At 32.7% G+C, this 64,967-nt stretch overlaps 2 protein-coding genes across 3 annotated transcripts in view; one reads left to right on the top strand and one right to left on the bottom strand.

Annotated features, from left to right (window-relative positions):
* Positions 1–7,151: 7,151 nt before the first annotated feature.
* Positions 7,152–38,836, top strand: LOC129229758 (rab5 GDP/GTP exchange factor-like). Of its 2 annotated transcripts, none has more exons than XM_054864130.1 (8): positions 7,152–7,291; positions 10,026–10,224; positions 16,048–16,187; positions 19,354–19,587; positions 28,455–28,682; positions 35,663–35,919; positions 37,103–37,339; positions 38,054–38,836. In XM_054864130.1, exons 2-8 carry the CDS (start codon positions 10,040–10,042, stop codon positions 38,738–38,740), a joined length of 1,968 nt encoding a protein of 655 aa, XP_054720105.1. In that variant the 5' UTR covers positions 7,152–7,291; positions 10,026–10,039; the 3' UTR covers positions 38,741–38,836. The 2 variants fall into 2 exon arrangements, with proteins under 2 accessions (XP_054720105.1, XP_054720104.1); XM_054864129.1 differs by having other exon boundaries at positions 37,103–37,342.
* Positions 38,837–46,024: 7,188 nt separating this feature from the next.
* Positions 46,025–64,967, bottom strand: part of LOC129230032 (homeodomain-interacting protein kinase 2-like) — a 166,797-nt gene continuing 147,854 nt past the window's right edge. The window contains 14 exon segments of the mRNA XM_054864415.1: positions 46,025–47,948; positions 49,810–49,961; positions 52,040–52,331; positions 53,941–54,124; positions 54,578–54,696; positions 55,537–55,677; positions 56,944–57,141; positions 58,242–58,501; positions 59,423–59,599; positions 60,257–60,322; positions 60,749–60,843; positions 62,568–62,733; positions 63,335–63,337; positions 64,560–64,710. Coding sequence (XP_054720390.1) covers positions 47,546–47,948; positions 49,810–49,961; positions 52,040–52,331; positions 53,941–54,124; positions 54,578–54,696; positions 55,537–55,677; positions 56,944–57,141; positions 58,242–58,501; positions 59,423–59,599; positions 60,257–60,322; positions 60,749–60,843; positions 62,568–62,733; positions 63,335–63,337; positions 64,560–64,710 — 2,407 coding nt within the window. The 3' untranslated portion in view covers positions 46,025–47,545.

The following is a 64,967-nucleotide window of genomic DNA, read 5'->3' as shown; positions in this document are numbered from 1 at the left end:
GTCCTACGAGGGGGGGGGGGGGTGGAGCGGGGTCATGGCGCAAGCTTCAAAATTTTAAAGTTTTTCCTTTAAAAACTTTAGTTTGTAACTTTTTTTGATAGCTTTGTTTTTTTTTTCGAAGGAGGGGGGGATGCCCCAGACCCCCCCCCTAATACCTAAGAGGGTGAAATCCTATTTTAGTTGAACATCTCCTTTTACAAGTGACTCTGCAATAGGGAACAGCCATCGGCCCTCTGGATAAAAGAACGTTCAAGCTATTTTTGTTTCATTAAGACCGAAAGCAGTGTTGCCTACGGGGGGGGGGGGGGAGGGAATAGTTGAACGGGGGTGGAACAGACTTCAGATTTTTACGGTTGGTTTTTGAAAATTTTTAATTTTAATATTTTTTTTTGGGGGGGGGAGGAGCCCCCACCCCCCACCCCCATGACCTGAGTAGGGTAAATTTCTATTTAGGGAGCATCCCCTTACGCACGCCAGTAACTCTGCAATAGGAACTGGCATCGACCATCTGGATAAAAAATTTAAGCATTTTATTCGAATAAGGACAAAAGCAGTGTGGCCTGCGATGGGCGGGGGGGGGAGGGGTAGTTGCGCGGGTGGCGGAGACTTAATATTTAAGTACGTGAAATACACCGCCAACTCAGTCATTTCCAGCCGAGGACTGCAGTTTCGTGCTTATTAGCACTCATCAACCCGGCATAGGAAAGTGACTGAGCTGGAGATGGAAAACCTCTAAGGAAGCCAAGAGTGCGAAACAAACTGGTAGCTAATATAGAATTAGCAGACCAGACGAGTGACCGAAGCAATGGTTCGGTTCAACTCGAAGATTGATCGCGAGGCAAGGTATATTCAGTAAATTACCAACCATTAGCCAGGGCTAAAGCAGAAATACGTGAAATACACCGCCAACTCAGTCATTTCCAGCCGAGGACTGCAGTTTCGTGCTTTAGCCCTGGCTAATGGTTGGTAATTTACTGAATATACCTTGCCTCGCGATCAATCTTCGAGTTGAACCGAACCATTGCTTCGGTCACTCGTCTGGTCTGCTAATTCTATATTAGCTACCAGTTTGTTTCGCACTCTTGGCTTCCTTAAGAGGTTTTCCATCTCCAGCTCAGTCACTTTCCTATGCCGGGTTGATGAGTGCTAATAAGCACGAAACTGCAGTCCTCGGCTGGAAATGACTGAGTTGGCGGTGTATTTCACGTATTTCTGCTTTAGCCCTGGCTAATGGTTGGTAATTTACTTAATATTTAAGGTTGATTTTTGAAAATTTTTAGTTTTATTTTTATTTTTTTGTTTTTTTTTTGGTGGGGGGGGATTTGCCCCCCCCACCCCAACCCCCACGACCTGAGGGGGAGGAGAATTACTATGTAGGAGGAACATCTCCTTCCGCAAGTAACTGCAATAGGGAACAGCCATCGGCCATCTGGATAGTAAAAAGTCTATTCCAATAAGATTAAAAACAGCGGGGTGTACCAAATGGGGGGGGGGGAGTCGGTCATGGCGCAGACTGCTTCAGTCAAAAAAGGGGATGTTTTTAAAAACTATCGATTTTTTAAGATCTTGTATTGGAGAACAGCCCTCCCAGAACCCCCCCCCCCCCCAAAAAAAACCCTCCCCCTCCCCGTACCACATGAGGGGCTACCTATTTTCCATTGGGGGAGGGGTAGCGCCCTTTCCGCAAGAACTGAATATTAAAACCTGCAATAGGGAAAAGTGAGGGTGCCATTTCTCACTCCTAGTATGCCATCTTTTCACCTACTGTGCACGCTGTGGTTAAGGGTGCCAGTTTTTCACCCATTTTAAGGGTGACATTTCGGCACCGTATAGGGGTGTCGCTGGTGAACAAGCTTTTCACCCTTGAAAGGTGCCAATCGCAACCTGTAGTTTTAACAGTGTACAGCCCCAATTTCTTTAACAACCAGTCTTCAGGACAGAAATTAATTATCAATTTATGCATACTTACAGATAAATACACGCAAAATTAGCCATTTTTAATATTAATTTTCTATGGAAGAAGGAATCATTTATTTTAAATGAATAATTATACTAATTTGAACGAGTACACTGTGTATTATTGCTGCTTATTATTATTATACATAACCAGTGGCGTAGTTACGTACCGCAAGATATTGGTTCTGGGGCCCCCTAGAGCCCCAGGGCCCTGGATTAAGATATCGGGGCACCTAGGACTAACAATTTTCTAGCCAAGCCATTTGCTAAAACAGATTTAGCCATTTGGGGGCCTCAAATAGCAGAACGTGAAAACCATACCTTGGTTCAGTGCAAAAAGTATCATATATTGCCATCTCTAGACCACCTGGACCCCAAGTCCTTTAAAACTACTGAAGATCATTTAGAATTGCGTTTTGAAAATTTCAATATCAAAAGATTTCTGGAAATTTCAACTTCGATTCCCTTCCTTTTACATAACATTCTAAAAATGCATTTGTGGACCACTTTCGAACTTGCCCCGGACCTGAATTTTTTTAAATCGAAGTTCCAAAAAAATATTTTAAGGACAGGGTTAGTTAAAAAATAAATAAATAAATAAATAAAAATTAAAAAAAAGGGGTTTTTTTTGAAAAAAACCCAGTTTTTTGGTTTAAACCAGTTTTTTTTTTGGTTTAAATCTGGTTTATTTGTTTTGTTTTTTTCACAATTTGTTAGAAAAACAATTTCATTTTAAGAAAATCATGAAAATTTTATTAATTAACTCTTAAGGAATGTTTATTATTCATATTTGTACCTGATTTCTTAATTAATTAAATAATTAAGAGTAAAATCTTGTAATTTTATTTCCTCATGCGTAGAGATTTCTATAGGAGAATATTGTTTGAAAATCTTTAACCATTATAAGAAATACAATACGTAAATGGGCATTGATATAAATAATGAAAGAATTGATTTACTGTGATAGTTTAGACATTATTAATCACTACAAATAACCAAGAATTCATTTTTGTAAATTAATGTCCTCATAATCATAGCTATCTACTATAAATAAAAAAATAAAAGTAAAGTTAAAATCACGCATTCTTAAACATTTAAAGCATTTTGTAGTATCTACAAATGAATCACAAGTCTAATGTACATTACAGAACTTTAAAAATCAAAAGATCAACGCATATTTTGCTTAAAGATTTTTAAAAAAGCTACAAATCATGTAATTTTCTTACTTATTGTATCAATGACAACAATTATAGAGACGGGACAAGTAGGTTTTAAGAAAATCATTATGTTTTCTGTCATAGACATTATTTCTTCTAGTTTAATGCATTTAGGAATACAATTTTTTTTTATCAAAGAAAAAAAAATTAATTAAAAGCCTCAGTATTTATAACATATTTTAATAATGAAGACTGTCATAAAAATTAATGTTTATTGATTCTCCCACCATTGAGACTTCTTTTATTATATTGGGATAAAAAAAAAGTTCTTTGAAAGGTGAAAATAATATGGCACTATTATTTTTTTGAGCAATCACGATTGCTTATTGTTCTCATTTGACCGTTTTTGGTGTCCGTGCCTTTTTCAACTTGGACCAGAAGCCTTTGCAGCACCTCCGCCCACCGTCCTCTGCTGGCGGCGCGGCTGCTCCGGTTTTGAGCTATCCGATCTCCTGGTCGGAGGCGTCCATGTCCTACACATACGCACGTTCACACATACACACACACGACTTCACACACATACACTCACACACGCCTACGTGCATACACACAGGTCTACGCGTTCACACAACTATGCACACGTAGGAGGAGAGACAGGCTTGGGGGGGGACAGGAGCCGTTTCTAGAAACAATAACTCCAATGAGTAGAGTCCTGTCTCAGTTCGTGATTGCGAAAAACAAAATTTGAATTCAAAATTTCAGAATTCAAATTAATTTTTTTTTCAATAAGAGCACTGAGTTACATGGATATTTTCTGTTTTCATAATTTTATATATTTTCTTTTCTTGTTCCGACTGCATCCTCTATCGGAGATGCAAAAAAATGTGCAGGTATAAGCAGAATTTTATGCCCACTCTAAGTATGTTTTTGGAATGCTTTAGTTTTTTTTTTTCTCTTGTCATTTAAATATTCTAGCGTTAAAGTTAAAATTTATATACACTATGAATTGCTTCAATATGGTACATAATCTATCTCAATAAATCTTAAGTAACCAAGCAAATTAGGTAGTAAATGAAGCTTTGGTTGAAATATGCTTTTCGGACTATTTTGAAAGGCAAAAGACTGAAAAGTAATTAATAATTGAATAAATAAAAAAAAGAGCTACAGTGAAACCTGTGTAAGTTGACCACTGTGGTGCACTACTTTAGTGGTCAACTTATAGATATTGAATTATATAAGATCTAATTCTGTGCCTGAAAATAGCGATCAACTTAGACAGGTGTTCAACTTACAAGGGTCGTCAACTTTACAGGTTTTACTGTACTTATTTGATTTTTTTCTCCATGTAATGAAAGAAAAACTTAGTTGGTCTCCCTTGCATAGTTATGTATCTAATAGAAAAGCTGCATTGATTGAAAAAAAGAAAAAAAACAAAAGAAAAACTATTTAGCAAATTTGCATTATCTTAAAAAATATAAGTTTCAAAATTCATTAAATCTGTTAATTTATCTATAAAGTTTTGCTAGTTATACTCTTTGCAATAATATGTAAAGTTCATGAAAACATCTGGAGGGAAACGAAAACGTTTTTGAAAAAAAACATTTTTGAAAAAAACCACATGGTTTAAAAAAAAAACCACTTGGTTTAAACCATGGTTTAAACCAAACAACCCTGTTTCAGGATAGCTTTACAATCAAAATTTTAAAACTTCAATTTTGAAACATTTTCAAAGAAGGTCCCCAAAACTTGCTTTCGTTCTTAATATTATCACCAAAATTCGCTTAAAATTGCGTTTTTGGAATTTCAATTTCGAAAATTCTGGAGCAGAGCTCTCACTTCAACCCTTCCTTGTAACGTCATCAAAAGTGGCCTACAATTACGTTTTAAGAATTCCATTTCGAAACATTTCTGGGGCAGAGCGCCCAGTCCCCCCCCCCCCTACACTGATGAAGGTGTCTTAAATACCAAAATATTGCTGGAAGAAAGTCACTGACCCCTCTTCATTGCGTTACAAAAATGGCTTACAATTGCGTTTTTTCCAACTTCACTTTCAAAAACTTTACGACAAAGGACCCTGAGCCTTCCTTATTATAATTTATTTTATTTTTTTTTGGGGGGGGGGGGGGAGTCGTCGCGATATTTAGGGGGATACGCCCTTGCTCTTAGGGGGATGGTCACCCCTGAATATAGATTAGCTCTTAACAGGGGAGGTGCGGTCTCACAGACCGCTCAAAAGTTCATCCTACACCCCTATTTTATTTTCAGTCCGATTGAATGGTTTTCCCAATAGCTTTTTGTTTCATGACCTTGAACACCCCCCCCCCCTTGCTTATCAGTATCTTTAGACAAGTGCATCTGGTTTAAATTTCATTGCATTCTTTAGAAGCGGTCTGTGAGACCGCACCTCCCTCCCCTTCATTGTTATTTTCGCATGGCTTTTAAAGTTAGAACCGTAAATATAGGACCCTTTATCTTATCCGTGTTGTGCGGACAAGATACAAAATATTCTAGATTAGGTTGAGATTTGAAATGTTTACAAACGTTACGCAATAATGTTCTAGGGACAATGAAGGCTGAATTTTTCCTCGAAATACTAATAGTCGAACGGCTGTCAAAACTTTTCCGTAATGTGATATATTCAATTTTGTGGTACTTAAATATTCTGTATACATTAAAAAACTAAAATGAAATCATTAAAAAATAATAGATTCGTTTTTATTTCGAGTAATTAGTTATTTACTGTAGCATATGATTTTCTCGAAAAATCTTAAGACTCTTAACAAAATTTCCTCGGAAAAGAAATATATCGATTCAAAATTCAAAAATATTTTTTCCCTGAGCTAATAAAAGTTCAAAGAACATCTGAGGGAAATTACAGAAACGTATCTTAATTACAGTTTTTAAAAAAATTGTAAATGGTGCGGTCCCCTGTTTATGTCCTACTTTTTCACCTCCTCTGTTATGGATTAATACAATTTTTAGTAGGGGGCCCAAAATCAGATTTGGGGAGGGGGCGAATATTTGAAGTTACGCTACTGAACATAACCATACACAGCATTTAATGACTATTTCACGACTACAGGAATAAATTTTAAATTCGTGACTTTCATTAGCTGAATCACTAAAGTCATAAATACATGTGGAAATCCTGCCAAGTCAACATAAAAACAAAGAAAACTTACCAATTTGGTGACAACATGTCTTTGTATTGCTTTTTTTAAATCAATCACAGTTGCTTTCTGTTCCACGACAATGGAGTAAGTCTGTCTATCTGCACGATGAATAATAACTGTCATAGCACGTCCATGCTCCAACGCTAGCATGGAATTCAACTCATCAAGCGTAACACCGGACGGCAGATATTGCAAGAGTGGATCAGTTTTGATAATATCAAGAATCCCACTTTCGACAAATGCTAAAGCTTCTTGATGTGACATAGTTTCTGTTTCTAAATCAAAGGTTCCATCGTCCGTATGAAGTGAACTTGGGTGACTTTCTGCCTCAGGAGGGGTTAATAGATTTTTCTTCCATTGTAAATTAGTTTTATAAAGCACTGTAAACAAAGTCTTTCACATTTATAATTCAGATTTAGGTGAAAAACTTGTAAAATTCAAAACTCGTCCATGTTGTTGATGTAAACAAAACTGTTGTTGCCAGAAAACTCGTTTAAATGTTGTCTTCTGACACTGACACTCTGGTGTTCGATGAGCTACCGGTAGCTCATCGAACACCACGTCACCTCCAATGTTTTGAAATTAGCTGACGTTGTTAGTTGTCACGTGATCAATTGATCGGTCGCTACCGGCTGAGCTCGTCAAATGTAAGCTCTGGTAGTGCTTAAATACTTAAATATTACAGCTCAATTAAATATTTCTAGAATTTTCCATGGATAAATATTCATCACTTATATAAAAAAATTAATTTTTATTTGAGTATTTTATTTATTTAGTTTTTCGTTCTATTTTTATCTTCATTGAAAAAAATATGGCAACAACCATTTCGATTGATTGTTTTGTTTACTTCGCACTGGAAGGGAAAACGGGAAGCAGTTATTACTCATTGTTCAAATACCTTTTCCCCGTTTATCTTTTCGTAAAATTTCTGTGATAGCATGTGATGCAAAGCCTTTGTTATTGAAACAGACCGTGAAGATTTTAAAATTTACCTCCTGTCAAATAGTATGCATCTCTTTCTTTGAGAATTCATTACTTTTCTTATCTTTTTTTGTACTAAATGAAACATGGATCTTGAAAATTGATTTTTAAAAGACATTTTCCTAACTTGTCTGAAATATAGTCGCAACTTCCCTTTTTTTCCTGTTAAAAGTTTTCATATCAAATATACCGTTGTAATTTTAAGAAAAGGATTTTAATAGTATTGTTATTATCAATATATGTTAATTTAATTTTGTTTTTCATTGTGGTAAATTACAATCGTTTGAAGAATGTTCAAAAAGGGATGTGAATATTCTGAAGGAACTTTCCGGAATTCAAGTTAAAAATTAATGAATAAAATCAGATAGCATATTATTTTCCTTCATCAAAAGAAATCGGATTTTTATATTTTTTCATTAAAATTATTTGAAGCTATTTAAGATCGAAACTATTTGTGTGGACTAATCAAATGTATTTTCAGTTTGCAACTAAGCATCAGTCTTGATCGCAGAAATTATTGCATTGTTGTGACTTTTTTTTATCACTAATAGATATTCAAAATGTCTGAAAAATAATTAATGATAACCACAAATAAAACTGATCACAGAAATTAAAAAATATATATAATATGCATGAAGTAACAGAAAATTTTGACTTATGAAAGTTGTTGTAACTTCTATAAATTGTCATCAGTAGAGACGTACCGAGTATTCGGTAACTACTCGGTACTCGGCCAATACCGAGTAGTTGCAAAAAAATGAATATTGTCCAAGGCAGATACTAAAATTTATAAAAAAAAAGAGCAAGCGTTATATTCTGCAATCATTTACAATTAAAATTTATAAGTCAAATTTAAATTTTGAGAATAATGAAGTTTGTAATGCTTCAATGGAATAAATCTTTATTTTAATGTCCCCAAAGTTAATAAAACTTGTTTATTAAAAATTATGCAAAAAATGTAAGTAGAAAATATGGAATTTTTATATTAAAAATGATCTTTTGCTACAAACAAAAATTAGTTATAAAAAATATAAAAATACCTTTGCTTAAAAAATTAAAGGAAATAAAACAACGTTAAAAGCACAGTGCAGGAACACTGCAGACACGTGTTTTGGCGTTACAAAGAATTTCTTTTTCAATGCACAAAATGGGAGCTCGTGGATTTAAAGGCATCTGACAAAAGTCGAATTTTTTTGTCGAATGTCTTTACATTCTTTAGCTCACATGTTATGCACTGAAAAAGACATTCCTTGTAACGGGGGAGGGGAGGGGGGGCAAAAACACGTGTCTGCAGTGTTCCTGCACATTTGTTTTATCTGCTTTTAAAAAATATTTATGTTTGGCGGACTAGAACTATAATTGATTAGTATACAGTGAAACCCCTCTTAACGGACACCTCTCTTATGTGGACAATTTTTAATTCCCCAGTTCCAATGCAAATAACATTATTAAACCCCTGTCCTGCGGACACCTCTCTATTGCGGACAAAAAAAATTGTCCTGTTAGTGTCCGCATTAGAGGGATTTTACTGTAATTTGTTTTAATTCTAATTTGATTAATCATACCTTTTATTTATTTTTAATTTTAAGAATAATTTTTTGGTAAAATTTTTGACACAAACAAAATTGTTTATATAATGTGTAATTAAACTTCAGCAGGAATTTAGTTTTAGAAACTATTATATGGACAAGGAGGTCTATACTACTATTCCAATAAGTTCAAAATTCATCACATGTGTGTCAGTGGTTCTTCTTAAAACGTAAATGGTACTTGGTAACTCGGCCGAGTCGTGAAAGGCCGAGTACTCGGTACTAGGCCGAGTACTCGGCTACTCGGTCAAAGTGCTACTCGGTACGTTTCTAGTCATCAGTAATGTCTATTTACGTTAATTTTAAAGTAATACAGTCATACCTCTTAAAAGTGAAAAAGCTGAACACGAAGTGCAGACCAAGATAATTTAGACAAATACGTGAACATAGTTCGCAGAAAATTTCCTAAGTTTGCTGAAAATGTCGATATTTTTTTAAACAAATTTCTGTAATATTATTATTATTTTGATGAGCTACAAATGTTGATCTCAAATTTTGAGGTACCTAAATCAATAATATTTCATAAAATGATTAAATGTATTTGAAAAAACATTCTGCTTGCATTCTTGCATAGTGGTACTCCACTCACTTTAAACGTTAATTTTTTTCGGTTGGCCGCAATATAAGACAAGGCAGGAATACCAGATTTTTCGGCAGAAAATTTTTAAACACTCATAAGAGTTTACAGACAGTTAAATTTTATCTAGGTCTGATGAAATGTTGATTTCGTCCTGTGAGTTTATAATCACTTCTTTATTTATCAGATAAAATAAGATCTGGCTAACTTGAAATAATTATCATGATCCTTTGAGTTTCGTATTTACAGGTCGACTGTATTTCATATTTATTTAACAACTCATTAATTAGCTAAATGAAAATTTAGATTATGTAATGAATTTTTCACATATTAAATCAAGTTAGACTATCAAATTATGTATATGTTGAATATATGATTTCATGATTATCACACATGCTTTTAATATAAATTAATTGATGCAAAAATTATCTTTCCCAGTTTTTGCATTTAGCTTATTAGATTTTATTTTTATTTTGCTTCAAAGTTAGTATTAAATTGTGTTCATATGTATGTGGATTGACTTTTTTATTTTTGTTATGCTAATGGTATTAATAGTTCTGTTTGTTTAGTTTTTGACAATATTTTGTTGCAGATTCTCTATTTATTATGTCTGATTTTGCACCCAGTTCAAATAAACCTAAAGCTTCAGTACTTTACAGTCAAGAACTAAAATGTAAAAATAAATGTGGATTCTATGGAAATCGTGAATGGCAAGGTTATTGTTCCCAGTGCTACAGGGAACTAAACCAGAAAATAAAACCTGTTCATGACTCTAAAGGACCCTCGAAAAAGTAAGCTTTTCTATAATTCTGTTAATTGGTTGTAAATAACTTTGTTTTTACTGTAGAACCTCAATTTTACATATTCTGTTTGACCGGTGGTAAAAAGTGTTTACCAAGCGAGAAAAATTAAAATAAAAAAAGGGGGGTGGGGAGAGCATATTGTTTAAAAACTGACACTTTCCCGATGGACTCGTGGAAGAAATCTATTCTGTACTGCTCTTTTGTGTTTTGATGCAATTTCATTTATAGCTCGTTAGTTCTATACTTACTTTTTTTTTTTTTTTGCAAATTTTCCTCTTGTTTGCTTTTGCAAATAAAATTTGTTTTTGTGGTTTTTATGCTTTGATAAGACAGTAAGATGAAACAGAAAGAATGCCAAGAAGATTTCAAACAGCTCTAAGACACAAATTTATCTTCAAAAAAAAAAAAAAAAAGACCCAGGTAGAAAATTTATGCGTGTCTTGTAGAGGAAGTACGATTTAGATTTATTTGGGGAAAATGTACTAAGCAGAGTTTCCGATGAAGACCAAAGGAAGACGTAAAATCAGGAATATTTTAACAATACAGGTATGACATTTTTTTACAAACCAACAAAAATGAAATTGGAAGGGTATGAAACGAACGACATATGAAACGAATGATGTGAAATCAGGGTCCTACCATACTTGGTTTTTTAATACATTAGTGACTTAAATTTCACTTTTTTCATTGTTTTTAGTCTCCAGTACTTGTTGTAAAAATAATTATTTTATTGTGCAGTGCTGTTTGATGTGTTAGTGTGATTCAAAATTATAAAGTCCATTAATACCCACTATTTCATCTTAATTACACATGCAACAATTTTATACGACATGATAAATAAACCTTTTACTCATTGCTATGATTTTCCTTAGTATAACCTGTTATATATTTTTTTCATTCTTAAAAGTACAAATTAGAGATGGGCGCTCAGTTCACAAATTGCTTAAAAGAATTGATTCTTTCAACTGAGCGAATGAGTAGCAGTTCTCAAAACACAAAGGGCAATCTTCTATTGAATTAAGTCTTTTGGCGAATTGCAAAGTGAGTTAGCCAATTCACTCACTTGGTGATTTGCCAAAAGACTTGCAATTTCTCGCCTACTGTGATCACAAATCGGTGATTTTGCTCAAAGTCTGAAAGCTTGAAAAGGAATTATAACTTTTTTTGAGGGTTTTTTGTAGGTCCGTTCCCAAGACAACGATTCTTCTCAATTCAGAGAAAATAAAGAATGATTTCACGGAGTTACTTGAGGAATTATTCCCAACTGTTTTAATCTGTTGTAGTACTGTTGATAGGCAATGGCTGTAGGGTTAAATTATTTAGATTTGATTATTTGGAAATTTTTTCTCATTCTGAAAAGGGTGTTTGGGGCTATGTTATCTATGCAGATAGATATTTTTAGAGTTGACGTTGTTTGAAAACTAGAACCAGAGCTGCTAACTCCTACAAAAAAATCGTAGTTTCTACGAACAAAAGTCTTAAGTAACAAATCTTTTCCTGCATAAGCTCACCTATTTTTCTTGTAACCTCAAAACACGTGAGTGGAGTAATCTGCTATTGTATGTAGTTATTTAATATTTTTACTAATTTAGATTTTCAAAGTTTGGCAGCTCTGACTATAAACCTTATTCTGTCACGGACTTTTGAGGACTAATGTCCAAATTTTAATAGGGATTTTTAAGGATTGTGATCATACTTCTTAATGGGAAATTTTCAGTTTTTTTTTTTTTTTTTTTTGTATTATTTGAGCCTAATTGTTGAACATGCGTCACTTGACGTAACTTTTATTTCCAAAGTAGACCGTGCAAAGCTGGGCAGCGCCGCCAACTGACAAATATTTAGCAGAGCAGCATCTATCAAGAAAAAATATGCTCCAAAGGTTGTGCAAACCTGCAACATAGGTTTCTTGTGAAAGAATATTTTTAAAATCTGGACAAATTGTCACTGAAAAAAAAGAATTGGCTTCCTACAAAGAAATGGTTTAAGATGTTTTTGAGTAGAAATTCTGGACTCTTGTAAATTTAAGAAAAAAAAAATAATTTTAATGTGTGTATATATTTTTTTAGCTTTGCAAGTGAATAGGTGAATTGCTAACAAGAAGTAGTTTTTTTTGGTTGGCTTGCTCACTAGAGATGAGTTCAGGCTAATTTTTGAGAGCCCGAAGGAAACTTCAAAATCCTTCTACAGTCTGACATGATTTAATGAAATGTTAGTGTCAGCTGTTGTTTTACAACAACTAAATATGGGTACTTGTGTTGCAACTGCGTTCGGTTCCTTTTTTTTATCTCTCTGTTAATGAAAAATGTTCTGTTGAATATTCTTCAGTAACAGAAGTTTCTAAATTTTCTCAAAATGCTCCACTTCAAATGCATTACTATATGAAATATTGCAATAGTCATCGCAAAATATATATATACTAGCAAAAATTCCCGGCGTTGCCTGGGTCAGTAATAATTATGAGAAAAAATCGTTACTTGCTTTTGTTTTCTGTTTTAAGTGAAAGAATTTAAAACACATCTTTTTGACGTGATTAAAAATAGAGTTTCTTCCTTACCCATAAAACTAAAATAGCAATAAGTAGAAAGAACAAAATAGTATTGATTTAGAAACGAAAGCACTATATTTAAGCATATACAAATTTCCGAAACATGAAATTAATCTTCTCATGTTTAAAAAAATTAATCTGTTGATACTTTTTTTTTTTTAACATGGAGTCTGAAACCTTCTCTGTATGACTAATGAAGTACGAAGTAATTAAAAAAAAGTAGCTGCGCTCGTAATCCCCTTATACTTGCTTTAGTTATTTCGGGAAATTTCAATCATTGTGGCTCTTGGTGCGATTTTACCGAATTTGCGAGAGTCGTTTTGGGGTACCTTCGATGATGCTCCCCCTTCTTTCCTTACTTTGTAAAACGATATGATATTAATTTTCGTTACAGAGATATCGTCGCCAGATGCTGAGATACTTTTGGTCACCATAAAATGGCGCTGTACCGTTTCATTCGAAATGTTTCCAATATAAGTAATAAAATCTGGTGATTGTTTGAAATTGTGCAAAAAGGAAAACTAATGGAAGTTTTTGTGCTGTTTATGGATTTGCCTAATTTAGTTGCTGGATTATTTAACTCAGTAAAAAAAGTCTTTTGAAAATTCTTTCATTGGCAATATTTTGTTTACATGGTGAAAGCTGAGAAACATTATGACGTAGTCTTCGGCTTCAAAAACAGCGTTGAAAAAACTGCCAAATGCATCAGCTACGGAAATCTTTCTGCAAAAATTTTGGCGATCTGCTGGTTGATTGGATAATGAGTAGCGTTCAATCAGCATAAATAATAATAAAAACCATTAATTACATTAAAGTTCCGTTTAAGTGAAAAATGATCAGCGAAATCATGTATTATTTGCCAATCTTGTGCAAAAATCTTACTTCAAGATTTGATTTGAGAAAAGCCTTGAACAGTCACGAAAAGCAAAGATAGTCAACAATACAACAAATGTCGCTATCGACAGGGAGTTGAGATGATACACTAAATACTGTATTGAGTTGAGGAAAGCCTTTGAACATGGAACTAAAAAACTCGTAACTTGTTTTTTATTCTACTTAGAAATTTCGAACATGTGCCATCTTCAGCAGAAAAATCAGAGCTTTCAATGGACATACAATGTAAATATGTGCAAGTATTTTTTCATCCCAATATTAGAGAATTTATACAAAAATTGTGTTTTATTGCTCCCTAAGGGGTTTTGCCCCCCATAACGCGACGAAAACTACCCTATGTGTTATTCTGATGCATAAGCTATATTATTGTAAAGTTTTATCAGAATCCGTTCAGTAGTTTTTGTGTGAAAGAGTAACAAACATCCATACATCCATACAGACAAACTTTCGCATATATAATAGTAGTAAGATATACAAATTAGGCGTTCATTTATTTATTTTATTTTATTTTTGATTAAATTTTCACATTGATTTTGATTTAAATGTTCATTTCTGTTTCTCACAGCATGTTAATGTTTTTTTTTTTGCTTTGAATTTGTTTGGAGATGGACGATTGAATGTCTTATCTTGAGCTCAAGCCCGGAACCTATCTTCGATTCTAGAGCCCGAGCCTGTCTCATCTCTATTGCCCACCACTAGTACAAATAAAAGAGAGATATTGATAATTTTTGACACATAATGGTTCTTGTGATCTGTATAAATAAAACAGAGTGTGTGACACTCACATCCTGGCCAGATGAAAAGGTCCAAAAATAGGAAATTTTTGTTGCAGGTACCTTAGATTGGATCCACCTTGAAGCAATTTTTCCAAAATTTGAATTTTTCTTTTTTATGTACATTTAATACCAAAAAATGGCTTAACAACTTTTTCTATGTGAAGAAATAACTGCATTGTTTCGAACTTCGTGCTACAGTTGGAAAACCTGTAAAAAAAAAAAAAAATTAACTCTAATTTGAATTCCGAAACTTTGAATTCAAATTATGTTTTTCGCAATCACGAGTTGCGACAAGACTCTACTGGTTAGAGTTATTGTTTCTAGAAATGGCTCCCCCGCCCAAGCATGTCCCTCCTCCTGGGTGGTTACGTGTGTATAGTTGTGTGTGTAGGCTTACGTGTGTGTACGTAGGCGTGTGTATGTGTGTAAAGGCGTGTGCGCGTAGGCGACTGTGTATGCGCATGCGTGTGTAGGACATGGACGCCACCGCCCAGCAAAAGTGGATTCCGGGGGACAGTGCTCAGGACCAGCCGTGCCGCCGCCGGTGGTGCTGCAGGCCTGGTCCAAGCTGAAAAAGGAACCGGAACATCAAGTGACTGTCAAGTGAGAACAATAAGCAATCGTGATTGCTCAAAAAATAAATAAATAAAAATTAAAAAAAATTGGAAGTTTTTCCCCTTCATGCCAAAGCTCAAAGCAATGTTTTTATAATTAACAAATACCAGCTGATAAAAAAGAGTGGGGTACTTCATTTCATTGAAATAAATATCAATAATGACAGAAAAATAAAATTTTTAATTTATTTTTCTTAAGTGTCATGATCAGGGTTCGCCGATATATATCAGTTGATATATATGACAATATATCCTATATTTATTTTTAAAATATCATGATATTTTGATATTTTTGATATTTATTTTTTCAGCTGCAGTATTTTCAATGTTAAAATTACATTAATCATAGTAATATTGTTCGTTTATTGTTAAAAATAATCAAAAACTTATGTACTATATTTTAATGCTGTATTATTACATCATTGAATATTACAAACTAATATAATGTTCCTTTTTTACTTTACATTCATAAAATTATAAGTAATGTAGCAGTTTTAATTCATATTAAAAGTTCCTGTAATTAAATATTAAATATTGGTCAGAGAAAAAGAAAATGTCTTATGACTCTGCACCGACCAATATGTATTTTTTATTTCTGAATCATATAACTGTGTAGAAGTAGCTAACACAAAAAAAAATGAGTGAAAGAGCTAATGTTAAATTAACTCCATCAAAATTGATAGAAATGTAAAATGAATTATTAGATGTAAATATTAAAAGAAACCTTAATTTTAAATCTACATATTGTAATTATAATATAAGAAAATAAAGAGTGATTTGAGGATGCATAGTTACTATTTTGAATACTTTAGTTTGTGCTTATTGAAAATATCGGATCCAAATATCCGATATCTATCAAAATATCCGATATTTTTGATATTTTTGGAAATATCATGATATTTTCGAACGCTGGTCATGATACATTGATTTAAATTTATATGTATATTTTAAATGTTTATGTCTTCCTTCTCTATACTTATAGGGTTGTGAGAAGTTACAGTGATGCTCACGAAAGCTCAATTAGTCTTGGCTTCTCAAAATTTGAGGAGAAGAAGAAGCAGCATTCAGAGAAAAGAAGTAAAACTATCAAAAGCATTATTAAAAGGGGACACACATCAAAAGGTATGAACACTTTGCTGTTGTATATTGAGATTTGTCCTTAATACATTTATCTCAGGTGAAAAATACTGCTCTAAAAAGTAAATTTCAGGTGTTTTGCGTTTGATTTTGCATTATGGTTTTTTCCCCTCCTTGGATGTTTGGTTGATTTTTTATGAGTTTTATTTAATAAATATTGATGGAATAATTTCCCAGGAAATTAAGTACAGTAGACCCTCGTTTTACGCAGTTTCGATTATACATGGTTTAAGATTTGACACCTTTATTTTATTGTTACAAATTCTGTAAATAGTAATTATTGTAGTAACGTAACCTGTAAATAGTTTCCCGTAATGAATATACAGCCCCTATACATTCGGTGTAAGTATATGGTTCCCCCTATTTTTCATTGATAAGATTCGTGAATGAATAAAAAGAAGAAATAAAATAACGGTCTACTATTTTCGAGAAGCATTTGGAATCTTGTAGAATATTTGAGAGTTCTCTTTCGGTGTGTATAAAAAGCGTTATGCATGATAAAGAGTTCAGTTTCGATTGAGAATTTGTACTGAGAGTGTATTAGCTCTGTTTATTCGGAGGCATTTCGCTGTGTTGTTTTTCGTATTTGGAAGTAAATATGTGTGTAACCGTTGAGTTTACGGTGTTGTGTGATATTTGCTTAATTGCTGATGATTAATTTAGCAGTTGTTGACGATCTTTCCTGTACATAGTGTAAATAAATTCTCAGTGTTTTTAATCAAGAACTGTGTCTTCCTTTCAAGAAAGTTGGAAGTCGCGCCGGATCCGTTACAGTATTTTACGCGGATGAGTTTCAGTTTTATGCAGATGCGGCAATGCAAACAAATAAAATTTTCCCCTCGTTCAAAATGCAAACACCTAAAGATTGCAGATTACACGTAATCAACTGAATTTTGATGTGCTAATAATCAATCTTGTGCTACTGGAGACATTTTATGCGATTACTTCTGGAAAGAGCTCTGGAACCGAAGTTATTAAACTCACACAGTTCAGAACTCAATGGAAGATGAGCTTTTAGGAGCGACAAAGGTTGCAAAAACCAACGAGGATACCGACATCGATGGCGCACAACCAAAAACGTTCACATTGAAAATTTTGAGCCATTCCTAGACAGTGATCTTTCTGATTTGTTAGTGAAGGAGGATTCTATCATGGAAATGGCGCAAGGGGATGCGTTAATGCTCTGCAAAGAATTAAACAGGAAAATTCTTAATGACTGCCAAAAGATTATCATAGCCAGCTCTTCTTTATAAACAACAAGAAATTAATTTATGTTTTCTTAATGCATGTTGTGCATAAAAGTCGATATAAGTGCACATTAAACTTATTATACAATTAGTCATCACTAGCATGAAGTATTTTGTTATCTACGGAACCATACCACTATTTTAACACTAGTATCGGTTTTACGCGGATGCGGCAGTCCAAACAAATAAAATTTTCCCCTCTTTCAAAATCAAAACTCCTAAAGATTGCTGATTACGCTTAATCAATTGCATTTTGGCGTGCTAATAATTGAGCTTGGGCCACTGGAGACATTTTATGCGATTGGTTCCCGAGCTCTTTCCAGAAGTAAAGTTATCAAACTCACACAGTTCAGAACTCACTGGAAGAAGAACTTTTAGGCGTGACAAAGGATGAAAAAACCAACGAGGTTACCGACATCGATGACACAGCCAAAAATGTTCACATTGAAAAATTTGAGCCATTCCTAGACACTAGAAATGATCTTTCTGATTTGTTAGTTAAGAAGGATTCTATCATGGAAATGACGCAAGTGATCATGGATGTGTTAATTCTCTGCAAAAAACTACAGAGAAAAATTCTTAACTGCCAAAAGACTATTGTAGCCAGCTCCTTTTCTTAAACACTAAATTAATTTGTGTTTTCTTTATGCATGCTGGGCATATGTATCGATATACGTACACATTAAAACTTATTATACAATTAGTCATCAATAGAATGAAGTAGTTTTTTTTATCTACGGAACCAAACCCCTATTTTAACACTAGTATTAGGTTTCAATTTATGCAGCATTTCCGTGGAACGTAACCCCCACGTAAAATGAGGTTCTATCGTACAATTAAAAATTTTTGTTTCTTTTCTGTGAGTAGTTTGGGCTATTTTTCAAAAACTTTTGTTTCTTGAACAATAATACTAAAATGTATCACTTTGCAGTTCAAGACTTTATGTTTTTTAATTTGGCATACTATGTTTGACATATGAGTCACTTTTCTGAACTACTTTATTTACCCTTAAATAAAGTAAGATTTGAAAAAAAGTGAGAGAAATAAATAAATATTTGTATCTTTCTGGAAAATTTAATGTAGACACCAGAAAATATCATTCCCTAACTCTTTTATTAGTTTTCTGGGCAGGGGGGGAGAACAAATTATCCAAATCACTCTCAAGTAATAGCTATCGTTGTTAGCTTTCCCTTCAATTTACGAGGTGAACCACACCATGGCTGCAGACTCTCGCTGGTAAGCTTAATTTACTTTAGCTACCAGTTTGGTGGCACTCTGAGCAATGAGCTGATATCTTCCTCCTGCTTGGTTATTCACTATTCCAGACTGAAAGTTCATAACAAGGACGAAACTGCTGTCTCTGGATGCGATAACTAGGCTGTCGGTATTCGTGGATTTTATGTGTTTATCAAACCTCTATATGTGCATATGCCTGGCCATAGCTAGGATTCCCGTTAGGGACGGGCAAACATATGCTCATTGAGATAGTGGTTTCTAGTTGCCAGCCCTCCTAGTACGGATCTCAGAAATTACTTGAAATTATAGCCCTCCTCTCCTCTGACAAATAAAAAAGAAAAGCTATATTTGATCAGATGAGGGCAGAAAAAGTGGTTATGTGACTCTCCCTCGGAAATGTTTCGAAACTGAAGTCCTAAAATTGCAATTTTAAGTTATCTTTGGTGACATTTTGAAAGAGATTGAGAATCTGACGTTCTCTTCTAGAGAGGAGCTGTTGCCCCTCCCTGTCCCTCTCTGGCTACGCCCATGTACATATGACACTTAGAACATTTTAGATCAACTGAGGATTATTCCAGAACATGGTAAAAAGTTCTTCTGTGAGGTCATATATATGGGCTCATTGATATAAAATATTTTAAACTTTAATTTTCTTCTATTTATTGCAGAAAGTTCCACTCAGTCGCCATCCAAAGACATCTTTACGATCGCTGAAATACACCAACTGAGTAAAGATTTACAGCTGAAAGATTCCGTTGCGAAGGATGTCTTTAAGCAGATTCAAACCCAGCTGGACATCATGAGCAAGTTCTATGACAAGTCCATTGATGAGCAGTCTGAAGTGATGCAAGATTTTTACAATTTTATGTCTAACAGACTGGAGACCCATCCTGCTTACCAAGGTAAATATAAGAAATTGAACGGTGAAATATCAGAAATTTTTAATATTTAAGTATTTTATGAGCTGTGTGTAGTAATAACTGGTAGTGAGAAGTGCAATAGTTGACATATGTGAGTGTTTTCAAAACAAAAGGGGAATGTAATGTGCTCAAGTTATGAATACTTACTGATTTATGCTTAAATTAGACTATTTCTCAATTTAAAAAGGGGTGAAGGAGAGTACAGAATTTTAAACTATGCTAAAATATAGATTAAAATTTAAGCAATAAAGGCAGATATTTCGTCTACTCTTATCAGAATTCAGGAAAAAAGCCCTTGACAACTTTTATGCTTAAAAAAAATGGCTTAGCCCAAGTGCATATTATCCGCAGTCTTTCACACTCTCAAAGAAAGGGGGAAAAATACTGATGATTAACAGATTGCAGCAAAATGCTTTCATTTTAACTTGACAAGTGCAAAATCTACTTCTAGGTATTTCTATTTGTTTCTTTCATCTCTCTTCCAGTGAGGTCAAACCTTCCAAGGTCGCTAGAACCCGATTAGTTGAAACTTGATTTTTAGATCTACGCTACTAACTGCTTTAAATCTACACCACATACTGAGTTTTAGATCTACACCTATAGTTGCAACCAGATTTTTTGATTAAGGCCTTATAGCTTTAGAGCTGATTCTTAGATCATAACTGATTCTTAGATCAACACTAGTTACTGATTCTTAGCTTTACACTACTCATTGACAACATTTCATTTGGGTGGGGGGGGGGGGCGAGTTTTTTTAAACATGAATTACCTTTGTATAAAATGACATGCATAAAAGGAAAACAAAGCGATCATAAAATGGATTTAATATTTAAAAAACAATGTGATTAAAACGAATTACATTTTGTGACAGAAGTTCAAATCTATTTTATAGGTTGTCATAAAAATATTGCTACATGTTTTGCCCGTTACTGAAGTTTTAGTCTGCGATTTTTGGAGCCAGGCAATAGAGAGAATTTAATTACTATTTCATCAATGTCCAGAATAGTATCTTGTGCTATTGCAAGTACAGCTAGAGATCAAAGCCTTTCTTATCCCATTGTGCTTCCAAGATAACTAACTCTTCAACCTCCTGAGAGACTAAAAAGATCTTTCACAGCTGGCTGAGCTGATTGGAATGGTTAAAATCAATTGAAGCAATAAAGCTATGTTTGAGAACACATTTTTTCAGCCTTTTCTCTTTAAAATAATCAAGTCTACTTTTGAAATCCAGCTGATCTTCATTTTTCATCATTAAATAATACAAACGCAATTCACAAAGCAATTTTTCTTCTCTCATGTAATAAACTTTACTTATAACTGAAACATTTCATTTTTCTTTCTCAATATCTGTTTCAAGAACTTAAGACCAACAGCACAGATAAACTATTTTCATGAAATCTTCTTTCGATTTCATTCAAAACTGAATCTATAATTCTATACAAAACATCGATTTGATGATATGATTTTACATCATTATGTGGATTTTGTTCACCTTCTTCAAGTTTATTAGGAATTTTTTTGCACCTTTTTAAAATCGGCCCGGAATAAGAATTTTTTTTGCAGAGTTCTGTCACAAAGCTCCATTCTTAAAATATGCATCACTGCAAAAACTATTAACAGTTTCAATTGTCGATTTAGCTAAAGCTTTCACAACCTGAAAATTAAGAATAGAAGACTGAAGAAGTTTCCATAGAGTATTGCATTGTTCAAAGACGTTTCGCAATACAAACAAAGTGAAAAAAAACTCGAAAGAAGTCAAACATGTCAAAAGGACGTCAGCTTTTCCACCATTTGAAGAGTCGTTTTCCAATAATTCTTCTAGGGTTGAAATTACTGCTTCAAAATTATCAAGAAGAGCTTTGATGGCTTTAACTCTCGAAGACCATCTTGTGTCACTGAGTGATTGCAAAACAGTAGAGCCTCCAGAAAAATTATTTGTTGAAGTGCGAATTTTTTCAAAAATTGCATGTCTTTTAATAAGATTCTATAAAAGAATATAATGCATTGAGTTATTAAAATGCGTTTCTAGCAGAAGGAATCGATGAACAAGCTCTAACTAGACACAAATTTAAGATATGAGCATAGCAATGGATATTAGAGGCCAAGGAATTTTCTTGTAAAATTTGGGTAGCTACACCACTGTACAAACCTCTCATATTAGATGCTCTGTCATAACACAGAGCAGGCAAATCTGAAATTGTTAGCCCATATGAGGAAATTATTTCTTTAATTAAAACAAACAATGCTTCTCCATCAGTTTTTTCTGTTCTGTAAAGGCTGGCAAATGATTCATGAATTTCAAAGTTATCATCAACGTATCGAAAAACTATCGCCACTTGTTCATGTTTAGAAATGTCCTGAGTTTCATCAACTATTTTGGAGAAATAGCGAGCTTTTTCGATCTCCTTTCGTATCTTATCAGTAATTTGTGTTTTACATAAATTGGGGATAATGTTTTAATGTTCTTTATGCACGTAAGTGAATGATTTTTCTTTGTTTTGAAATGGTCTTTCGATCAGAGGACAATCAAGGGCAGATTTAGGGAGGGGTCAAAGGGTCAGCTGAGCCCCCCCCCCCCTGTTACAATAATTTTATTAAGGTTATTATTAAACCTCATTTTTTTAGATTTAAAAAGATAGTTCATGCAGTCAATTTTAACCTTTTATTTGCTTGGTTCTGTAAGGCCTTGGTTCTGCAAGGCATCATAAATCAAAGGATTGACTAGATTTGTCTGTAGAGCTTTTGCAATTTCAAATTTTTTGTTCATTGTCAAAAGAACACATATATTCACTTGCGGTAATGTTACTAACCTGTCTGCCTAAGAAAACTTGACCTTTGATGAAAAGAGGGAATATGATACATGGCAAAATTTAGGGGGAGGGGGGAGTCGTGCTTCGTAGCAAATGAGAATGGGCAAACCGTGCTTCACTAATATTTTCTCACATAACAGGTTTAATGCTGGCCATTGAAACCTGACCCCCTTAACAAAAATTTCTGGACCCGCCCCTGAGGACAATCCTTAGCTCTGAGTTCCATCAACTCTAAAAAATTTCCCCTTTTATTTGAGGATATTTTTTCGCCGTGTCCCCTCAAACGAATTCCTCGACGAGCACAAAAAGTTATGGATTCACACTTTTTTCAAATAGAGGCGATTTTTTTCAACTTCTCTAGAATACTGTTTGTCAAGTTTGGCAGAAACAGAACCTGAAGACAGAGTATCAATAATATTCAATGCATAGCATACTGCCGTTTTATGAGATGAGCTTGCATCGTGAATTTTAAATTTTGTGGTTGCTTTAGACCATTTATAAAAGCCATGAAGAATGAAGGTTGGTTCAGCATATCATTTTTTAGCATTAGAAAAGGCTCTGCAAGGGAAACAAAACGATTTGTTAGCAGAAGGGCTGTATTCGAGCCATGAATATAAACTGTACCATACTTTTCTGAACTTATGGCTCTTTGGATCAGTTTGAAAGGAAGAAAGTTCTGGCTGGTAAGGTCCCAAGGTGATATTTTCTTTTGCATTTTGAGGGCCATTAGCGGGATCTCTCTCGTGCAGTAGATTTGATGTAGTAGTTTCTACATCAATTTGATCTCTTTCAGTCGAACTTTCTATCGGCATTTCATTCTTCCGTGTCTCTCACTTCTGTTTCACTTTTTTCTTTTTTTTCAACAGAATTTTCATTGGGAGGTACAGTTCCGTCTGATTTTGAATATTTTATGAAGAAATCCGTAATGTTTCCACTTCAACGTCGCTTTTTCGTGCTTATAACTGTCGCAAAATAAAAACGCTTTTTCTTCAATTTCAATAGAAACCCACAGCAATCAGAGCAAAAAACTTCAAATTCTACTCTTGTATCAAACTACTCTTGTATTATACTGTATGTCCTCCTACAATTGATTCAGTCACAGTCCTGACGTTATCAACAATGAAACTCACTCCACAGCATGATAATTTGATAATATGTTTTGGTAATGTTTGACGTGCAGGGAAAGGTTTTATTGTGACAAGGCAGAACTGGATCGGGTTACTTAACTGTTGAGAGTGACCAGTACTGGTGAGACTGTCATTTCAGGGGAATCAAGAAACAAAAAAGTGGTCAACAGTGAACGCTATCTACTAGAGTTAGGATTAAAATTTCCACTATCAAAATATCACCAAACAGGCAATTGCTTCGTTACAATGTAGAAGCAGTTTTCATCTTTCTAGTATTAAAAATAATATTTAAAAACTTGATTTTCTTTCATTTTCAAAATCTGCATAGTCCCTTACAACCACCTTTTTTGACATGGTATGATATCTTCTATGCTACAAGCTCTTAACGTTCCAGGAAAATCTATGCGTCCCATCCTTCAGTCTCAGTTCCACTCCGTTCGGGTTACAATTTTGTGCTTATTTTTACTTAAATGCAATTTATTAAAACTCTCCACTTGAGTAAGCTTTATTAGTACTGTGCTGTATTGTACTACTGTCATTCATTAATGTTTGGTAAAAGATAAGTTTCATAATAGGGTGGTTATGCTACAGCTCATGTGGAAAACACGTCTAGGGTCTAGGTTAAAACGGTTCTACCTTATTGTCAAATTCATGACTAATGTATCATCTTTTTTGTGATTGAACTTTGTTTGATGTTGGCAAAATTTCTGCTGTACTATTTGTGTAAAAGCCTTTACTGATACTAGCTTTACTAATAATAAAGCTGGATCTCTGTCTGGATGTCTGGATCTCTGTGATGTGTATAGCACCTAGACCGTTGGGCCGATTTTCATGAAATTTGGCACAAAATTAGCTGGCAGCATGGGGGTGTGCACCTTGAACTGTTTTTTTTTTTTTTTTTTTTTTTGTAAATTCCATTTTGTTATTTTTTATTCCAATTTTAAGCCCATTTTTCTCATTAATTTGAATGAGGGAGGAATACACATTTTTAAGTTTTAGGTCATTCAAAAGCTTGAAATTTTCAGATGAAGTTTGTTTAAAGTTTCCACGAGCATTCGAGAGCTACAGGAATCGCTAAATGAAAACCAAACTGCAAGGCTTACCCCAAGCAAGTCAAATGATTCTAAATGATTAAGCTTGGGAATAAAATCAAAAATTGAAGATTATTTCTGTTTTGAAAGCAAATTCCTTTTAACTTTTGAAATTAACTAGTTAGAAAAAACTTAACTTTGAAAAAAAAAACTTAAACACATAGCAGACGTTAACTGTAAATATACAAGTGAACCAAATGACTTTTTAATTTTCTACTACGGGCAAAGCCGTGCGGGTACTAGTGGTGCAACATCGATGGCAAAACATTGATGTTTCAAAACATCAATGTTAGAAATTAAAACATCGATGGTATTGATACATCAACCAAAAAACATCGATGTTTTCAAACATCAATGTTATAAAACATCGATCTTTTTATCAATATATAACATACATTTTTGAATGTACTACACTACAGATTTACATATATGATTATCTCAAACAAATGTTTCTTAGTAGATCAGTAAATTCTTTTGGCATTGCGTCAATTCGTTAAATTATAGCTATTATTTCAGAAATTTCTAAGCAGCCGAAGGATATATTGACAATACAGAACCTCTCTCAAGTCATGTATACAACTTAATAAGAATAATTTTACAACATCTTGATACTATAATGATTCAAAAATTGATAGTAAGACATCCAACGATTAATACAAACTAGTATAGTGCTAAGAAAATATTTTCGAACTGAATAAAACTAAAATTAAATCTACATCAAAAATGAATCTAAGAAAAAATGTATCATAGCGCTTACCGTCATATTATATTCTCAAAAATAATCATGAGACAGAGTTGTGCAAATTATACTATAAATACAGAATTAATTCTAACAACTATTTTTTAAGAGAAAAAAATGTGTTGTACTGTTAGTGTTACATAATTAAACACAAATCGTAAGTTAAAGAAAATGCTAAGGCAACTATCTAAAATCATAACTTAACTTTATTTGGATTCCACATACGAAAGGGCTTCCAAATTGCCCTTGCAATGCGAACTGCCACGAGACGACCAAGATCAACAAAAATCGAACTATCGAATGCCACGAATCCACGATCCATTAACAGAAAGACAGCTAACTAAATTGAACCGACAGGTGGGAAATTTGCATATCGAAAAGCGCCCTCTTGCGCACAGGTATATTTGACGATTTTTATGGAGATTTTCCACATAAGTAAAAGAGAGACGAACTGTTGGGGAAAGCCGATAAGTATTATAACCCCCAACATTTGGTGCTGACAGTTTGGAGAAAAAGAAGTTTGTTCACTTTGTCTCCCAGAAGCGCATTTCTCTTTTTGCTGACTATCCCACCAGTCAGAGAAAAAACTCCTTCCGAAGGGACGGAAGTTGCCATCACTGTCAAATACTTTAATGCAACTTTTACTAGTTCTGAGTTTTTATAGTTATAATTTTTGCCGTAGTAGTGTACAGGATTTTCCTTTAGACTGAGAACTGGAGCCTTGAAATAGACTACAAGTTCCGGCACCAGTCTGCCTGTGTCGAGTTCTTCCAACAGCTTTGACCTCTTCCTCACACTCCAATTTTCTTCTACCATTTTGTGGTGGTCTTCCCAAAAATCATCCTCTACGCAGAAAATTTGATCTTATAAAATGTGTATAAATAAATGAATTTTTTGAACAATTCCATAAGTAAAATTAATTACCTGGCTAGCAAATTGGAGCTGGAGACACGTGTCTGTCATCAGATTCCGACGATTCAATCTCTTCCTTAATTTCACTGTTCAGATTTTTGAAACGCAGATCGAGCAATGATGACATAGCAAAGAAACGATTATTTTCGAGGTTACCAAATCTTATTGGAAATTGTTTCAAAATATTGAATTTCAACTGCTCAGCAAGCTCTGAAGTGCAAACCACGCCCTTGATTTTCTTTTCCATCAGCTTAACGATTGGTATAACACAACTTGATGTTAGGAATGTTTCTCCAGATGCTTGTTTTGTAGCAAATTCTATGCTTTTGTACAGTGAGATGAACTCCATCAAAAACTCCACGTCTGAAGCTGAAGGCATTGGTGGGGCTGATTTACTGAAATTTACGATGCTCGCCACATCCTGTCTTAACTTAAGAAATCTTTCTACCATGTAATAGGTAGAATTCCATCTAGTTGATACGCATTGAATTAAAGTGTATTTAGTGTTCTTCTTAAGTTTATCGCTACCTACCACGCTGTGTTTGAACCATCTGACAATGCTTTTAACTTTACCAAGGATTGAAACTACATCTGGCAACAACTCATACGATTTTTAAGCCATTAAATTCAGTAAATGAGCAAAACAGTTACCATGCTTTTGTTTCCCATATGCTTTTTCCACTGCACCTAAAATATTCTCCCCTCCATCAGTTACAACAGCAGTAACTTTTTCTTCTTTTATACCCCATTCAGAGCCTGTGTTCACTAGGTGATCAGCCAGATTTTGGGCAGTGTGACTTTCATGCAATTCATAAACACCTAGGATGACAGGTTCAAGCTCCCAATTTTCAATAAAATGTACTGTTACACCAAGAAAGCTTCTCGTTTGGCACGTTTCAGTCCAAATGTCAGTAGTGAGACACACATTTTCCAGTCTCTCTTTCACAATATGGGCAACCGTTTCATATTTTCGATCGATCAACGAATCAATTGTTCTCCGTGATGGAACTGTATACAACGGCACAGTTACTTTTAACAAATGCTTAAAACCCTCATCTTCAACTATTGAGATAGGCTGGGAATCCCTACAAATCATGTATAATATAGATTGTGACACTTTGCTATGCAAATCACCACCATCTCTTTAAAAGAATTTAAATTAGAAAAACTTTCTCTCAAAGTTTTTTGATGGAATTTTGGAACTAAAGCATCTTTATTCATTATTGCAGCATTCAAATTAACAGGTTCAAGTTGACGCAGCTCTTCTGATAGGGTTACAGTAATTGAAGAACATGGAATGGGTTGAAAGTCTGGATTCTGCGATTTGTCTTTTGCTTTAGGCTTCTCTGAGGACTGAAAATGTTTTTCATGAATATCTCCATGCTTTGAACACAGGTGTCCAATCAAGTTTGTAGTGTTTCCAGATGATTTCAGGGATTTCAGGCAAATATTACATTTAGCTATTGCAGAAGAGGTTTTCGAGAAAGATTTCCAAATAAGACTTTTAGGCGGCATAGTCGAACTCCAGAAAGGTTTCCTCACTTCAAGTAAATTCTTATTTCACAGCATAATTTCCACAGTAAAAAGAAGCACTTTACTTCACGACACTAAATAAAACGACTAAAAACCTTAAGAACTTTATGTCTGCACTAGGATTCTCTAACCAATTACGTACAACACCACATTGCGCAAGTCAACAGAAAAAAATAAACAAATCAGACAGGAGGAAGCTTTCCTGCCGCAGCGCCGTTTATGTTTATAATACCATTGAACAAAATCCCTATGCTCGTTTTGAATGCATTCCTTACTCCATTGAAGCGGAAATGGTTTTGGGAAATTCTAGTTAATCTAAACATCGACAGCAGCCGATTTACTTTCTTTGATTTTTTTCTATGTTATTTTCCAAAAAATGTGGATTCATTATATATCTGAGCCTATTTTGCATGTTTTCAATCGATGTTGCTTCTCTGTGAGAAATTTTATTATAATTTTCAAAAAAAAAAAATTGAAAAAATATCGGACCAAAAACATTGATGTTCCTAAAATATCGAAAGTAAAACATCGACATCGCACCCCTAGCGGGTACGGCTAGTTTTTCATAAAACTAAACAACAGATAGTTCACTTTGTGTGTTGAGCAAATAAATATTCACAATCCCTTGCTTTTTCAGATTTGAATAGTGAGCAAGTGGACGTTTTGATCGACAAAATTGAAGAGAAGCTGATGATACACATGCACACAACAGTTTACCATCTGATAACCTCCGAGAATGAAGAGAAAGATCTGGCTCTGCAAAATCGAATTCGAGCTTTGAACTGGATCACCCCTCAGAGGCTCGGCATGGAGATCAACGAGAGCCTGCCCGGGGTTAGAGCCTTGGTCGATGATGCTATCAATGGTAAGTAGGATATTGAAATGCTGTCCAACTGCATGAACATGATAGTTACTAGGACTCGACCGATGCATCGGCGCCGATGGTTCAACAATTTAGCCATCGGCATCGGCGGCCGATGCTAAATTGCAAGAAACATCGGCCCATCGGCCTTAAAAACTTCGAAAAGCCGATGGAATTGGCCGATGTTTTTGAAAAAAAAAACGACCTTTGATGTTTTACCTTTTAATACAAAGTAAAGGTTGTTTTCATATAAAATTGTTTACTAAATTTCAGTATGAATTTTTATTTGAGTCACCCCTGAAAGAGTTTTTAATACTGCATTCAGGTACCAAACAAATTAATTATTGCGTTGTTTCTTGCTGCTGGATGTACGTATGTATCTCTCATAAGTCATAACTCCAAAATGGTAAACTGTAGAAGGATAAGTTTTCGCGTGTGGGGTGTGCGTACGTTCCAGTTGGGCACTTCCCTTTTTGCTTTCGATCGGGTGTTCTGAAAAGCCTGTTTACTCATTTTTTGTGACTATTAATTACTTATTTCAATGCAAAACTAAGATAGCGTCTCAGACTGACGGTCATTAGGTGATATATTGCCGAATTGGAGACTATGGAAACAAATATGAGATGGCAAAACCCCGCTATTCATTTTAAAACACTCTGTATTTTAAATCCGCCACTGCAAGTCAATACAAACTCGGGTGCAAGTTTCGGAAGGGTTTTTTTGCTCAATGTTTATGATTATTTTGAACTCTATTTTTTACGACTATTTTGAATTTCCGAGAACACTTGTGTGCCCCTCCTCCCACTCCCTCAATTTCTGAAATTAAACTCTAGTTATACTCCTGAGTTGTTTAAAACTAACACCATTCATAAAATTAGAGATTTTTTTTTCAAACTTTATCTATTGTTTAGAAAGAATTTAGAGCATTAATTTAAGAAATAGATTAAAGAAAGACGTTTTGAATGGTGACACAATTCGGAAATCGAAGGGACTTTTGAATTTTTTCTTCGGAAGTGCTGAAATAGATTCAGAAACTCTTCCGAGGTGTTGGTTTTAGCGGCTCTGTACTACAAATATTAGGCCGAGGTTGGGGCCGAAGTGTGAGTTACTGCAAAATCAGAGGGTGATACCCCCCCCCCCCCCTCCATTTCATAATGCGCCATCTTTTTTGTATCATTAATAGCGATCGATTTTTTTTTTCTGTTGTAAGTAACTATTTTTATGTATTTATATAAAATCAATGAATAAGTTATTTTCGTTTTTTATAGAAAAGTTTCAAGGATTTTCTATTATGCAATTTTTTAAATTTCAGAAAATTACTGTTAAACTGAACAATTTAATTTGAACTTGTTTGTAAAGCTTCATAAAAGATTAAACAATCTAATTGTTCAATATTATGTATGCAAAACATCAGATCAAGTAGTCATATGTATTCAGTTATTAACTTTGTGTAAATATTGATTTTGTTTATAGCTGCGTTTTAAGAACCTCGCTCTTTTCATGGCAATTTTTTTTCCAGCAAAATTTATGTCACTGTTTTAGTTTTTTGAAAAATGCAAAATTTTCTATTCATAAATTTTAAATAAGAAAAAATATTTCTTTTATGATTTAGTATTGTAATTTATCTGTTATCTTTTTTTTCTTTAATTTGATGACTAAAAAATGTCTACGTGCAATCTTTCCAATTTAATTGCGTAATTTGTTGACGGTTTCATAGTTTTATTCTTAATTTTTTTTGAATGATTTAACAACATAATTTAATGTTTTTTAACTATGTTTAGTGAACTTAAATCCATACATCATTACAATATTACTGAAATCTTAGTTATATGTTCAATTTAAAAAAAAAATCAATTGTTTATTAAACAGTCTTTTTGTTTTTCTTCCTTTTTTCTTTCTTTCTTTCTTTTTCTTTTTCTTTTTTTGGCTGTTGTTCTTTATCTTTCATTGTACAGCAGTCAAAAAAGGAGAAGCATAACTACACCCTATATAGATTGTACGTAGTACGATCCAAAAGTTCGGGACAAGCTGTATAAAACCTTACCCAGAATAGTTCACATTACAGAAGCACATCCACCTTCAAAAGTTTACCTTGAGGGACTATGTACTTCTGCCAGTGTTGATATAACTTTTGGAAACACTTCTGAAAGCCATTTTTCGCTACCTTCTATGATGCAGCTTTATCTTCTCCTGACGGGGGAAAGCATCGTCCATGCAAATGTTTTTTTGCTGGGAACAGGTAAAAGTCACACGGAGCTAAGTCCGACGAAACGTTATGTTATTTGTTTGTCATATCAGAGTATTGACCAATCGAACAGTGCATCCTCAGCATGAAAGTCGCCTTCTTCCCTACGATGAAGTTAAAGCAGCAGCGCAAGAGGCCTTACAGGAGGTTGCGAAAATGTCTTCCAGGAGCGCTTCTAAAAGCTATACGAACATTGGCAGAAGTGCATAGTCGTTCAAGTTGACTATTTTGTAGATAGATTTGCTTCGGTAATGTGAACTATTCGGGATAAAGTTTTATACAACTTGTCCTGTAACCTTTAGATCATACTACGTACGTATGAGTTTTCAACTTACTATTTCATAACGTTTTTGAGTGACGTAAGTTTACGCGCATGAAGACATCACAAGAGAATTTGCGATAATTAACTGAGGAAGCGTTCAAAATGGATATTTCGGTCATCTACATGTTCTTAGGTACATACGCATGTACAGATGTGCCGAAAAAACTTGTGAAGTTTAAATTGGGTGATCGTAAAATAAAAAGTTAGGTGAAAATCTGATTTTTTTTTTTATTTTTTGCGATTGCAATTCCTTATTCGTAGAAAGGAAGTAAAGTGAAATGAATCAATCATCCTTTAAATCTCTGACAATTTTATCAATTTATTTCTGTTTGATTTTTTTTTTTTTTTTTGCCATCGGCCAACGGCATCGGCCATCGGCCATCGGCCATCGGCCATCTTTGAATAATCGGCCAACAATCGGATTCGGCCCATCGGCCAAAAAATGCCATCGGTCGAGCCCTAATAGTTAGTAGTTCAAACTACTAACTGCAACTTACTGTCTGACTGCATGGACATTTTAGTAAGTACTATTGATCATCCAAACTACTAACTGTAACTTACTGTCTAACTGCATGGACATTTTAGTAAGTAGTCTTGATGATGCAAACTACCAACTGCAACTTACTGTCTAACTGCATGGACATTTTAGTAAGTAGTCTTAATTATCCAAAACTCTTTTAACCAGAACCTTGTTTAAGAAATCTGTTTTTCTTGAACTTCATTTTTTGGTAGTTAAACAATATGTTTTTACTTTAAAGGTAATGTAAGGGGATGTTAAGGAAAGAGAAACAATTTGCACAATTCCCTTTAGAGGAGATAGTAAATTCAAAGCCAATCTGTAAATAAAATAGTTTTATTGAGGAACTAGCAAAACCCGCACAGCGATGTCCGTGCTAAAAATTTAATGGAAGTCCGTTGAATAAAAAAAATTGATGCCCCCTCCCCCTCTGATGTGAAATGATCGTTTTTCTTTGTATAAAATGCATACACACCTTTTCAAAAAAAAAAAACTATTTAAGTTTCCTTGGAATTTAAAACTTTTCGTCCAATCATTAAATTAGATTTACAGTTGCTTTAAAACTCTATTTAACAAGTGAAGCGGTTTTTACTGCAATTTAAAATATTTCACCAAATAAACAAAAAAAGACATCAAATAATATTTTTCAAATGTAAAAATGATTCCGCAACTCTATTGTTTATTGCCAAACTTGCGCAGCAACCATGCTATCATAATCCATCCGTCTAACAAAAAAAAAAAAAACATCCCGTGGAACATTCAAAAATCATCGTCAGAAAAAAAAGAAGAAAATGTCGTACATTTCACCCGGATAAAAAGAAATCAAAAGCTTCTTTTATTTCAAAACAAATCGCCAAAACAATAAATTTCATTAACAGTTGCCGTAAAACAATAATCCTAGACTGAACTGCTCAGCGCCTAACGCGCCAAGCAACTACGCTACCGGAACCCAGCCCTTTTGCGAGTGAAGCGGGTGTTTTTTCTTTGGCAATAATAAATGTTTCGCCAAACAAGCAAAAAAGTATGAAATCACATTAACAGTAGATTTTAAATCTTTATATATTAAGAGCTGCGTTGCCCGGCTTTGCCCGGTCTGCCTTAAGAACAAAAATTGTGTCGAGTGACATAAAACAATAAATAAAAAAAGAATAACTTAAATAAAAGAAGAAAAAAAACACCATGCAAAATTACCCTTCCAAACAATGATGACAGATATTAAAATACTTTTAAGAAATTAAAATGCAAAAGATGGATTTTAAAAGTATAATTATGGAAACATGAAATAAAATAAGTTTAAGAAATAAACAACGGATTCAAAAAGCATAACCATGGAAACGCGAAAATAAAATGATTGACAACCTGAATCAAAATGACATATTTCAAAATTGATTTAAAAACGCTTGTAACTTTTTTTCCTTTGAAGATAGAAGCTAATTTTTTCGACCATCGCTCAAGAGAGATCTGGAGTAAAAAATCTCGCTTTTTCCAATGCTGTCAAAAAGAAAACTGTGGGACAATTCCTTCACTTTTTATTGATAGATTTAATGAAGAAAGTAATGCCTAAATTTCAGCTGAGCCTAAAAAAGTTCGAGATAAAAACGCAAATTACTCCCGCCGTAATTAAGTTAGAGCATTGAAATAAATTGTTTAGAACGCAGAAAATTCTACCCTTTATAACCATATATAATATTAATATGTGCAAGTAATTTTTCACTCCTTTAATAGCCAATAATAGGCAATTTACGTGAAATTTGGGCCTAAATTTGAATAAAAAAAGAACTATTTATCGGATTTTCTAGAATTATAGCCTATGTTACTCAGCAAGAAAGCACCTTTCATGTAGTGAAAGATTTTTTCAAATAGGTGGATTGGTTCCGGAGATTACCTCAAAGATATAAACACACAAAAATCCGCCCTCTCTCTTAATAATATTAGTAAAGCTTATTTTCTTAACTGCAAACATATGCTTCAAAATAAAAATCAGGTTTATTACTAGCACAATAATGATTAAAGTTTGTTTTATTTGTCTTATTAAGTTTACATTGTGTGTTATAATTTTGTATGACACCTATTTAACAAACTTATTATTTACAGTTATAGTAATGTAAGTGTATAATCTGTGTCAGACTAACGGTAACGTAGTCGCTTAATGATATTGGCAAATAATAAATGGATTTGGGACTTTAAGGCAATGTAACTTTAAATTTCTTCAAATAATTTTTTTAATTGAACTTTGATGCAATTTAATGGCTATTTTATTTATTTGCAATGATTAGACACTTACTTATTATACGCTCGACCAGGAATCACACCAAACTTTTTCGTAAAAAGATTTCAACGGCTGAAGCCCTTGGCAATTTTCTCAACATTTTTGGAGCCAAAGACTACGTAATATTGTGTCTCGGCTTTCATGACCAAACATCACCATTAAAAGAACATTTAAAACTTTTGCTAATATCTAAATTAAGCTGCCAACTAAATTCCAGAAATCTTTATACAGCACACAAAATTTCCATTAAGTTGTCTTGTTACACAATTTCAAACAATCGCCAAATCTTACTACTTATTTTCGAAACATTTTGAAAGAAAAATTTTAGCATCATTTTATGGTCACCAAAAGTATCTCAGCATTTTGCGACAATTTCTCTATTAGTGACAGACCATTTTTCAAAGTAGGGAAGGGAAGTATTATCCAAGGTATCTCAAAAGGATTACCATGAATTTAATAACATTTTAAATAGCATCAGAAAGCCACAATAGTTGAAGTATCCGAAAACAACTAATACAAGTATAGGGGGATTATGGCAGGCTACATTTTTTAAAAAATCATTTTGTATTTCAATAGCCAAATAAAAAAGGTTTTGGACACCATGTTCAAAAAAAAGAAAAAGACAAATCTTTTTAAACAAGTGAAGATGGGATTGATAAAACTTTTTTACATCCATGTGGATAAAATTCATCCATTTGATTTTCTATGAGAAATGTGGAATTAATAAGCCCCCCCCCCCATGCAATGCCTGGTAGTAAGCTAGTGCAATTAAAAATACATCACATTTAATAGTTACTTTGCAAATGAATACATGTTTAAATCTTAAATTTAAGTTTTGGGGGCCTCCTGAGAGTCAGTTTTAAGTATTCTCACTTATCCGAAGTCTGGTCGCAATCACTTGGGTCAATGTTGTGACTATAAAGGATTGAATACTTCAAAAAAAATTAATACAGACAGGCTAAAATGTCGTATCAGTCAAGTTTTCTCTCAGATTGCTGCTGGTCCATCAGATCAGCAGTTCAGAATGCCTTGTCTATAGTTAGACCCACCATCTTTCATTCCGGCAAATACTAATTTTTTACTGTTATGAACCTGGTGTTATTTATAATAAGAAAGTCGCCCGTCATGGTATGACGGTTGGAAATTTGCTTCTATGTACATTTGAACGCTGTGATTGCCTATTTGGTGATATTTTGATAGTTTAAGTTAAATTTGGTAATTTAACCCTAACTCCAGTGGATTAAACATTAACTCCAGTAGATAGTGGTCATTGTTGACCACTTTTACGTTTCTTTATTCTCCTAAAATGAGTCTTACCAGTAAAACAATTAAGTCTCCGGATCGAGTTCAGCCTTGTCACGATAAAGCATTTCCCTGTATGTTAAACATTACCAAAACATATTATCAAATTATTATGCTGTGGCGCAAGTTTCATTGTTGAAACACGTGGGTTACTTTATCATTGGCTATTATTTATATGAGGATTTAAAACTAATCTGAAAAGAAAATGTATAATTTCTCAGTGAGTGAAAATTTTTCATAATGCATTTTTTTTTTTTTAATTTGAACTTCCAAATTTCTTTGTAAATGAAATTATCTTTACTTGATTTCATGTAATATATCTTTGTAGATATTGTTGAAATGGACTCCAAAATCGCTCCTCAAGAAAAGATTAGCTGTATTGTGAAGTGCAGCAGGAATATATTCAACATAATCAACCTGTGCCAAGGAGTCACTGCCAGTGCCGATGAGTTCTTGCCGGCAATGGTCTACATAGTCCTGAGAGCAAATCCAACCCGACTGCAATCCAATATCAAGTACATCACCAGCTACAGTATTCCTATAAGATTAAGAAGTGGTGAAGGAGCTTATTATTTCACCAATCTGGTAAGCTCCATTTTGCTGTTATGCAGGGGTGCCCACCCCCTAAGAGCAAGGGCGCACCCCCACCTAAATATCACGAAAGATTCCTCCAAAAGTAAAAGCCCCCCAAATGAAAAAAATACCCCCCCCCCTCCAGGTGGGCACAACTGTGTTATCCATGTTGTTAACCCTTCAAAGCTATTATAAAAATGCAGAAAATATGTATTTTCTGTCTCTGATTTTTGCCCAATTTTTTTTTTCTCACAGTTCATATTTAAAAAAAATGTCTTGGAGCATTTAATCATTTTAGAGCTTAGGGCATTATTTGCTTCTTAAAACTAACCCTGTACAAAATATAATCTTGAAACTGAACAAGTAAAAATAAAATTTATCATGGCAGAGCCAAAGAGAAAAAGGATTTAATTCCAAAAAGGGAAAGCATTTTAATAAGCTGCATTTTCTGCATCATTTACATCTCTAAATTCTATTTTTTTCTGATGAATGCTAAACAGCTCTCATTTAATCATTAGCTTTAAATAATTGAAAAATTTGTTCCCTCCATAAAGTTATTAGTGATCATTGTGAGTCAGGGTCATATACAGGGGGGGGGGGGATTCTTAGTGTTCACCCCCCTCCCCCCGAAAAGTTTGGTTTGACATTTAAATGTTCGTTTATATTAAAAAATTTCCGAAGAATATTGTTCCAAAACTCAGATATCTTTCGGATGTAAATTAATTGCATAAAACGCTTTCATAATAGATAACTCGATGACTTGGAACATTAGCACAAGTAGCACAAAGCTCCATATGAAAGTTTTAAAACCCTCCCCGAAATTATTTTCCAGTTACGGCCCTGTTGTGAGTACTTTACTTAGTTAATATTAAATTATTACTAATTGTACTAATATTGGTTAAAGCCTTAGTGTGCAAAGCTGTATTTATAAGCAGGGCTTCAGAGTTGGAGAGAAAACGACTGGCTCCGACTCGCGGAATTTAGAGTCTTCAACTTCGACTCCTTTACGCAAAAATAAGTTCGACTCTAAATGCTGTCAGAGTAGTGGACTTTAAGAGAAAATTTCTGAATTCGACTCCTTTATCTCAAAATCAGTCCGACTCTGCAGCCCTGTTTATAAGTCTTGAAATCTTCTCATTTTAAGGTATATTTTTTCTTTAATCACTTCACTGATTTAATTCCTTCTATTTTTCAGTGCTGTGCTGTTCAGTTTATTGAAGACCTGACCTCGGAATCTTTGAATCTGAGCAACGAAGAATTTGAGCGGTATCTTTCGGGCGAAGTTCCTGCTGGTTTGAATGAGGAAAATGCAACAGAAAGTGAAGCATTACGTATGATGCTCCAGAGAATTTCTACATTAGACAAAATACAAGAAAAGTTGGATGATATTACCGTAGGCATGGTTGATTTGAAAGATAAAATTGCTCAATCCGTGGTAATACATCTTTCAGTTATAACTTTATTAGCACTAGTTTTTGATAAATAATTTCTTTAAAAATCCATTAAAAGTTTTTAATTCTTGTGCCCCACAAGAGTAGGTGGCACCTCAAAATAGTTGTGGTTTTTTCTTTCATTCTGAAACTATTTTTGGATACTTGCAATATCTATACAACATTTCCATCAAACATTTTGGAAAAACATTTCTTACAGTTTCTGTAGCAAACATTAGTATTGTTGCTCTTCAGCAACAATAGTGGCATGTATCAAATAAATAACATTGGAGAAAGTCAAGGTTTTATGCAATACTCTTTGTAACTGATTTATTCTTATGTATTGCAATACGAGCAAAGTATTTAGGCTGTTATGTTTACTGGTTAGTTTGTCAGTAGTCAAAATTAATTGTAGCATTCTTTTTCTTAATTATGTGTCAGTAATAATTATATTATTAATATGCCACCGCACATCAGTTATGTCAACTAATTTTCAACAAGTTTTTTGTAGATAAATCATTAAATTAAGATTCTCAATCAATAATTATTATAGGTTTTCAAATTTTTGATATGTGCCACCAGTGTCGCTAGATACAAAATGTGCTATTTAGACACTTTATGCTTAGAAATGTCATTTTTTCCTTGTTATTTAACTAAAAGTTTGTTGGTGGAATCTTTAAATTCATATATGTATATTTGTCAAATTTTGTTTTTAGGAAGATGTAAAGAAAAAGCCTTCAACACCATTAATTATAAATCCAAAGCCATATGTTATTCCAGCTGGTACAAATTTGAATTTAATACCGAAAATGCTCCGCAACAGAGTCGTGATGGAAGATTCGCCGGATGATATACTTGTGGACATTGACAGCAAACCGGAAAACGGGGACAAAGATGCCCAAGAGAACAGTGCAGCTAACACAGCCACACAACTCGCCTTCGGTGATAATCCACTTACAGACTTTCATAGCATGTCCTTGACTGAATCAAAAGTCTTGTGTCCTGACAGTCATGTTACCATGATGCAACCGTTGCATGTAACTCTACCTTCACAAGCCAATGGGAATAATTGTAAGCTGTTTTCTGAAATGTTGTCTGAGAACAGCAAGGCTGAGCCTGATGTCAGCCAGACAGAAAATTTTGAGCCAGTAATAAATATAAAGGACCTCGAGTATCCCACCGAAATATTCCCTGACAGCGAAGAATCCTCCAGAACAGATGAATTGAGGCCTGTAGATTCTCTCGACTACATGGACAATGTTCAGAACTCTTCCGTAAGAGGTTTGGTTGATCCACTCTCTCCTGAAGCCAGTTTCTTGGAAGAAAATTTAAACCTTCCTCCTCCACTACTGCCTGTTGTTGTACAAAATGTCAGTGCTGATGGAACTAACGATAGAATTTAGTTACAGAATTTGTAAATTTATTTATTGTGTGCAATACCAATGAAGTAATAAATAGTTTGAAATTGATGTTGAATCTTCAAGCCATCCTTTAATCCTGTATTTATGAATGATTTTAAAAAAGAATAAAATTTTATGAAATGAAAATCATTGCTTTTTATTAACTTCATATTGAAACACATACTTTTCAAGTTATATGAAGTAATAAAATTTTTAATCTCCCCCCCCCCCCTAAATAAATTTAAATTAAATCCTCAAATAGTTGCGAGTAGGATTGACCACTTGCACACCCTTCTGAGTATGGAGGTCATAAATGACCTTAGCTGTACTCTAAGCTATCACTTCAGGATTTGTAATATGTGTTAAAAAACCAAGAGTTCTGGCGAGGGTGGGGGCTTGAACCTCAAACCTTCCTCACAGCATTATTGGTTGTAATAGGACAGTTCTTTTATCCTACACTCTATAATTCTATTCCAATATTAGGTGTACTGTAACAGAAACTTGTGTTTTAGGCGGAGTTTTTAATTAGTAATATGCAAATGACAATCTCAGCCATATACTGTTTTGAACTCAGTACTGAAGTAGTGATATGTTTTGAGTGCTTTGTGATGAATTAAAAAAAAAGGACAAAAATCTTTTAAACAGTTTCATGAAGAATAGTGTAGAGCAGGGATTCCCAAAATGCTTGTTGCGCATCCTAAAATGCCACCAGGACAGGTGAGCAAAATCAAAAAGCAAATTGCAGATCACTGCAGACACTTGTTTCAGCGTTACAATTAACGTCTTTTTCAATGCAAAAGAAATGAACTTATGGATGAAAGACATCCGACAAAATTCATTCCATTCTTTGTAATGACGAAAAACGTGTCTGCAGTAATCTGTAATTTGTGCTTTTTGACGTTATTTCTTACTTTAATCTGTAAATGCCTTAAGATTTATACTGTCTGACCATGAATTGTATGGAAAGGCAAACATCCGGTTTACAGGCTGAAGTGGACGTATTGTTTAGTTTTTACGGAAACCGGCATTTGCAGACGTATGTTTGCTCATGAGTGGAACGTGTGCATCAAATTTTTGTTCTTCTCTCTCATTCAGATTGACTCGTCTTAACTGGACCTTTGCCAATTCCATACAATATGTGGTTTAACTGTAAATAGTTTTTTTTTATTATGTTATAAGTTTTTTCAGTATAGTTGAAAAGAGTTCCTATTAAAATATCTGCTTTCTTAGTATGGGAAAAGTTCTCTAGAATTCATTAACATTTGGAAAAGTTTGTGCTTCAAAGATAATTATTTTTTTAGCAAGCAGAATGCTAATTCAGAATTGCTGAAGCCTATTGCATTTGCTTTTTAGCTTGAAAAAGATTTTAAGCCTTTTCAACATAAGCAGCATTCACTTCAAAAAACTCAAAATCCTAAATATACTAATCAATCTGGAAACAGAAACAGCGCAACTTAATGATAGATTCTTGAGATAGTTTGCAGACTGTTTCTTAATTGGGGTGCGAAAATTTTTTAAACTCCAGTGAGCAAATATTTATACCATATTTTCTGGGATATAACATACATTTTTGTTCAGCAACATATTTCGAAGCATTTAACCAGCGCTAATTTAGATTTGATGATTAATCTAACACGTGTTTGTTTTGCAGACTATTTTTGGGTTTTTCAGTCTGTGTCCTAGACTGCAGAAAAAATTTTGCTGCCGAGCTTACCAATTTGTGAAGTGCTATCAAAGTGTTTTCATTTCAAAATAATAAAACTCAATAAGATGAAAGTTAATTTTGAGCATAGGAGGGAAGATAATAATTGCCTTTGAACAGGCAAGTTTGAGGATGTTTCAATGAAGATGCAAAGAGAGACAATCACAAATCACCACACCTTTAAAACTTTTTCAAGAATTTATTTAACAATTTTGCCTAAATTTGTTTCCATGTTGCTTTACAAAATTTACACTAATTAAGAACATTACAGGAGTAGGTACACAGTTCAATTTGTTATTTTCTATAATTCGCATATCACTATTATCTATAAAAAAGTGCACAACATTTGAAGCATATATCCGCAACTCAAGACTCAGCAGAGAAAAATGTGTGAGAGCACATTTATAGACCCTAAAACTTTTCATTATTTCCACCACCATTGAAAGGCTCACATCATGTAAATACAACAGCGTAACTTTTAGAAAAGTTATATATAAAGCAACAATAGTTCATCTTTACAAAAAGTTACCAAGTGCAACCAATAATTTTTTACAAGTGGTGGTAAAATATGGTGTTCAGACATCTTATTAATTCAAACACATACACAGTTTACTTATTAAAATATCAACATTTCACAAGAATTTCAGCCATTCTTTCAAAATGTCTAATTCCTTTGTTGATAATAATTTCCTAAGATTTTAATATTAGTAAAAGGTCGGAGGCGAAATAATATATTTATCTACATACTGTACATAGGCACCTAGTCAGTTCCTTAAATGCTTTGAAAATAATTTTTAACACAAACAAATTTTCAGTGAACAGGTTTGGCACTAAAATTAACCCAAATACATTAAAACAACACATATGGAATGATACATTAATTGCAGCATTAATTTTAATTACTGAATAATAAAAATTAATTTACAGTGACAAAGCTTGAGGAAAAAATTTAGTTAAAAGAAAAGGAAAAAAATTAGTGCTGCAAAAAATTCATTTCCTGTCAATCAAACATTAAGAAACACTGTTAATTTTTGATTAGTTTTAAAATGAAGAAATATAAAACTTACATTTCTTATTTTATCACATTCCATGTTATAGTAATAATCTAATTCAAACAAAATTCTTACATTTAACGCAACTAAAAATCACACACGCACACACATACGCATCTTTTTCATCAAAAATAAAAGTCTAACATCTAAAAACAAAAATCCACTAACATGATATGTGCAAAAGAAGTTTACACCGAATATTAGATTTTTACGCTTATAACTTTTAAGCATAAAGTATAAAACAGTTTCACGTTTAAGTCGTTTTAACTTTGTCCAAAAAACAAATTAATAAATAAATAACCTTCGAAATAGCATGTTTTTTAAACTATGGCATTTTTTTTCATATTTACATAAAAATGTTAATTTCAAAATTAAATTAGTATGCTTCATTTTATTCATCAATATTAAATATTTGAGGTTTTTCAGACAGAACAACAAATAATTTAACCAGCCCTAAACTCGGCCATCTGCAAAAACTATAAATTGAGAATCGTAAAAATCGACTACCATGCAGAATTTTCATTTTTATGACATTGCCCTCCCTATTTTTAAAATAATCACCTCCTCTCAGAAATTAGAATAATTATGTTTAAAACCTTCCTTAATTAGGAGTATTTTAGTTCGCAAAAAGAAATATAGTCAGGCAATGGTCGAAATTTTGCTTGTTTTATTATAATTAATGTTAAGTTTGAACAGTCCTAATCCTCCAACAGAATCAGTTTGATGCATATTGTTGTGAACAATAAAAAATTTTGTTTTTAAATTATTTTTGTACATTATTCCACTATTGCTCTTTCGGATTTTTTCATTGCTCTTGAAGATGCTCTGAGAGCCTATTTTAATGCATGCATAAATAATTCTACTTTTTATATTAAAAAATAAACAAAAAAAAAAAAAAAAAAGCAGCTTAAATAATATTGTTTAAATATTACTACTAGCAAAAGATACGCTATATTTATAATATTACCTCAAGGAAACAAAATAACAAAACATAAAATAAATTGACATAAATAATTTTCGTGAGGTAAAGTTTGGCCCGTAAAAACTAACAATTTCGAAGACTCGAAGTAAAATATAAGCACTCATTCAAATAATATCTAATTTATAGGTAACATTCTTTCCGAAGATAAACACAATTCGCAAAACAAACACACTACACCAAGACTGAAATTCGAAAGGTCATACAAGAGGTATATAATACTTAGCAAACTAGAGGTTGTACTAATTAAAGACTAGTTTGAGAAAATAAAAAAAAAAAAGTCTTGCTAAGTCATTTTTTTCTTCTATAATAAAACAGCAGCTTATAATTAATCTTAAATTAAACAATCACACAACAGTAAAAAACACGCACATACAAGTAAAACACAAATTGTGAACAAATCTTAATAATAATTTTCCTTTGTTCACAACATAATTTTTTCAAGATCACAAGAAAAAAAAAAAAAAAAAAACTCTGCAACTAATTACATAAACGTGCATGATATACATTGATTTATTATTCACAGTAATTTTATCGCTGAACTTCTAAAAAAACCATACAATGAGTCCATTTACCAAATAAATGAAATATATAGCTAAAAACATAGAAAATTTTCATAAACCTTAGTACAAATCTTAAAGGAACAAATCATCGCATTTTTGCTAGTTCATCAAAACTATCAGCCTTAAGGCATACGTTAAAAGTCATAAATAAATTTAAATACTTTAGGAAATAATGAAACTAGTACATGAAACACACAACATCTATATCACTTACATTTCAAATATATTATCTCATATAGGGAATAAAATTCAATTTCAGTGATTAAAATGTTCAAAAAAAAAAAAAAAAAAACACATCATTCAAATAGGTGTGCACAAAAGAAGCACAGTATCAATTGTGCAAGTGTAGTGAAGGCAAATATGCATTTAAATAAACATCACTTTGCATAGATACATTAAAATGTACAGAAATCAATTTATTTTCTAGTTTTTAAAAATAATTTATCATTTACTAGGATAAATTAAGAGAAGAATCAAAATAAACATTTCATCAGTAAAAAAGTAAATAAATAACAAACATAATCAAGAAATACAATCTAATTTTTTTTAATATTGAGGGTTTTATGGCAAGGAATATGAGTTTGGGGCAAGTAAAGCTTCTAGTTAACGCACAAAAATTTGCAAACATGTAACTTAAATTTGGTAAATTTTCAGAATAAAAATTATAAAATGGCTTTTAGAGAGAAGATATGCTAATTATTATTTCTTCATTAAAACCCTCGTTAGCACCAGGAGTATTTAGTGCTAGTACAGCATGAATTCAAGTTGATCAAAAAAAGTTTTTGTTAAGCATCGTTGAATTATAAGAATTACATGATTGCTTAAACCTTATAAATGAAAATGCCTATTTCACATAAATGCAAACTTATTCCCAACCCATACTCAAATTCTTGGAAAGTTTTGACTGAGTACTAATCATCAAGATTTCTTTATGAAGAAATATTATTAGCTTGTGTATCAATATAGCTTGATATTTAACACTATATGTAAAAACAACGTAACATAATATTTCCAAGCATAATTTGTTTAATATTGGTTAATGAAGATATTTTCAAGCCACTGAACTCAAAAAAGATTTAAAGTAAATTTAAAAAAAAAAAAGAAAAGACTAGCATCAACTATTATTTTGTGATATATATATAAAAGCCCACACCCAAAAAATTAAATTTAGTTTATTCCAACTTTTATAAAACTAAAAGTAAAATAAATAAATAAAAATATGCCAATCATTGAAGGTTTTACAAAACTATTACAATAACAAAATTATTGTTCTTTTTTGGTCCAAGAGCTAGAAAAAAATATCTTCTCTTTGAAGCCACTTCATTATGTATTTTTGCTAAGTGAAAGTAATAATAATAAACTAATGAACACACATACATTAACACCTTGGAAACCATTCTTTCAAAACTGCATTTTATTGCTGTCTCCGATACAATACTTAAATTTGCTTCGTTATTGTTAAAATATTTTAAAATATAAATTGCATAGCCACAAGGACAGTAAAGCTCCATAAAAAGTACTATCAAATATAACATGCAGTCTTATAAAACTAAATTCAAAAGCAATATTTTAAAATCATAATTATGTGTAACAGCTTGTATTAAATATTTGCATAGGTAAATACAGACTTTTCTTGTGGAAGAAATACATTTACTTCACAAGTATTTTTGCTTGTTACTATAGCAAAACATAATTTTGACACCAAATATCATGTCTCTTTTTTTTTTTTTTTTAAATATTTCCTCAAATCAACAGCTGAAATAAGAATTTTTAAAACAATTTCTTAATGCATAAAACCAAGTCGTTTTCAAAGTTTTAAGTTAAGCACATTTAGAACGATGGAAAATAAAATATTTATGTATAACAAATATTCCTTCAAAAGATAATACAAAAAAAAAAAAAAAAAAAAAAAAAATTCTGAAAAATAACTAAAATTACAATACTTAATAACAGAAAACTGCTGACTTTGCTCAAGTGATTTAAATATATTCTTGATCTTTACAGGTTATTTGTACTAATACAGGCACTTATCTACTACACAGAAATAACATGCAAGGAGTATATTAATCATGATATTAAAATAATAATAAAATACATTCCATAGTCTGTTTATTGAATCACATGGCTTTAAAGTTCAATTCAATCTGTTTCCATGGTTATGGAAAGAAATAAAAATACAGTACATTCATTACATACAACTAAGCTTTAAGTTATGACATTTTTTCTATATGTTTTTTCCCCTTTCTTTGAAAATATACATTCTTGTCAAGCAACTACTAGGAAAAAGCTTTTACTTAAAACTAGCAGTAGCCCAAAACTTTGTATTTTGCCTTAAAATAAATAAATAAATATAATTGCAACGTGTTTCAATATGATTTGCTAACACAAATGTTCGGCATTCTTACATTTGCTTTGTTCAGTGTAAAAAAATGAATCAGTTTAATTAATTAATTTATTTTTTGAAAATCTTGCATAGTTTTGTTTTTAACAACAAAAAGGGAGATATTCTTTGTAATTTTGAGGCACTATTTGAAGCTTATATTGTAAACTTTTACGTTATGAACATACTATTTTCAACTTTTTTATCATCTTAAATTATTTTTTTTAACATTAATTTAGTCTATTAAAAACAAGGGTCAATTTTGTAAGTTAAAGCTCTTTAGGTTTTCCCTTTGTAAAAAACTTTATTCCCACCTGCAAAACCACTCTCAATTTCCCGTAAGCATGGTATCATGCATAAAAACATAATATTTGGATTAAAAAAATAATAAATAGTTATCATTGAAAACGTTAAAAAATATGAAAACATTTCATTAAAAGCCTCACCAAATATTTGCTACAAAACTCAAACTAATTTGAAACCTTTACTGCAGTTGAATAATTCAAATGTACATAATTTTAAAGCTAAATCATGAAAAATATCTACTTCACACTTTATGTAAAGCTCTTTATTTTAGAATTTTAATGCTCTCTAATTAATCTTTTTATGAATAAAATAATACCAGAAGTATTTCTCAATGCAATTTAGTCATTGTATTTGAACCTGTATCATCAATACTAAGCATTTATTTAAATACCTTCCTTCTTGAGTTAATTTTTTGGAACAAGTTTTTAAAGTGGAAGGACAGTGATGTCATTACATATCTCGCTCAAAAGCAGAAACAAAACTAACATATAATAAATCATCATGCCATTCAAAAATCCTTAGCGTATTAACAATGTAATTTTGCAGATATTTCCCTGAAACTACATCATTTTTTTAAAAAAATGAAAAGTGATTATTGAGCTAAGGTAAAGAAGCTTTCAACCGGACATTTTAAGTGGAAAACATAACTACAAAAAGTTCCCATACACCTCCTCTGGAATACACAGAACATTTTCTGAGGTTGAAAACAAAAATAAAACATATTTCACCGAGGCCTTCCTGAGAATAAGACTAGCTTCTCTTTTTTTTTTTTTGAAAGCAACCTAAAGCCATGTCAATACAGTCCTTAAAAACTGCTATGAAATCCTCATACAAAAATCATTACAAAAGTCTATATTAACAAACCATGCTTATTTCACTACAACACCACTCACAACGCAAAGCCAGAGCCCTAATCTCGCTTCGCTAAGTCCGATCCACTTCAACCGGTGAGAATCAGTGCCTCAGTTCACTTGCCAACAAACACGGAAAGATTTCAGTCGCCAAAGTGATTGAATGTTGCAAAAGCAGGGAAAGGATAGTAAAATTTGGACAAAAAAACTGTGTTTCATTTTAAATTATGCTTCGTTAAAAAGTTAGTAAGCAGTTTAGCTAACTGTGCAATTTGGGTTCATAGAACACAAAAGTAATAGTATACAAACAAAAATGCAATCATAGTAATGCAAAAGGAATATTTAATAAAATTTCTCAACTGTGCTTTTTAAAGAACCCATAGAGAAAATATGGTTGCAGAGGAAAAAATAATACTTAGAAACACAGAGAAATATAAATAATATTGATTTTACATCCGGCTATGTATGGTTTGAAATTCCATCACCATAAGGATCTGATTGATAAAATGCAACTTTTGGAGTCGACGAAACCTCAGCTGTTCTGAGTGAATATAGATAGCTGTTTTTGTTTCCAACAACCCCAATTTTGGTTCACTCATTCCAATTATCTTCAATGCAGGTCCATCAATGAATTAGTTCACTTGGCAACAAAAATGGTAATTTCTGTTCGCTAGGAAGGTCTGTGAAAGAAATGTCGATCAGCGAAAGTTCACCAGTCGAAATCTCTTTCACAAACCATCCAAGTGAGCAAAGACTGCCATCTTTGTTACTAAGTGAACTAAGGCGCTGATTCACACGCAGTGACCTGAATCTGACAGACTGAAGCAATATTAGAGCCGCAACAAAATAACTGAGGCGGCGATTCATGCAGGTTGAAGCGAATCGGACCGAGCGACAGGAGATCGGAACCCAGGTTCTCGATACGAAAAAGCAACAAGAAAAATTTCACACACTTTTCTCCGACACTCCGCCCGACTACTCGCTGAACATTTGGCATAGCTGCTGGTACTGCGTCTTCATGGGGCTGACGGCGTTGTAGGTGTACAGTGCCGGCGCCTGGGCCTGCGAAGTGCCAGACGGGAAGGACACCAGAGGAACTGCGGCGGCAGGGAGAATCGACGACGAGGTCCCCACAGTGGCGGGCTGCATGTGAGCAGGCAAGGGGTGGCTGCTCGACCCCGAATAAGGGATAGAGGTCGCGATGGCGGCGCGGCTGGCATGGTGGTGTGCCGGCGGTGGCACCGGCAGTTGGGTCGAGGCAAAGGTGGCGGGGTTGGAATGTTCCCCAGCGGCGAGGATGTACTTCTGCGACTGGCTGGAGATGTAGGTCGGTTGGGAGAGGCTCGAAGAAGCATGTACTGAAGACCTGCAGTAGTTACTGGAAGTGAAAAAAGGTAATTAAAATACCATCTAAATGAAAATAGAAACATTTAACCGTCAACTTTCAGCACTAAATATTGAGACCTTAACACAAAACGATATAAATGATTTAGAAAGATTAAAACGTAAAAAAATGGCAAAGATATATGCTGCCATGTGCAGGTAAAGGGCAGTAACTGCAAATTTTTCTTTCTTTTTTTTTTGCGTTTTTTTTCATCTATTGTACGTTATCTTTATTGTACAAGCTCAATTATTTGGTTTTCGCTGAAAAAAAAAGCGCGAAAAAGACGTTTAATTCCAGCATTTTCCTATTTAGTATTGAATTCAAAACGTGTTTCTTCAAATATCTCGAAAACTCATTTCTGCAGATACTGCGGTTTACCTGCACACAGCAGTATGGAACAGTCCCAGTGATTAATGACTTATGGAGATAAGAACAAATAAGAAGAAAGAAAAAAAAGATTTAAAAAAAAGATAAAACGAACTTTATGAAGCCATAACGGTTTTCTTGGCCCGGCCAGTGGCAATGCATTTATATAGGAAGTTAATGTGCAATAGACAGAGAAAAAGACCAAAGAGAAGACAGCTGGCAGATGTTCTCATAAATCTGCACATCATGAAAATTACCAATTGAAAAAAAAAAGACCAAAAATAGTGTTGTCTGAATGATAACTGTAAAGCAAATTACACATCCTAAGTTGTAATTTTGCAAGATTTTGTACAAATATTTAACAGTTAACTGACACACAAAGAATTCTAATCAGGCAACTATCCTGGTACACTGACTGATGAAAAAGCGTTAACATTTAAATCATGCTTTCAATGTTTTTCACTTTCCGTATGACCCACAACATATCTGACTCTGATCTGAATGCACTTGAGAGTAGTTTCTAATAATGTGCAGTGCAGCATGATTTTTATTATTCTTATTAATGTTTTTTGCACCCATGATTATTACAAGTGAACAATTACAATAGTGTTTCCCCCCCCCCCCCATGCATGATTTCTCCTGGAAAGATTTAAGGGAAAAAATTGCAAGAACCAAACTTTTATCACTTAAGTGAAAAATGGTAAACATTTTAAAATTCCCTTCTCCCATTGAAAAATTTCCTACTACAAATTTCAACTACATAGGATGCCACAGATCCCGCAGTGTTTGTTCTCCAGCCTTTTGGGAATGGAGAACAAAGCTACATTTTGCTAATATTCTCATTTAAAACTTTGAACTAGATAAAAACCAGGCCTTTTTACATGGAAATGGGAAAGGAACAATTTTGTAGATTGAAAAGAAAAAAAAAAGGAAGAGAGCCATTGCTTAATACAAGATTCTTAGCTCTAGAGATACCAAGGCTATTAAAAGGAGTTTGCAAAAGTCAAAAAGTACAAACTTTTTTCTCTCTGACAGCAATTTTTAATACTTAAGAATGTTCATAAAAATTAAAAATAGTAGTAATTAATTATTTAAAAATCCCTTAAACTCAATTTAAAACTCACATTTTTACTGTTTATGTTTATTTTATTTGGTATTTTTCATTTAGTAAATACAAAACATTGGCAAAAAAACAGGCAACTTTTTTGACCCAATCTATATACAACTGGATAGGAATTTCAGTGTGTATTTAGTGCATAACTACATCATCTGCAGACATAATTTCATAATAAACTAAGAAAAGATACATGCAAAACAGTTAAAGCAATAGAAAACCAGACATCAAATGTCTCAAAAGTAGTCTGAAAACTGCCTGCACATCATATAAGTAAAACAAGAAAATAAATAAAACATAAGGATGTTGATTGAAATAAAAATAACTTGATTGAATTAATACTTGTACAATTAAAATTGTGTTAACACTACTAACCTGTACATGTCAGCTTGACTAGTAGTTAAATAGAGTGACTGACTGATATGCGGTCCCGGAGTGGTATGTAGAGACGTGGCCAATTGAGAATGACGTGCCAGTTCGTCATTGGAAGGCAGCTGCTCACAATTGCCAATTATAATGCTTGATTTCTGTAAAAAGGTAATAAATGATGAGAGCAGAGTTAAATTGTATCAAATAATATTTTCATGTTAGGAGTTTCTGATTGAAAAAAAAACTCAGCGACAGACTGTTAATTGCACATAAAGTTCAAACTTGTTACTGCATTTATATATATTTTTTTACATTAATCTATATTAGTGCATAAATTTCTTTAAATAAATATTTCAGGCAGATGAATTGTTATGTATGTGTGCAATTTCCTTATACAAATCTACATTATAGTTGCATTATCATCCATTTGTTTAGTAGAGGTAGTTTGATACCATGAAATTTACATGGGGGGGGGGGGGTGTTGAAATTTAAAGTAGTTTCAAAGCCTTACAATTTATTGTTTAAAACTATAAAATTGATCTGATCTATACAAACAAATTTTTGTATTGTTTCAAAATTGGTGTAAATTTTCAAGTCTGTAAAAAAATTGCACCAATTGAAGTTTGTCTGAAGTTTGCACGATCATTAGAACAAATGGGAATGAAATGGAATAGAAGGAATCTGCTTAATTTATCTAACACCATCAAAAAAAAAAAAAAAAAACATGTAAGTTAACAACCACATGCTGGTAAAGTTCTAGAATAGGGATCCTGAACGGTAGCCACTGGCTACCAGGCTCACAAAAAATGGATTGGCAACCTAAATGTATGTTGCCAAGGTTTAGTTGACTGAATGTCTCAGAATTGGAAGTCTGCTGTCGTAACATGACATACAGTATGATTTTGAATTAATAAAGAAACATATTGTTGCCACTTTCGGCGACTAAGACTTGATTTTTTGGTAGCTATTTTCAATGAAATGGTCACCTGTTGGCGACTGGCGACCATTAATCTAGAGCTTTACATGATAGTAGTATGAATCATTTAAAGGCAAGTTTTTGAAGTTACAAGATATATTACAAATGAATTGCAAAAATGCAATAAGAAATATCTTTTATTTAATCAACTTATAGATTTAATTTCTAATATTTTATGCAAAAGCAAATTATTGCCTACATACTTTGATACATATACAACCCTAAACCGGAGCAAATTCTAAACATATGCACATTACAATAATTAATAACTGTCAGAAATAAGTGGTCATTAGTTGTATTGCAACCTAAAACTTTGATTTGGTGCCTAGATTTCCAACCGTAGATGTCAAATTTGATGTCTATAGTTTTGAATCACATTGAAGCTTTTCTTTCCTGACTCATTGTGATTAAGACCCATGATTCACCGAAGGGCAAATTTGTAAAGGTAACTTTCCCAAATGCAATCAATTTTGACCTCAAACAATCTTTTTTTTTCTGCATATTTTACAAAATGCTATTGGCAGCGTGTGGCATATAGTATATATTGATAGTGTGCTTAAAAAACATTTGAATACATATATTCAATTCATTAAAAATTGCACCTACTTGGTTTGTTTTGATGCCTAAAAATTTATACTAGGCACCATCATGACACCAAGATTTAAATTCTTATTTTTAACACTGATTAATAGTGAAAAAAAATCATTAAACAAATGTGTGTTTTTGAACTTAATTACATTTTCAGAAAAAAAAATCTGAAAATTTTAATTTTAGAGTAAAAATTATTTTGCACTGCAGGGGTACCCCTCCCCCCAAGTTCAATGGCGCAAATCCCCCCCCCCATTTTTTTCTCAACTCTTTCCCATTTTATTTTTTATTTACTTTTTTTAATATTTTTATTTGTTTGTTTATTTATTGTTAATTATTATTATTATTATTATTATTTTATTAGAAAAGTTCTCTGCTATGCCAATGACATATACTCACAGACTAAATAACTAATTGAAATGAAATTTAAACAGAATAAAATAAAATAAATAATTTAAATTAAAAATAAATCAAAATAAATTTTAATAAATAAATTTAAAAATCCCCCCCCCTTCATTTTGATGGTGCAACTTGCGCCATAATCCCCCCCCCCCCCCTGTGGACACCTCTGTTGCATTGATTCAAAATATTCTTAATACAACACTGAAGCTTGTTAAAAATACTTGGAAAAATTCTTAAAATAAAACATCATCAAAATGACCATGCACAAACCTGTTCTCTCCCACAATAAGGACTCTTCAACGACCGATCGGAGCTTTTAGTGTAAGTCCCCGTATAGCGGCTGGAGAGCACCGATGGAACGGTGGACGTGAGTGCCACAGGTGTAGCCTGGTGTTGAGTCGTAGGCAAACAATGGAGGTTCTGGAGGAAAGCTGTACTCTGCTCATCATCGGTGATGATCTCTTGCTTTGTCTGAACTACAGTGCCAACATTCAGTTGACACTGGTTATAGATGTTGGCTTGAGATAATATCCTCTTCTTCTGGCAAACATTCACTCGTGAGCTGTAAACAAAAACAAATATTAATATTGAAAGTGTGGACAACAGCAATATTTGTATTAAAATTTAGGGAAACTATAAACAACATCAAGAATGATATTAAAATCGAGGGAAACTATAAACAGCAATATTAGTAGAAAATACAGTGGAAAATAAAGGAAATACTTTCTAGTAATCCAAGACAAAATTCGAAATCAATACATAAAAATCTTTAAAGCTATACAACTTTGACAGTTTCATCAAATAAGAAATGGCTTATGTATAGGAGAAAACAAACATTTTTCGCTTTTGTTTAACATTTTTAGCTTCAAAATGTATATAAACAGAGAAAAGTTGTAAAGTGTCTTGAAGAAATTCATATGAGATCTTAGTGAAAATTCACAACAAAAATCTTATTTAGTTCCTAAAAGTCAAAAAATATATTAAAAAATCTGTATGTGAGTACAATTGCCCCTCCCCCCTTAAAATACTGATTGTTCTGATAAATAAGTGTACACATCACTGCTAAGTTTTGGATTTTTATTGTTTAGATGTTCAGCTACTATTAGAAATTTCATGCTTTATTATTACACATATTTTTTACTTAAAATGTTACGAAAGGAGGTAAATTATTTTCCAAAAGTGTTGGCAACCTTAATTTGCATTAGTTTTTTCTCATTCGTTCTTTCCTTCTTGCAACGAGATCACGTCAGCAGAATATGCAAATTGCCGGTAGCATTTAAGCTCCCGGCACTTTGCCTCATTCTCTTCCCTTTCAATTTCAACCCAAGTCAGACTTGGTTGTTTTCTTTCGGCAGCTTAGTTGAGTCTGTCCGTTTTGCCGATAGCTTCGGCTTACTGCTCTTTGACATGAATATCATAGATCAATATGTTTAACGTTTCATACTTTGACTTAGAATGTTAGCTTCAGAAGTCATTTAAAGTATAATGAGCTACTTAATATTGTAAAGAACGTATTCTCAGTATTTCGTTTAACATGTCATTGTATATATTATAGCCATAATAAACAAGTTACTTTTTAAATTTGGCTCTTCATGATGTTACACAAGATATATATGTTTTTTCAAGAAGTATCATATGTCCTGGTTAAGCTTCCACTTAAAGTTAATAAGCTGAGCACTTTCAAAAGCTCACAGTTTAACATAAAATTTATAATAAGTTTCCAAAAGGCTATCAAAGTGATTTTTCATATATCCACAAGTGTAAAATGAATGTGATGCATTAAACCACATCATGAAACATTAAAAACTTACATAGAAATTTTTTAAAAAAAAGAGCAATGCTATTTTAGTTTTATATAAAAATACTATTGAATATGCATGGTCTTGCAAGCTGAATGTCAGCAAATAAACATTGTACAAAATAAAATTTTATTGGATAAAAATGATAAATATGAGGAGGAAAAAAACCTCCAGTTTTCAGCTCATGTCAAACATTTTTTTTTCCTATTTCAATTAACTAATTTGCTATCCATATTTCAATCATAGACAAATAAAAATTTGAAAATAGAAAACAACTCAATTTCGTTTGTACTAAGTAATAACACTTAAAACAAGTCAAAAAAAAAAAAAATAAATAAATAAATAAATAAATATAATTTTAAAAAATCTTACTTTAAAATCTCTTTTTGAGGTTCAGGTTTAATGACTTTCGTTCCACAAATCATCTGATTCTTGATAGGACTATGCTGATCGTCAGAATCAGAATCAAAGACTGTTACGCAGCTCACTCTTTGATGGGCTTTAAAATTGACAGCTGCATGTCCAACAGATGCTCCAAGCTTCAAGGCAAGATTTCCTGTAAAATACCAAGTTTAAATAAGAGAAGATGAAGAATAACTAAACACCCATGAAAAAGTATTTCATATTTTAAATTAAATTTTCTTCAAAAAATTCTAAACAATAACGCAGCATTTAATTTGATTAAATTTTATACATATTTTATAATATTATATATCACTATAGACTAGTTTATAAATACAGTGAAATCTGTGCAAGTTGACCACTTGCGGTGCACTACTTTAGTGGTCAACTTAAGCAGGTGGTGAACTTACAGAGGTTGAATTATATGATAAGGTCTAATTCTGTGCCTGAAAATAGCGGTCAACTTACAAGGGTGGTCAACTTTACAGGTTTTACTGTATATATTACTTTACGAACATAGTAATAAAAAATACTAGTTTTCCAGATTTAGACAATTGAATTTTCCAATGATATATTTTTTTTTAATTTCAGGAAAAATAAAACAAACCTTGGTTATCAGGCGTGAGAGGTAAAACACTGGCACAAGTAGTTGCAATGACTGAATTAGTCATGTGTTGTCCAGAAATCGATTTGATAACTTTCTTTTCTGATGAAATTTTCCCTTTGCTGAAAACCAAATCAAATAAAATAAGTATAATTTTAACAAGATATACTTACAGAGAGAGCAATTAAAATGTAACAGAAAATTAGAGCAATAGAAATATTTATTTTTTTCTTTTCTTTGATTCATTTTTATTTGACAAAATAATTTATTTTTAAAATATTGTTTTAAGTATGTGCCATTAGGAAAAGAGCATTGCCAGCTGTCTCAGTGACATGAGTGGTAATTTGCAAATCTGGTTAATCCTCATTTAACTGCCGACTTTAAGTTACTTGTTTATGACAAATGCCTTTCTATGTCTAAAGTCCACTCAATAAGTCAATAGCTGTTCTTGAAGAATGGTATTTTTTAAAATCATTTAAATTTTTTTTGTTGTTTTCCATGAGGAATATGTGGAATTTAGAGCATTATAACCATCAGACTAGAGGTCAAAATAAGATTATACGATTCGTCAAAAACTTAGTTATTAAAATATCACCTAAATATATCCTTTTCAAACTTAAAACTGAAAACAATCTACCCTGTTTACTATGAAGAAAGGTTTTTGCTAAGTGAACTTTTATTACAAATATATGCCACGCATTGCTGGACGTTTTTGTATGCAATCAATGAAGAGGTAACAACTAACCAGTTGATTAAAAATAATGACATTAGGGAAATGAGTTAAACATAATAAAGAAGAAAATAAGTTAAATATAATAAAGAATAAAGAAAAATAATTGTTTTTTTACTTTTTTTATTTGAATTATTTTGATAAGTCATTTTTTTCTTATTATTATTATCTTTAAAGTAAAGACTTTTGTAAAATAACTAAAAGGAAAAAATATTTTGAAATTTAAACATACATCACAATAGGGTCCAATTCTTCATCAGAGTCAGAACTAAGTGTGATTACACTAATAGCAGGGCTAGGTGTATCACATATAACAATGGTTGGCTTTGATATTTCTCTGTCAACAGCCACTGACGATTGCCGATGACTTGAGCTGAAATGAAAATTAATAAATAAATGAAATTGAAAAAGAAAAACATGTTGCTACAGACTTTCTATGGTGAATAACTTGAAATTGATCAACAATGCTATTGTTTACCTTAATTTAAGTAATACAAAAGATGAAATACAGTGAAGCACCGTTTAAACGTTTTTGAAGGAACTGTATGAAAAAAGCACACAAACGAAAAAACATATAATAGGTATAGGTTAATGTGTATTAGACTTTGCAGGGACCAACTTGAAAAACGTATAATTGATAAAAACGTATAAAAGAGAAACGTATGAATGGTGCTTCACTGTATATTGTTTTGTCTGATTCCTATTTTCAAGTGCTTTGATACTATTCAATTCAAACTGAAGCATAATTCGTTAACTAACATAATACCACAGGTAAAGCTCAGTTGAAAATTTTCAACAACATAAAAAGTTTCAATAAGAAAGGGAAATGGACTTTGCATTTTTAAGAATGATGTATGTATCTAAGTACATGATCATATCAAACTGCTATGCCGAATTTTTTTTTTTTTTTTTTTTTTTTTTAAGTAATACAAGCAATACAATAAAAGTAGCTTAAGATTCTTTTTCTTGAAGCATATGTGTCTAATATATTAAACTGAGGATTATTTTACCCAATTATAAATCCATCGTTAGAAAGTGAGAAGCAGTTTTTCGTTTTCAATATGAAGTACTTTTCAACTTTTATCTCACTATGTCTCATTCCATATCAAACTTTTTTGAAAAGACAGAAAATTTTGACCCCAGTAACTGGTTTAATCTTTAAATTAAACTGAAAGGATATTACTGTTTGACAGTTTCAAATTTAAATATCAGAAGAATCAGAGGCAAATCAGGAATTTTTTAAAAGACCAAAACAAATAACAAACAAGTAGGTGTGTAAGAGGTAGCAAATAAGGATTTTAAAAGCAAAAAATGTTAAATTTAAAAAAAATCTATCCCCCCCCCCCCCAAAAAAGGTAAGAAAATAATTCAATTCAGCATTTTTTTTTTTTTTTTTTTTTTTTTTTTTGAATAAAGAGACTAATAGTGTACTTTGATTTGAATGCATACATAAATCGATTGCATCAAAATCAATACACACAAAAAATAAATAATTAAACAAACAAATAGTAAGACAGCATGGGAAATTGAGGAAGTCAATCAAATGAAAAGCTTGCTTGAGGGGATATATCTAGGCAAATCCATCAAAAGTGATAGAAGTGAAAGTATAATTTTGAAATTAAAACAGATTTAAGCATACCTAGCTTTGAATACAGGCTTGGAATTGTGAGACATCCAATGGACCGTTTGGTTGGGTAAAGTCTTCGACTGATGGGTGGCCGAGAATAAATGGCTCAGACCGTCTCCATTTGCATGTTCCCACTTGGGAGAGGTACTCTCTTTTAACCTCTTTCTTGCTGGGGACAGATGATGACTCACTTCCCTTTCCTTGCTTGGCCTAGAAAAAATAAATGCTCCATAGAATACAAAATAAAGCAACAATTTTAAATTGGTAGGTCCTTTCGGAAAAGATAACAGTTCCAAAAATATTTAAAGTTTATTACTTAATGTTCAATTTCACAGCTGAATCACAGATAAAAAATTAACAAAATGTGAATTGTTCTCAAAAAGCATTATACTGCATTCCAAAGCTTTCGGAATAACTTTACTGGTAGCAGCACAATGCAAAGGATAGTACTTTGGATGGGTGTATACATATGCCTGGGGCAGTTAACGTATCGCCTGAGCAAAGCGTATATACACCCGTGGCAGTTAACACTAGAATTACGACGATCTTTTTATACCTAGAAATACGGTGGGGGTCAGGTTGACCCCCGAGAAGAAATCCGCATAGTTTCCTACATAATGTTCTATATTTGTAAAAATTAGTTAAAAATAAACATATTTTAAATAGATGCAGTTTTTTAAAAAGAATACTGAGATTTTCTGGGTATATAATAAAATTTTTTAAAAAGTTTAAAATACCCTTAAAAAAACCAGCGCTGTTTCAGTTGCATTACAGAAGCTAGCGGCTAATGTTTCCTTTTATGTACAAAAACATTTTAAATGCTTTAGGTTATTAAAATGATATGTTCTAAGAGACCTTTTTGAGTTTCTGCTCTGTTTCAGCATCCGTAAATGTACTTGCAGTTCCTTTTTTCTCAAAAGGATCAAAATGACACCTGCCTGACTTTTAGCTGCAACCCTTTTGCTTAGGTTTAAAATATTTACAATTTTCTTTAAAACTTTTTTAATTTACACAGCATGATGATATAGGAGGAGTCAAGGAAGGATTAAGCTTTTTATGAAAATACGGAGTAGTTAGCAAAAAAAGTTTATTTAGGGTCAAAATGACCCCACCTAATTCTAGTATTAAAGTGTTTATAACAATTGACTGCAGAATAGTCTACAAGAAAAATTAAAAACTGCAGAGCAATGATTGGTTACATCAATCCATTTATTTTCAACACTTCAAAAAGTTTACAGGCAGAAAGAAATCATTTCATTAATATTCAAGAACGCTTTCTTTCCCAAAAGAAAATAAGTCTAAAGTTATACCGTGTTTTCTGAACCCGTTTCGAAGGTAACTGCACACTGGCCACGCTGCTCTTGTTGAGTCGATGGGACGACACGTTCTGCTGGATGTGACGATGCTGTTGGCTGGAGGTAGGTGCGGGACAATGGGCAGACTCTGCCGTCATAATTGTCCAGGGTTGAGTGAGGTTTGGAGCAGCGAGAGTTGCTGCCTGTTGAGGGAGCAGAGAGTTCAACTGAGTATTGTCTCTCAGATGGTCGTATACAGCAGTTTCTCGAACCTCCTGTGAAAAAATTGAATTTAAAATAAAGACCCCTTCCATATCAGACACATATATTCGCAACTCCAGAGCTCGAATACGCTACCTTGCAGTGATTAACAATACTAAAGAAAAAGGTAAAACATTCCATTCCACGTGTTTTCTTTGGGGTAAATTACAGGCTCCAAACAGTTTGTGATGTAATGTAATTTCAGAAGAATAGAAAAGAAAGCTTTCCACAAACCTGATGAAAAATTACTGTCATTCACTAATCGACAAAGCAAGTTAAAAATTATTTGTTCGTTTTACCTTTTTCATCCGCCATTAGTCAGTGGCTGCAGCGCTCCTTATAGTTTATTGGAGTTGCGAATAGGGGAAATTGAATCATTTATATATTTAGAGTAAACCCTCTGGGAGTGACCACCCGCTATTAAAAGAACACCTCCCCAAAACACCAAAGTTTTCAGAATGGATTTTTTTTCCTTTTCATTCTTTTCAAAAGCGTCAGACTAAACTATTCCCGGAATACATGATCAATTTCCATCATATTTCCCCCTCAAAAGGATTTTTTTAAAAATCTTTTACAGTTCTAAATGTTAGCTACTAATTCAACTAATACAATGATAATGGGTTTTTAAATAGTTTTAAGCATGTTTCCTTTTTCTAAAATTAAATCTGAAGTGTTCATCACTATATATATATATTTTTTTTTTCTTTTTAATTTTTTAGCTTTAGGTTTCTTAAAAATCATATAGGAAGTTCCATTTTGCTCCCCGTTTTTAATAAGTAATGAGACAGTTAAAACTTTTTCAATCTTTCACTTTTTTATAATTTTTTATAGATACTAAAAACTCCTTTCTTACAGAGAGCTATTCTTTCTTTTTTAAATTAATTTCCACTAATTTATCTACAAGAACCCTACAGTTAAGTAATTTTCAAACTTACAACTGGTATAACAGCAGATTGTTCTGGCAATAAAGCAGCCCGTTCTAATACCAAAGGCCTTCCCCAAGATTCTGCCTCAGGGATAACTGGTTGCTGGAATGTTCTTTGTGTTGGAAGCTGTTGCCAAGATGGTACAAACATCTGACGATTGCTTGGCCAACCTGGCTGTACGGCATTCTATTAAGACAGGCAAAAATCAAACCCTCAATTGTGAATAAGAAAAGTATCTCACACTATATTTTAAAAAGTTCAAACTTGTTTTTAAAACTATTACACATATAAAAACCAATGATTAACTTCTCATTTAAGATTTTGTTTATTTACTTAATTTTTTTTTACTTAACTACGTAATTTTTGTTAATTTGTTAGGCACAAAACACAAGTGTGTGTAGCCTAAAACAATTTTACAAGCAAAGAATTAGATCTTTAAAGTACCCTCTTCTATGTGTACACTTGTATGCACATGCTTTATTGAGAACATGACCTTTTTTTTTTAAATTTAACACTACATTTCAGGTAAATACTAAAAACCAAATATTTGCAAAAAGTTCACGCAAAGTTAAGAAACTATACTAAACTTGTAAAATCCTAAAATTGAGATTTTTTTTTTCTTTTTTTGTTTTTCCTTCTTTAAAAAAAAAAAAAATGTAGACAAATTTTTAAATATTCTTTTTTTCACCCCATTACCTCTGAATTATTTGAAATCAAATTTTCTAAAATGTTCCTGTGTTAAAACATACTATAAAAGTAGCACTGAGAAATCAAGTCAATAACAGAATCATTATGAAATTTACACAAAAACCAAAGTTATAAGTAACTTTAAAGTATACTTACAGTTAATAACATTGGACGACCATTTTGTTCAACAACTGACACAGGTACATACTGGTGAGTTCCCACCTTGAAATAAAAAGCACAAAAATTATTTAGGTTTTAAAATAACATCATTTATACCAACACATTAAAAAAAAGAGAAGACAAAAATTAAAAATTTTTTAAGAGTTAAAGAACTATTACATAACCATAGAATTGGCCAAGAATTAAATTTTGAACCAAAACAAAGAAGGCAAGGATTTTCTTTTAGATATACAGCTTATATTAAGCAAATTGATATTTTAAGCTCATTAATGGTTAATCACTTAGATAAATAGATATTTATACTTTTAGAAACTGCAATTTTTTGCATTTGAAAATGTAAATATGCAATTGCTCAATCGAGCAAATAAAAATATTATGAAAAATTTGTCTCAATCAGTTTCAATGGTAGTTTTTTTACTTCTTCAGAAGACACTTAATGACTTAGGGTTGTTTTATTATTATTATTACCTGAGTTAATAAGGACTGTTGAATTTGTAAGGCTGGTGGCTGGGCTGCCTGTGCTGCGACTACAGGAACTATATGCTTGGCTGGGGAATTCAAACCTAAGAGAGATGACAAAAATTAATGCATAAGCAATGCTTGAACATGCATAATGCATGCTCTAACGACTAGTAACAAAATCAGTTGAAGCAAAGTTTCATTTGTATTTTACTTCAAAAAAGCAAATTCAATAATTAGTTTAATACAACAAGAAGTTCTGTCTAAAACTAGATGAGCCTATTTTCCCGTATACCCATACTACTTTCTAGTACCTGATCAATATTCTCAAAAATAGCTAAAATTGTAAATTTTTACAAACATATTTTTAAAATACTTTAACCTGATTTCTAGGAATAAAATATTCCTCACTCATATAAAAAAATTAGATGCGTAAAAAAAAATAGCAGCAACTTTTAAACAAAGCAGCTAATACACTTTTTTCCATTAAAAAAATCTTTAGCAGTTTTCAAGACGAAAAAATAATAATTAAAATTAATAAGCTCATTAAAATAAATACATCATATAAAAAAAATCGTTTCTTTTTCCCCTGTTGCCAAAAACAATTTTTTAAATAAATTAATGCATTTACCAAAATAAATAAAAACAATAAAATGTCAACTTAAAGAAATAATTTTCATTGTCAAAAAAAAAATCATCTGCGCATATCTTCATGTAGAAACATAAATGACTTCGAGTTTATTTGACGAAAACTGAATACCTAAATTAAAACTAACTAGCGTAAAAATAAAAACAAGTCAGATCAACAATAATTATTTCACAGTAAAAACCATAGCTGCGGAGTCGGAGTCTGAGTCAATCTCATTTTGGGGTAAAAAAGTCGGTGTCGAATATCTAAGAATCGGAGTCAGCCATTTGTCCTCCGTGTATAAATTTTGACAAAGCTACGAAGTCAGAATCGAAGTCGGGGAGTTGGAGTCCGATTAATTGTCAGGCACAGGAGTCGGAGTCAAGTGCCCCTAAATTCTCGGAGTCGAAGTCTGGAGTTTGGCATCAAGAGTCCAACAATATTTGTTTGAAGTAAATCCGCCTTCAAGTACGGAATCTACATTGACTTTCAGTTTCCCTGTAGGCACTAATGTTAAAGGATTTGAACTGTTCAAAATTGAATGGAAAATTGTTCAAATCAAAAAAATATTTTATATACAAGTTTTTCGTCAAAAGCTTTTTCCTACAAAGTTTGTTTGAAGCAAATTCGCCTCACAGTTCGGAATTGCCTTGAATTTCCCCGTAGGTTCTAATGTTGTTTTTTTTAACTGTTCAAAATTGAACAAAAAATAGTTCAAATCAAAAAGTGAAATATGGGAATGAGGTGTCCTCACCGAGATCTTTCAAACAAAAAAAAGTTTACATGAAATACACCGCCAACTCAGTCATTTCCAGCCGAGGACTGCAGTTTCGTGCTTATTAGCACTCATCCCGGCATAGGAAAGAGACTGAGCTGAAGATGCTAATGGGCGGTAATTTACTGAAAAAAAAGTTTGTTCGAATCGGACTAGTCATTAAAAAGTTATTAGGGGGGGACAGACAGATCGACAGACATTTTTCCCCATCACAATACCCTACTTTCCAATTTTTAATTTTTCAATATTTATTTAATTATTTTATTTATTTATAACTTTTTTTTGTTTCTCGCGATATTTTTAAGATGCATTAAGCCTTATTTCATGCTTTTTTCTTCTTTTTCTGACTTTTACTGGGAAAGTAGGCTAAAAATAAACACCACACCAAGCATTCATCCAAAACTATTAGCAAACATATTACTCACTCTGATATGGAGGACAAAGAATGGAAGATACACAGAGGGAAGGTGCCACATGCTGGAAGGGGTCAGCAGCACGGGCTTGAGATGCAGTTGCAGCATACAAATTGTTATTTACAGTGGGAGCAGCACTAACTCTTGTGGAAGTCTGATGCTGAGACAAGTTGATTCGCTGGAAGATGAGAAATTGCAAAATTAAAAACTATGTTCATGCAGGTTATTTGCATACTATTTTGATTATGAAAGAAACCAGCACATTAAGATGAAATATTTAGTCTATATTTCTCTACAATTCCACAGAACATTACTTAGAATTTTTTAACCTATAAGACTTCACTAACAGTGTAACTATAAACTATGGGTCAAATAATTATAAAAATAGCAGTAAACTATCGATAACTCCAAGTCCCAACGCAGGGGCGTAGCTAAGGGGGGGGTTTTGGGGACAAACCCCCCCCCCCGAAAAGTTAGTCTCAAAAAAAAAAAAAAAAAAGAAGAGAGAAGAGAAAGGAAAAAATTCCAAGCGATTACATATATATATATATATATATATATATATAAAAGAAGTAACCCCCCCCCCCGAAAGTCGGGTCTAGCTACGCCACTGTCCCAACGGACTGGCCTAACACCTTTATTTCATTTAAGGGTAATTTCTTTGCAGCCTCCTCAAGAGTTTAGGAACTAATGAAAACTTAGAAATAAAGAAATATTAGAGTCATAAAGCTTCGAGTTATCCCAAGTTGATTGTAGTAGCAGTTACCATTTTCATCTACCTGCTTTCAAATATAATTCGAAAATTCCTTTGGAGAAATTGTGCATGTGAATTTAAAAAAAAAAAAAAGAAACAATTCATTATCATCACTCAGTTCCATTAAACTAATCATTGGAAGAAGAAAATGTCCCCTCATTAAAAGTAGATTACATAAACCCTGATTAGGAAATTGCAGTACTAAATTGAGTCGATAAAGTCAGGTTTTGTTATCATTTTATCACAAATTTGAGAGCTTGAGATACTTTTATGAGCAAATTTGGAAAATTAATAAACATAACAAAATGTTTAGAGTAAATTAAGAGAAGTTGAACACATAAAATGATGTAACTTATTATTTTATATTTGTGCTTAACTAAGAAACCAATAGGAAATAATTGAGTTGAAACAGAAAAATCTTTAAATGAGATATTTTTGGCATTAAAATAAAATATAAAAATTCTTCCCATCTCAACACAAACTTCGAAAGTATTACATTTAGAAAGTAAGGAAACATGTCTGGTAAATAAATAATGTATCATTAGTAACTTTTCATTATTCAAATAAGAAATGTGGAGAACATATAAGGCAGTGAGAAGCAACGGGATGTAAATGACAAAATCAAAAATTTGGAGATAACCTGTACAAATGGTAGGTGAACCCCTCCTCTGTCTTGGGGTCAGAGATAGTGCTAGTAGCTCTAGTAAGTGCTGCTGTACAGCATGATGCAGAAAAATGTTTTAATGAAAACCTACCCAAGGGCTGAGTTGTGAACGCAATTTACTCGAAACTTTAAACAGTCCAATTACATCCCTTTGCTTCTCACTGCCTTATATGAGAAGTTACTCGTCAGTGCTGAAAATTTATGTTCTTAATGACTATTCACGGTTAAAAATTGATTACAAGCAATTATACACAAGCAGATGATCAATAAATAGAAATCGGAAGAATTAAATTTAGGAAGCTGTAAAAAAATTTAATCAAAATTGAAGAACTTTGAATTATTCTGAGAAAATTTAAGAAAACTTCATCATCTTTCCTAAGTTGTTTATCTACAAAGAAAAACCTACATAAGTATTTGGTAGAATTTTAAATAAAACCTCACACTCAAATGCTGCAAAACACTTTTCTATCTGTTTCGCAAAAAAAAAAAGTATTTTTGTTATTAATTGCTACTGATGATTATGATTATCCTGTCACACTTGAAAAATGGCTTCAAAATTTTAAATTAAAGTCTCTGAAAATATTACCTGGTTTTGCAAGTTCAGTTGGTTGTTGAACGTGAGAGCCACATTGCCAGATGACGTAAAGCCAGTTACTATTGGAATTTGGTTGCTGTTGTGGTCGAAATTATGTCTGTTCCTTCGACACACTTCCATCATCGTCACTGAAGACTTCACACTATTTTAATGAAAGTAAAACGCAAAAAATTACATAAATACTCTGAATAAACATTGAAATAGTTCGTAAATAATTCAAACTACCATAGTTGAACCAATAGCTTCCATAGTTGATAAAAGAACATGATGCATGAATAAAATATGATCTCATTCAAGCTTTTAACCACACATGAAAAAATTGTCCGAATAATAAAATTCTTAATTAATTATGGAAACACATGCTATGTATGAGTGTGTAGCACACATGCAATTACACAA

This window comes from Uloborus diversus, chromosome 9 (assembly GCF_026930045.1).
Source record: "Uloborus diversus isolate 005 chromosome 9, Udiv.v.3.1, whole genome shotgun sequence".
Taxonomy (NCBI): domain Eukaryota; kingdom Metazoa; phylum Arthropoda; class Arachnida; order Araneae; family Uloboridae; genus Uloborus; species Uloborus diversus.
Note: the sequence above shows the minus strand (reverse complement) of the source record. Positions and strands in the feature narration are given on the sequence as shown.

Excerpts from the sequence above, each read along its gene's own strand:
- LOC129229758 (XM_054864129.1), top strand. The coding sequence starts at position 10,040 with ATGTCTGATTTTGCACCCAGTTCAAATAAACCTAAAGCTTCAGTACTT. Across the intron at positions 10,225-16,047 it reads TCTAAAGGACCCTCGAAAAA|GGTTGTGAGAAGTTACAGTG; the intron begins GTAAGCTTTTCT and ends CTATACTTATAG. Across the intron at positions 19,588-28,454 it reads GACCCATCCTGCTTACCAAG|ATTTGAATAGTGAGCAAGTG; the intron begins GTAAATATAAGA and ends TTGCTTTTTCAG.